At 38.9% G+C, this 72,089-nt stretch overlaps 1 protein-coding gene across 1 annotated transcript; it reads left to right on the forward strand.

The window, feature by feature from the left end:
• The first annotated feature begins 6,542 nt into the window (after positions 1-6,542).
• LOC139734042 (ras-related protein Rab-7a-like) lies at positions 6,543-53,786 on the forward strand. The gene is made up of 5 exons (XM_071644849.1): positions 6,543-6,680; positions 42,191-42,272; positions 45,171-45,297; positions 48,039-48,257; positions 50,314-53,786. The coding sequence occupies exons 2-5, from the start codon at positions 42,220-42,222 to the stop codon at positions 50,530-50,532; spliced, it is 618 nt and encodes a 205-aa protein (XP_071500950.1). The 5' UTR covers positions 6,543-6,680; positions 42,191-42,219; the 3' UTR covers positions 50,533-53,786.
• Positions 53,787-72,089: the final 18,303 nt, after the last annotated feature.

Below are 72,089 nucleotides of genomic sequence, written 5' to 3' on the forward strand. Positions count from 1 at the left end.
TACTATACGACGACCGCAGCTATGAAACTAGCCCCGAGGTGCGAATAGATAATGATCTCCCTCTCCCCGCCCCCCGCCCCCTCTCTCTTTTCATAGGCCTATTTTCTTGTGTGTGTGTGTGTGTGTGTGTGTGTGTGTGTGTGTGTTTGAAACATGAGTAACTGTAAATGCAGCTCTATGGTTTGAAACCACTACAGGGGCCGTTGAACGTAAGGGGGTGCGGCTGGGAGACTGCTAGCAGCCCCCACATTTTTTTTTTTTTTTTTTTTTTTTTTTTTTTTTTTTTTTAGCTGGAGGCGGTGAGTGTTTATAAAGGTAGATCTATACATGTATTGAGAGGGGAGAAATTGAGGGGAAGAGGTGAGAACAAAGTTGATTACTAAATACTTAGTTTAAAAGAGGCATGATATCCTACAACAGTTACACTAATAAAAGAAAAACGAGTGACGTGATTATAACTGAGAAAAAAAAATAGAATCGCACAGATGTGCAGAAATTCCATATGAAAAAAAAAAACTAGTGAAAAAATGAAAGAAAACTGAATGGAGACAAGAGAAGGAGTAGGGAAAATGAAGAGGAAGATGGGAGAGTGAGTACAGATAAACAAATTACAAAATTATAAAGTACAAAGACGGCACAGCCTGTAAAAAGGTATCTAAATAACTGAGAAAAGGACGAAATAGAATCTAGATATGATGTCACAAAGTAACAGCAAAACTTGGTCGGATTAGAAAGGACTCCAGGTCTTCTTTTCACAATTGAATAATTGATCATCTTCATAATATTTGGATATTTCCACTAATATCTTACTAAGTATTTCTTTCATTGTTCATTAAATAGGCTTCCCTGAGAACGTAATGAAACTAGTCACTATAATATCTATCCTCATTGGATTGGGTACAGAATCTATGAATTTGACTATACCTTCTACACACACTTGGCAATTTGAGATTAATAACATCGGAATTTGCATAAAATGTTCGAACCTGCGAATCAAGTTTCACGCATTCTGCGTGAGACTCATAAACTAGGGTCCGTCTCACGATCTCACGCATGGTACCCATTTTTCTCACGCATCGGGACATTATAGCTCAGAGGATTGAAGTGATAGTTGCACTTGAAGGTATTCCTTTCGTCTTTTGAAAAGAACTAAGAAATAGTCACTCAAGTATGCACCATATCGCACCATTGTTTTCTTTGATTTTTCTTTTTCTTTTTACTTTTTGGCATTTATATTTCTCCAATTCACAAATTGTCTTTCCTTAAATTACATAACCAAGTAAGAAATAATCTCACATCCGCATCTGGGAATCTACACCCTACAAGCAATGCTTCTATGTAGATTCCTCATATATTTCACATGTTTTATTGTCTTATAAGCTGTACTTGACAATTCATCCAGGCTTTTGTATTTTGTTGAAATGTGGAATATGGAACAATAAAAAACAAAACAAACAAACAATTAAAAGCTAAAAATTGAAAAAGCTCCCTACCTCGGAGGGGGGGGGGGGGGGGGGGGGGGTCTCCACCCTCCCCCAGCTCGGGCACTTCGTTCCCTTGCTCGTGCGCATGAGCGCGTGCCGAAATGCCCAGTCATGAAAGTCTCACTTATATATATATATATTTTTTTTTCTTTTAACTTGGCATCTCTGTTAAGACGGTCAGTTATTTCTCAGAATAAAGCTCCTGCTTGAAAATTCGATAATTCAAACATTGGGATTTTCTTCTACAGCCTCTATACTTTGCTAAATATATTATATGGATAGCCATGAAAGTCAGCTAGGATAGGATTTGATTACTGATTGTTTCAAATTTCCGTGAGACTACATGACAGATTGTATTATGATTAGTGTCAAATATCTTTTCGATTTTAATGACTCAAGACATAGAATTATCGTTCATCACTATAAAGCATATTGCAGCTTGTATAAATACAAAACATGTGCTATATGCAGTTTGACATGTTACATTGTACTGCTGTGAACAAGCCTAAACAAAATTATGTTAAAAGTGTCACGTTTTTGCTTTTTTTTCTATCTTAATCAAGAAAGTACACTGTACTGCGCATATACTCTTTCGTTAAACAGTGCATAGGATCAGTATGATCCATGACCAGCTGTTCACTTTGTGCGTGTGCATGGTGTGCATGCAATGAGTAATTTACTGGAGTATCACAATAAGTCATAGGTCTATACAGTGTACTGACTAAAAGTACTAGTACATGTAAATCATTTCTTTTTTTTTTCTTCAGAGGGAGGGCAAACCGCGTCAAAAGCAGATCTAAACATTTTGACTAAGAGTCGATTTGAAGAAGGTCAGATTTTTTGATAGCACTTTTACATTAATATTTGCCGTTCGCTTGAAAAAGTGAGAAAATGCATTGAATTATAGGAGAGATTCCTTGTTCTAATGAATTTGTCTTTACTTCTTCTTCTTCGTCATCATCATCTTCTTCTTCTTCTTTTAAATCAGGGGTATCTCCATCAGATATAATAGGCCCTAAAACTGTGTGTCTTTGTGTAGAGATTGGAGTTGGAGTGTACTGCCGTACATTGTGTTATACACTCTTATTTCTGCGGCGTCAAAAATAACTCGGAAAGTGTGAAATGTGACTCGGAAATGGCGCCAGCTGGGAGTCAACTCCTTCCGAGTCAAATGATTTCACACGGATTCCGAGTGACTTTCCGAGTCATTTCTGTGGCGTCAAATTAACTCGGAAAGTGTCAAATTTGACTCGGAAATGGGGTCAGTTAGGTGCAATCTATTCCAGCAAAATGACACGGATTTCCGAATCAAAAGATCACAATTTCACTCTGATACGGTGTCGTTTCCCGCATTGTAAGTAACCCATTTTGATGTAGTGATGACTCGGATTTGGTGTGCACTTTTCTATAGGAATGCGGAATGGAGGAATACATAGGAGTTTTCATCGGTGAGTACACACCTCATTCACAACACTCATATAAATAATTGCCTGAAACATGGTCTAAACAGTCAGTTTTATTTAGGGCAAAATGCCACTTTCGACACGGACACATTGACTGGTAATTATGGCGTAGCCGTAGGCGGCCGTACGGTATAGCTCGAATTAGTAATCAAGATCGTGTGTGTATTTTATGCATGTACTGTGGAGGTGTAGCTATAAAGTGGTTCACATCTATTGTAGATTGGTTCTAACGTATAATCATAAGCTATTATAGCCCAGGGCTACGTACAAAAGGTACGAGCTAATGTACGGCCACCTATACGGTTACGCCATTACCAGTCAATGTGTCCGTGTCGAAAGTTCATTTTGCCCTAAATAAAACTGACTGTTTAGACCATGTTTCAGGCAATTATTAATGAGTGTTATGAATGAGGTGGGTACTCACCGATGATTTATATGTATTCCTCCATTCCGCATTCCTCTAGAAAAGTGCACACAAAATTGTCCATCTTGAAGACAAAAAGTTGCAAGACATCTCGCGGCCGCGGCGGATCGTCGAGAAATGACGCTTTTTTTTTTTCCGCGGGCGTACTACGTCACATAGGACACAAGTCATGACATCACATTTTGTCCAATAAGAGAGCGCGTATAAATTGTCATGACTGTACACCGCGCTGGGTATTTCTGATGTGACTCTGCGCAGGTGTCCGATAACCAAAACGATAATTCGGGTTTGAATCAGAAATACACGGGTTAGTGTTAAATTCACACGGATCGGAGTGAATTTTTTTTTGACTCGGATTCAGAGTTGAAATTTTGACTCGGCAGAAATAAGAGTGTACGTCTGATAGGTAGAACGGTTAGGTCGGAATGTTTCGTAGGAATAAAAGTTCAGACTTCAACTCTAACTATTCATGATGAGCTTTTTGCTATTTTTCTCCTTTTTTTTTTCAGTGCTAAAAGATCACGAGGTCTTCCGAGGTCGTAGTATTCGGCCCATGAATCTATAGTGTTACAAAGTGTTATATGCCCATCACTCAAGTTACGGCTAGTATACCAGGTACTGGGGGTGCACGTCACGAGACCAACACCCACGAGTCATACAGCCCATCATGAGTTACATAATATACAGCTCACAAGTCATTATATCACAGCCCATTAGTTATACAGCTCACGAGTATACAGCCCATAGCATGAGTTCGACACGAAGCTAACAAGGCCCACGAGGCCGACACCCGTGTTGTATCTGTCGAACTCGTGGGCTGTTTTCACCTGTAGTGTCGAATTCATGGGCTGTATAAATGACTCGTGAGCAGTATCATGACTCATGGACCTTATTATTTTCGATGTCGAACTCGTGGGCTCAATGACTAGTGGGTGTCGGTCTAGTGTGATGACCTCGGTACAAGGGGGGGGGGCACTTCCGGGTTTCATCATCTATACTTATAACAAGAAAAATTAAATAAAAAAGGAGCCTTCAGCGCAACTTCTTGTGTCACTTCCGGGTTTCTTCAGCTGACAAGCAACAAAGAAGAAAAAGGTGGGGGCCGGGCCAAAGTGGTGATACCCTATGTATTCCTATGTGCGGGTGAAAAAAAAAGTGGGGGCCCCAGCCCCCCCCCCCCCCCCCCCCTTCAACAACTAGATGGAAGAATTTTATCAGTTTGAATAATTACGCACTATAATAATATGCTCGCTAAATGCATGCTATGAGGATAAGAACCAGCACTTAGACTGGCTGATGGGCCGGAATAAAGCTCGGTTGTCTATAATGTGCATGGATAAGACGCTTGCCCGTTGATCATGAGGTTGTCGGTTCTATTCATCTTGCTCGAATATTGTATACCCATGATTTCTTTAGTGTCATACTGAAACACTGATCAATAATTATTATTCAGTGCTTACTTACGTCTAGTCTGGCTTCCAGACCCTCTGCCGTACTAATTCGCTATTCAGGATATTGACGCCCTCAACGTCGAAAACTAGTATAGTTTAAGGCGGTTTTGTCCTGCCTGCAGCAAAGGCGGCGACTTCGTCGCCGCGGAGTCCAGTTGGCAAAGGGTCTGGAAACCATGCAGACTAACATACGTCGGTCTAAGCACTTTGTCAAACAGTTACTATAGATTGTTAGATAATGTACCGGTACTGATAAAAGCAAAGAGCAAAATGGCAATTTTGGGAAGTTTTCAGAAGACCTAAAGTGTGAGCAACTATCGTGAAATGCCTTCCTGTTATTTTGTTTGAGTCCCCCTCACCCATCTGCGAACATGGTTGGATAGCCCATACTCACGTCTGACTATAGAAGAGGCTGGTCTTCCATTGGCCAGTTGGATGTGAGGTGGGACTCACAGGGACAATCCTGCTCTTCATTGAACTCGAGAGCAGGATCTTTATACCTTGTACCAGAGCCTACTTAAAAGGTTCTGCTTTAACAGCTAGTGCATTATGAGTTGTGACTCATGACTTATAGGTGATTTCCCTGTGGAAAATATGATTGCCTACAAGTATTAGGGTCTATATCATAGAGATACAAAGACGGTATTGTGTTGTTTTCTACGTATGCACGAACTCTGACGCTATGACTTATATACACTTAGCGTTATAAGCGATTTATACAGTTAGCATTTCCCCTGCCCCCCCCCCAAAAAAGAATCGATATACACTACACAATAGTGTAATGTACAGACTACACAATAGCTGACCCATTTTCAAAATTGATCTTATAATTATTGCGGGAATGACTATAATTTTGTGAAGCAGTACAGTCCTGAGAATTACTTTGTAATATTTTGTGATAATATGATGGTTGAAATGTCACGCAGCTAGCAGCAACAACTTAATGATGAATTGTATTCAAGGATGGATGATGGAATCGAAATAAAATATTGTTTGAAAAAATAAAAAATAGTTATTTCAGTAAAAGTTGGTTCATTGATGACTTATAAAACATTTCTTTTAAAGAAAAAAAAAGGTGGGGGGGGGGGGGATAACTTAGATTTGGCGGATCCAGAGGGGGGAGTACCAGGCGCGCGCCCCCTCTACTAGTATAATTTTTGTTAAAACAAAATAGGGGCCTGAATAAAAAAAAAAGGGGGGAGCGTGCACCGCCTCCCCCTCCCCGGCCTGCCGATCTCACAATTTTACAGATTCCTGGATCCGCCCCTGAGCATCTTCTTCAGGGCTGCGCCTTACAGAAAATCCATCACCATGGAGACCACGGGGCTAGCTCCATGTTTCTTGAAACAGGAGTTTTTTTTTCATATTTTGTTTGTGTTTGTTTGTTTGTTTGTTTGTTTTTTTGTTTGTTTGTTTTTTACAAAATGTACCTAATTCTGCAATTATCATCGCGTATATACATTCACTGTAGTTTCCAACGCAGTGCAGAGCACACACTTTAAAACTACTCGAAATATACAGAAAAGGAAAGACCAGTTTGTCGTTGTATTATCTGAAGAATTACGACGCATTCATCAGTTTACTTTTTTGTTTTTCTCGATTACAATTTTCTCACAAAGGACCAGGTGATTGGCCCAAGCTCGTGGTCGCCGACGTTTTGCTGCATGTACGCTGTACAGAGCAAAGCACTTGCTGGCGGATCCCTTCACATCGTGACGTCATAGGTCTCATGACCCTCCATTGCGGACATGTTGATGTGATTGCAATCTAAATCGTGTGACTCTGGCACAAAAAGGTGGTTCTGAGAAGCTCAACAGCGATCCGTATCCCGAGTAACTGCAACCCATTTTTATCAGTGGTATGTATTATATTCATGTTTTAGATGAAATAATGAGTATGAATGCCTGAGACAGTGAGAATGTTGCAATACATTGGCGAATACGAAATTTCTGAAGCATCGCAACACCACGCAGATAGGCGGAGAGGTAATGTTAGACGTCAATACAAATCGTAATGCGATTGCATGTATCACTATCATGTCAGGGCCAGTGAAACGATACAGTACAATTGATGGCTTGGCTGTTTGACTGAGTAGGATAGGCAGATACAGATCCATGGCACCATATCATGCTTTCCTTAATTTTAAATGTTTAAATTAGAGCATGATCCCATCGCAACGTGCAATAGGAGGAGAATGACCATTTAGTAACCACCGTGGCGTGGTATTATGATATTAAATTAGACTCTAGTATTATGAAACAAGTAAATTAACCAGATGTTACGTGAGAAGATAGATTCTCGATCCATGCTCACAACTGCTCCCCCTTTGCTTACAAGTGAGTCTAGATATCTAGTTTTATAAAATAGCTAGCGGATTTCAAGCATGGTAATTGGTCAAAACGCGTCACGTGGCATTCAACTTTTTCGGCGCACTGCACGGGAGTGCAGATGTCGCGCAAAAAAAGTGATATACCACGCTCGTGAAGTTGCGTTGCATTCCATCGCATCTACCTAACGTAGTATGGTAGGTGTTCAACACACCGACCGGGTCTATATCAACCGACCGCGCACTATAATGGCATTGCGCGTACAGAAAGAAAATGTAACCATGGGACTACGTGCAACGGTGTTCAATTCTTCACTGGGCTACGCTACCGAGTAAAATGAGGCGAAAACAAATAAGTATTCCCTCTAAATTAACGAAATTTAGCAAAATCGAATAAGATTTATCGTGTAACTACATACGGTATAACTAACGTTAGGCCTACCTTTGCTGACTCGTTGTTAGATGGAGTATCCTTCCGTAATAAATTTGACGATTTTGACGATCTTGTACGATCGTGCACACATGTTACACAGTACATACATGTACACATGACATAATTATTTTGTCGCACGCTACGACTGTACGAGTTGAAGCAGAAACGAGAAATGAATGTTGAAAAAACAAACCGACTCATCTAATTTATTTCAATTACGATGAAAAGTTTCCTAATGAAAATCAATTCAAATTCATCAAACAGTCCTTCAAAAGTAATGCACTTGTCAATGTAATGACGCACCCCACTACCCCCGGACATGGGTGCGTCATGGTCATTTTTTGACTGACCACACGGGGTTTTTGACGGACACCACAGTCACTTTTTTGACGGACAAAACGCTGCAAGTGACGAACACCACAGTCACTTTTTTGACGGACAACACGTTGAAAGTGACGCACACCTCGGTCACTTTTTTGACGGACATCCTTGGTACATTTGACGCACCCCTGAAAATACTGAAAAGATTTTTGCATACGTTTTATTCAAGCAAATTCATTTTCTTTTGGTTCGTAAACATAATTTGTAAAAGTTTCTGCAAGTTTCCCTTACCCTGGCCCTGTAAGCACCGTACCGTCATTCACCGTACATCACGCTGCTGCATGCTACGATACCAAGTATTCCGTACATTTATAGTGTGTATTCTGTGCATGCAATCCATACATGACAATCACAATACGCCATGTGTGCAGATGCGCTGTGTGTGCGCGGCCATTGCTAGTCCGGTGGATGCATACTGCAGCGCAGGTACACACCACGCCACGGCATTCCCGCGAGTACACACAGCCCATTCGCTGTACGTAGAGATTCGCACAGCGTACTTACAGCGTCGCGTGTCTTGTCGGGCTATTTATCCCGCTAGCAGAAAATGGCATGCGGCAGGCAGTTTCTTCTGCTGCCGCTTCTTTTACTGTCAAAAATTCGCCTTTGTCACCACAGAACATTATTAAGAAAATGTGAGGAGAAAGGGTGGCTTTTAAATTATTTGCTTGCCAGATTCTGGCAAGCATTTTCCCCTCTTATTCCAAAACGCTTCCCGACTTTCACTTGCCGCGGGAAAACGCTCCCTGTAATTTCACTCGCGGTACGTGTATACGGTACTGGTAGCGTGCAAAAATGCGTGCAGTTTTCCATAGCAAATGACGCACCCCTCGGTTCAGAATAATGCGTGTTATTTTCCATAGCCAATTGACGTACCATGACGCACCCCTCGGTCAAAAATTTGACCGACAATGATGGGATTTTGACGCACCCCTCGGTCAAAAATTTGACGGACAAAGCTGGTAAAATGACGAACACCTGGGTCACAAATTTGACGGACCAAACGAGGAAATGACGCACCCATGTCCGGGGGTAGTGGGGTGAGTCATTACATTGACAAGTGCATAATATCGAAGGATTCAACATATATTCAAATATTATTTGGGGAAAAATGACGGCTAGAAAAAAACAGCGGCCTGTCGAAAAAACGCATTTAAGCGCCCTTTATACGTATTGTCAGGGTGGTCGGTTGAAATGAACAGGGCAACTGAGTGCGGAAAAAATGACACCCCACGCGTTCGAAGCCGCCATCTAGAGCGTGTACCTCAGATCGCATTTTCAGTGCGCGCTTGTGAATCCGGAGTATTTTCTCCACACGCGAGTAAAATTTCAGGCAAATTGTGAGATTTTTCACGTTTCTATTGATAGAAAAACGTTAGGTGGCCGGTATTATGAACACCCAACCATACAGTACGTTGAGTATTACTGAACGCTTGCGATGCTACATGCATCCCATCGTAATCGCAGTGTGAGGCGGCCTTTAGACTGCTACCTGGCGTTATCGTGTTGCCGAAATTTGTCTATCAATAAACAATTCATTGCGTACAATGCTGTTTTTTATCTTTGTGGGGGAAGGGGGGGGGGTTATTCATAAAAAAACCGCTACTTTATAAAAGAAATAGCGCACTTGTTCCGTTGTGCGACAATGTAAGTGCAGTGGACGCTCGGTTTCTTCAGATGGTGCGCACTGCATACTCGCCTAGCGGTTCGTACGCAGAGGCGGCACCTATCTAAAGAAACCTCGCGTGCACTGCATTTACACTATCGCACTCCGAGCCGTGCGCTATTTCTATAAAAAGTATTAGAAAATGGGTTCAAGAATGTAGCCAATAGGAAGCGCTGAAATGAGACACACCTCCTTCCTTTACTTCAGTACAATTGCACTGCCTGTAATCCTATGGTAGATTGCCGATCGTCTGTGCGCGCGGCGGCTCCTTTGATGAATTGCATGTATACGCGCTGTCAATCCTGTAAACAACTTCTAGTTCGGGCTGCCGGCCGGCCGGCCTGTCTTCCCTTGTGCATAACATGTCATGTGTGGCGTACGTACGTATACTCTACTATACGTACACTTTGTACAGTACAGTAGACCGAGCGTTATGGGACCGGACGCGTACATGGAGTCACTTTGAAGAGTAAATCCAACGATTTAGCAGGTTAATTCTCACGCCGTTTTCAGAGTATGTTGTGTAGTAGGCCTATATGAGGAGTCTATATCAAGTCTTTAAGGTAAAGGGTGCATATTCTATGTGTAGAACCCACAGGAAAATATGCCCCCCCCCCATTTTTTTGTTATATAAGCTATGTCCTATGTGAAACATAACCCCTCTGTGAGAGATCTTCTCTCACCCCTACACAAGAGTGGAAGAGTCGAGAACAAAGGAGAGGGTAGCATGTGGCCAAAGCAGCATCAGCTAACCTATCACTTTTTGATTGCTGCTTGTGCCCATACAACCCACTAAGACGTGTCTCCTCCCTTCTTCTTTTGTCAAGGTAAGAAACTTCTTGATACACTATATTCAATTATATTTCTACTTGTATGTATGATACATAGTCAATGGTGAAAGATGTGAGTTATAAGTGTGATTGTGTCAATTTGTAATAATGAATTACAGCTTGAATGACGGGCGATATAAATAAATTAGAGAACTTATGTAGAGAGATTTTGGGTGTGTTAATACATGGTAACTTGTTCTGAGTATGTCTCTGCTCACTCAATCCATCGGTGTCATAAGTGACTCTTAAAGTTTAAAGTATTAAATGAGGGAAATATCTCAAAGAAGGTATTCTAAAAAAGGAAGACTTGTTGGTATCAAGATTTGCAGAAGAATACACATGACTATAATATGTGCATTCTAGTGATATGTTTCATATCGGATTCACCTATATATTTATATATTCTGTACATAACCATGTATATAAATATTCATCCATGTTCCTGTTAGTTTGGAGACCAATATATGTAGTTGCTGGAGTTAGTACAGCAATAGAGTTAACATAGGCTGGGAATAGCTATGAGACAAAGATGTGAACGTGTTTGGTGTATACTGTGGGAACAGGCCAGGGGAGTTATATAGCAAAGGAAGTGGAAACAAAGCCTGATGCAGATTAATCTGTATGCCTGCTCCCCCTGCACCACCTTCCATTCAATATCCAGTAGATGAGAACAAAGCCAGCAAAGTGTGTGTGTGCAACAGGGTAGAGTGAGGGCAGAAATTAGTACCTTAATACCCCTACCCCTTGCATTCAGTATCTTTGGTCTGTGTAAACACATTTGTTAAGACAAAACAAAGGTAGCAGCATGCTCCTTACAGGGGAGGCGCACTTAATGTAAGGTGTGAATTAGATGTTCTCTATAGTGATGCTGTCCAGCTAGAATAAAGGGATAAGCTGGGGTTGATAGAAACTCTGGCAGAGCTTGTCTCCAGCCACACGCTAGTCTTACAATCTAGACCCATTAAGATTGTTTAGTAGTATGATATATAATGTGGATGTTGCAGTTGTCTCAAATATAATTATTTGAATGCATAATTTAAAAGAAGGAGTATTCTGTGTTTAGTTTAAGTAGAATGAATGTATGTCTGTATATATAGTGTATTAAAGGTTTTATAAATGAGAATAAACAGTTTATGGACACAGGGTCTGAAACATACACTATTCAGTACTGTACCAAGGAATGAGGTAAACTTGCTGGCACAGAGTTTGCAGACAAATTCTTTGTCTTTGAACTTGCCAAAGAAGAGTAGAGTTTTCCTTGCTTTTTCCACTTGTTCCTAACTTTTAAAGAAATTGCACTTCCCTTGGGAAATGGTACTTGAAATTAGATTGAGTACAGCTATCTTGATATTTTGTGTTCAATACTATACATGAACATGATGCAAGGGACGGAATAATATCGAGGTGAATATGTTAAATAGTACACAGGTACTAGATTCTTTCTATATACAATTTATATCATTCTGCTCACAGAGCTGAGTATTAGATGTATTGGGTGAAGTTATTATTGGTATAGTTGTTTAGTAGCATTGCATATTATTGACTAGATTAGTAGATTTATTAACAGAATATGATTACCTTATAAGAGAAGTTGTTTGATAAATCATGGTGAACATTCTGTTGGTTCAAAGTGGCAGTGTTGATTAACTCTTTTGGTTGTTTATTAGTGATGATGAGTTGAATTAATACTAAAGCCACATTATGCATTATATGCACCACCATAATTAAGTTTGTATATAGTTTGTTTGATTATTATTGGGAATGACAGGTTAAAAGATTATTGCATTGATATGTTTTACATTTATTTGGATTAGAATAGATCAAAGTGTTATTGCAAAAGGACAGTAATGTTAATTCATTTTTATTAATTAGTTAGTTATCAGTAAATGTTATGTGTGTTGGTTGTATAGATTAGTTTTATTATAGGAGATCACACATACACAGGGTGGTATATCAAATATTGGATATGGAGAATTATTGTTTTAGTATACATTATATATTCACTGTGAGCTGATGCTCCATATGATAACTATGAGAATGTATGAGAAAGAGTTATTGAACGGATAACAGTGAATGATTATGAATAAATGATCACTTTTTGATTGCTGCTTGTGCCCATACAACCCACTAAGACGTGTCTCCTCCCTTCTTCTTTTGTCAAGTTGATTGAGTATCACAGCCCACCCGGCCGCCCCTCGGCGCGGGTGCTACATTTGGCGACCCTGCCAGGACGTTGCCTGCCACAGAGCTAGAAGGGCAGATGTGACGTCCAAGGACTGACTGAACCTGTAGACCGTCCCTGACCAGGTACCTGTTTGAGACACCAACATTCGCCATGAGCCTAGAAAGCATCAGCCAGATCGTGCAGGAAGGCCTCCACGGACTGAACGTGGACCAGCTCCTTCAACTGGGCGAGAAGATGCAGATCCCCACGACAGATATGGAAAAGGTAAGGGGGAAAGGTAAGATGGGCTGTGTTAGGTTTTTCGTTAGGTACTTGGCCAGGGAGGAGGTAGAGGAGATGGAGGACGGTGGACTTGAGTATCTGCGCCAGGTCGGAGCCTACATTAAGGAGATTGCAGGAGATGATACTAAGGAGGAGCCTGCGGAACCGACTGGGAATAAAGCACCGCTGATCGAGAGTCCTACTGTTCCTTGTCCAGTCCCACAGATGACAGAAAGTATTAGTCTCTCTAACCTACAGGGGCTCATAAAGAAGGAGTTCCGCGTGATAGGGCAGATCGGTGAGCCTACACAGAGAGATAAAATAACTTTTGCGAACCTAAACAGGCAGCTTGAGATGGCGCAGACGAAGGGATACCCAGAGGCTGAGATCGTCGAGGGCGTCCTTCGTGCCATCAGCCCTGGGATGAGGCTCCGGAGTTATCTAGAGAGCAAAGCCGATCTCACACTATCTACACTGCGGGACATTCTAAAGGCCCACTTCAGGGAAGGAGATGCTACCACTTGGTACAAAGAACTGTCTGCGGCAGCCCAGGGAGGGAACGAAACAGCCCACGACTTCCTCCTTCGGATGCTGGACTTGCGACAAAAGGTTTTGCAAGCCTCGGAGAAAGCAGGAACAAATCTGCGGTACGACCCAGCTCTTGTACAGCAAATGTTCTTGCATTCCCTGACAACAGGATTTCAGAACGATAATATCAGGATGGACATGCGACCACTCCTAAGTGATCCTGGAGTGTCGGATGAGGCCTTGTTCCGACATCTTCAAGCCTCAGAAACGAATGAGACTGAAAGACGAGGTAAACAAAAGACAACAAAGGCAAAAATAAACCAGGTAGAGCCGGAGGTGAGCAGTCTTCAGAAACAGCTGCAGGACATTCGAGCTGAGCTAGCAAGCCTGAAGGCTGGCAGCCAAAACCGCCCGACAGCGCAGCAGAATAGACCACCAACCCGAGGAAGAAGGCCTGACTGGGGATGCCATGCGTGTCAACAGCAAGGAAAGGGCGCAGAGTGTACCCATTGTTTCCACTGTGGCAGTGGAGACCATTTTCTTCGTGGCTGCAGAGCTCGTTATCAGGCGGGAAACGTGACGGGGTTGCCAAGGAGGGACGACCGGCAACCTTTGGCAAACCAAAGTCCCAACCACCACGCACAGTAGGGAGAAAGAAAACACAAACACCCCAGCCGATCCACAACCAGAATAAACCCAACAATCCCAAGTCATCACTAGCCGAAGGAAATTCATCTAATTCCAAGTATCCCCATGTAGGAGTCAGTCTGATTGGAAGACAACATAGGAGATTGGTAAACCTCATCGGAGAAAAGTGCATGGTGAGATGTCGAGTCAATGGTGTGTCGACCAGTGCTCTTTGGGACACTGGAGCCCAGGTGTCTATTGTCTCCCGTACATGGAAGGATAAGTATCTGCCAAACGAGGTCATCCAACCCATTGCCGAATTGATGGAAGGGCAGAATTTGCAACTCAAGGCAGCAAATGGCCAAGAAATCCCCTTCCTGGGATGGATGAAAGTTAGCTTCTCACTGGAGAACAGAGAAGAGGCTCCTGTCATCGATATCCCGATATTGGTTACGCAAGACCCTCTCAGTGAGCCAATTATTGGGTTTAATGTAATCAGCGAGATGGTACGACAACCACCCTACATTGAGACCAAGCAGGGAACCGACACTTTCCATAATGCTTTCGACTCCAGCCCAGCCATCGTCGACTCGGTCGTAAGTCTACTACAAAGCGTAGAAGAAGACGATGAACTGGGTGTGGTGAAACATCCTAAGGGTTTCACGACAATCCCTAAGCAAGCTTCAATGTTAATGACCTGCAGAGTGAGAGCTGCGGTACCCATCCAATCCCCAGCTGAGGTGCATTTTCAGCCCGACTACTGTGAATTCCCCGATGGACTGTGTCTCGGTGAAGGACTGGTCTGCCTCAAACCCGGATCAAGCTGCAAGGTGGAAATTTTGGTGACAAATACTACAAAGCATGACATCACAGTCCATGGCCCGATGATTGTGGGACGGGTGCAGAGAGCGGCTGCCATCATACCAGGTCATGTCATGACTCCCCATGAGTTGCCAGAGGTGAAGGTTGCCATGGTTACACCAGATGCCCCTGCTGATAATTTCATCCCTGATGTGGACCTATCTAATCTTACCCCTGAGCAACAAGAAAAGGTGAAAAGGGTTTTAAGACAAGAAAGGGACGCATTTGCAAGGAATGACGATGACATTGGACGCATTGAAGACCTGCAAATGCACATCAATCTGACTGATCATTCTCCAGTTCAACGTACCTACATGTCTATCCCCCGACCACTTTATCAAGAGGTTCGAAACTACATTGAAGATTTAATTAGCCGTGGGTTCGTTGAAAAGTCTTCATCTCCTTATTCATCTCCAGTAGTCTGTGTTAGGAAAAAGGATGGCGGCCTACGTCTGTGCATCGACTACCGGGAGTTGAACAAGAAGACCATCTGTGACCGCCAGCCAATACCCCGCATCCAAGATGTCCTCGATGGGCTTGGAGGGAGCCAATGGTTTACTACACTCGACCAAGGCAAGGCCTATCACCAGGGGTATATGGACAAGGACAGCCAACCAATGACCGCGTTTGTCACTCCCTGGGGCTTATACCAATGGGTACGCATTCCGTTTGGTTTGAAGAATGCCCCAGCGGTATATCAACGCCACATGGAACGGACCTTGGATGGTCTGACTCATAAGTTCTGTGTTGTGTACTTGGACGACATTCTGGTATATAGCCAAAACTTTGATGATCATCTAAACCACATTCAACAGGTCTTGCAGAGGATGAAGCAACAAGGGATTAAGTTGAAACCAGCAAAATGTATGCTGTTTCAAAAGGAGGTAAAATACCTAGGCCGGATCGTCTCCAACAAGGGACACCGACCAGATCCAAAGGATACAGCAGCACTACAGTCCTTGAGAAATAAGCGCCCAAAGAACGTAGGTGGTGTGAGACAAGTGCTTGGTCTTGTTGGATATTACCGCAGGTACATCGTGGACTTCTCCCGAAAAGCTAAACCCCTCTATGACCTGTTGAAGGGACCATCACACCAAGACCCCAAAGTAGACAAAAAGACAAGCAACTCGAGGAACAGGAAAACTAAAATAAAGAAACATCTAGTCCCATCCAGTCAACCGATCACATGGACGAATGACCATCAAATGATACTGGAAAATCTCATTGACCAGCTAACATCCCCTCCAATCATGGCATATCCGGATTTTGACAGACCATTTGCACTTTTCACAGACGCGTCACAGGAAGGACTAGGTGCCGTTCTGACTCAAGAACAAGACGGAAAGATTTGTGTGATTGGTTATGGTTCCCGGACACTGACCCCTGCTGAAAAGAACTATCACCTGCATTCAGGCAAGTTAGAATTTCTAGCTCTGAAATGGGCAGTGACAGAACATTTCCGGGATTATTTGTTTTATGCCCCTAGCTTTACCATTTTCACAGACAACAACCCCCTGACTTACATCATGACCACAGCAAGGCTAAACGCAACTGGACAGAGGTGGGTCTCGGAGCTTGCTGACTTCAACTTTTCGGTGAAATATCTCCCTGGAAAGAAGAACCAAGTGGCAGATACGCTTTCTAGGTTACCAGTGGACTTGGCAGAATACCAGCAGATGTGCACGAAGGAGGTCTCCCCAGACACAGTCACAGCAATGTACGCTGCAGTGCAACAACAAGGGACTGAGGCAGTTTTCGTTCACGCCCTGTCCACTGACATTGCAAGAGAGAGCAAAGTAGGAAGTCCCGAGACACCACCAATCTTGACCGGCGAAACAATTCGAACCGCACAAGAACAAGACCCAGCAATCAGACCAGTCCTACAAGCCAAACTTCAAGACAAGTTCCCAAGCCGAGAAGCCCAGAAAGACATGCATCCCTGCTCTCGACGTCTGTTGCATGAATGGAAACAGTTGCATGTTGGCGAAGATGGCATCCTAGTTCGAAAAACTGCCAACCGCTGTCAAATGCTACTACCGAAGTGTTACCACCAACTAGTTCTACAACAACTACATGACAACATGGGGCACCAAGGCACAGACCGTGTACTCTCTCTCCTCAGGGATCGGTTTTACTGGCCTCATATGCAACGAGACGTTGAGCAGTACATAGGACGCACATGTTCATGCATCAAAGACAAGAAGCCAGTAAGGAGAACGAAGGCACCACTCAATCCGATCATTGCATCTCAGCCTTTTGAACTGGTGTCTTTAGATTTCCTCCACCTAGAGAAGAGTGTCGGCGGACAGGAGTACATACTGGTCATTGTAGATCACTATACCAGATTTGCACAGGCTTACGCAACCTCCAACAAGAGCGCGAAGACGGCAGCTGACAAGTTTTTCAATGACTTTGTACTACGGTTTGGCCTCCCAAAGCGAATACACCACGACCAAGGAAGGGAGTTTGAGAATAAGTTTTTCTCACAGCTGTGTCGTCTTACTGGAATTTCAAGATCCCACACAACGCCGTACCATCCCGAGGGAAATGGGAAAGTAGAGAGGATGAACAGGACACTACTTGGAATGCTCCGCACACTACCAACCACAGAGAAGGCCAGGTGGAAAGAGCATCTCAACAAAGTGGTCCACGCGTACAACTGTACCCGGCACTCCTCCACAGGGTATTCCCCATTTTTCCTCCTGTATGGCAGAACGCCTCGTCTCCCAGTCGATTTGGCATTTGGTCTGAAAACTGCAGAGGACTCAGGCACCCCAAAGGACTATGACGGCTATGTAGAGAAGTGGAAAGATCAAATGGAGGAGGCATACAAGATGGCTTCCCAACGAATGACAACATCAGCTAGACACAATAAACAACTCTACGACAAGAACATCTACAGTCCAATCCTCTCTCCAGGTGACAGAGTATTGGTCAAGAATTTGGCTCCTACAAGTGGTCCTGGAAAGCTCCGCGGATACTGGGAGGACATGGTGTACAGGGTTGTCGCTCAGAAGGAGGAAATGCCAGTATACGAGATTGCGCCAGAGAGTGGTAAAGGGCGAACCCGAGTCCTACACAGGAATCACCTTCTTCCCTGTGACTACCTGGAAACAGAGTCCCCAGTCATGCCGGAACACATACCCCAAAGACCTGAAACTCGTTCCTCAGCAAGCCGGCCTCCGAAGAGAAGACAGCCGCCAGAGTCACCGCCTCCCGATGAGATCTCAGACTCAGACGACTCAGAATCAGGTTACTACTTGGCGTACAGGCGGAGAGTTCAGGAACGCGACTCAGATGTAAACCAGGAGAAACCCTACCAATCACAGGAAGTGACTGAGAGAACTCAGATGGATGGTGACCAAAATGTTGAAAATGTTCTAGAACACGGAGCTGACGAAGGCCCAGTTGAGAGAACTCAGGACATTGAGGAGACCCACGAACCACCTGAAAGGGAAGAAACAGATGAAAGTCCAGCACCCCCACAAACCCCACCGCAGACCCAAGAGAGAAGGACGTCTAGCCGCACCAGGAGACCTCCAACCACTTTCACATATGACCAACTGGGACAGCCTTCAACTATTGGTCATATGAACACTATGTCTGGCCACAGACAAGATAATGTAGTCTATGGATCTCAGCCTACAACATACAACCACCAACATTTTCCCAACTTCTACAGTGACATGAACGCCAGCCAGCCTTTCATCCAACCCTCCATTCCTCCTCAGTACCTCCTTCGTAACCAGTACTCTAACTTTAACCAACAACCTTTCCCCCTCTTTCATGTACCTGCCCAATTACATTCTCAAATGGGGATGAGTTCCAGTGGACCGAACAGTCCGTATCACCATCACCATTACCCTCCAGGCCAGATCCCGACATGATGTCCCCATGATGTCTGCTGCACACGCGAGATGTCTGCGAGTCTGCACATCATCTGTTCATGGCACCATGATATTTCCAGAAATCTACTGTCAACCTGGGCTGAAGTGCAGCGAGCTACATCGAGAAGGCAAACAAGATCCTCCCCAACAAGTGAAAGGACAGTTTCAACGAGGATGAGTGAAACAATTTTATTAACTCACACTGATACTTACGATCCGCCTCAGACTTATACTCAGTGTAAAAGATGAAAAAATAAAACAAATAGGGATAGATGTATAGAGAGATAGAAGCAAACCTATGCGCAGGGTTTGAAGAGAGATAATGGTTCAGGAAGGTGAAGCTAATCTCTAGGTGAGATGAGCAGTCGAAGATGACATACTGGAAATTACATTCCATTGTTAGCTCCTGAACCCCTATTTGTTGAGAGTGTTTTTGTTGAGAGAATGCCACTGACGGCATATTATGTATCATTTGTAATCGATTAATCTAAGAAAGATTGGAAGACCTATATTATAACACAGGATATGTGCACACCCTGTTAAGGTCGTAACAGTCCCAGGAATGGGATTATGCAGAAAAGCGTGGAGGACGGATCCTCAACATTTATGATTATGAAAATGATATATTTCTATAGAAACACTCGTAAAAGGGTATGTTTCCTTAAAAGTGACTGATGTTATTGTCTGTATAAGCGAATTGAAGTGTTAAAAATTAACACAGTTTTATAAAAGTGGTATAGCTATAACACATATGTTTTAATGTCGTGGAAGACATTATTTTTAGGAGGGGAGAGATGTAGAACCCACAGGAAAATATGCCCCCCCCCCATTTTTTTGTTATATAAGCTATGTCCTATGTGAAACATAACCCCTCTGTGAGAGATCTTCTCTCACCCCTACACAAGAGTGGAAGAGTCGAGAACAAAGGAGAGGGTAGCATGTGGCCAAAGCAGCATCAGCTAACCTATCACTTTTTGATTGCTGCTTGTGCCCATACAACCCACTAAGACGTGTCTCCTCCCTTCTTCTTTTGTCAAGGTAAGAAACTTCTTGATACACTATATTCAATTATATTTCTACTTGTATGTATGATACATAGTCAATGGTGAAAGATGTGAGTTATAAGTGTGATTGTGTCAATTTGTAATAATGAATTACAGCTTGAATGACGGGCGATATAAATAAATTAGAGAACTTATGTAGAGAGATTTTGGGTGTGTTAATACATGGTAACTTGTTCTGAGTATGTCTCTGCTCACTCAATCCATCGGTGTCATAAGTGACTCTTAAAGTTTAAAGTATTAAATGAGGGAAATATCTCAAAGAAGGTATTCTAAAAAAGGAAGACTTGTTGGTATCAAGATTTGCAGAAGAATACACATGACTATAATATGTGCATTCTAGTGATATGTTTCATATCGGATTCACCTATATATTTATATATTCTGTACATAACCATGTATATAAATATTCATCCATGTTCCTGTTAGTTTGGAGACCAATATATGTAGTTGCTGGAGTTAGTACAGCAATAGAGTTAACATAGGCTGGGAATAGCTATGAGACAAAGATGTGAACGTGTTTGGTGTATACTGTGGGAACAGGCCAGGGGAGTTATATAGCAAAGGAAGTGGAAACAAAGCCTGATGCAGATTAATCTGTATGCCTGCTCCCCCTGCACCACCTTCCATTCAATATCCAGTAGATGAGAACAAAGCCAGCAAAGTGTGTGTGTGCAACAGGGTAGAGTGAGGGCAGAAATTAGTACCTTAATACCCCTACCCCTTGCATTCAGTATCTTTGGTCTGTGTAAACACATTTGTTAAGACAAAACAAAGGTAGCAGCATGCTCCTTACAGGGGAGGCGCACTTAATGTAAGGTGTGAATTAGATGTTCTCTATAGTGATGCTGTCCAGCTAGAATAAAGGGATAAGCTGGGGTTGATAGAAACTCTGGCAGAGCTTGTCTCCAGCCACACGCTAGTCTTACAATCTAGACCCATTAAGATTGTTTAGTAGTATGATATATAATGTGGATGTTGCAGTTGTCTCAAATATAATTATTTGAATGCATAATTTAAAAGAAGGAGTATTCTGTGTTTAGTTTAAGTAGAATGAATGTATGTCTGTATATATAGTGTATTAAAGGTTTTATAAATGAGAATAAACAGTTTATGGACACAGGGTCTGAAACATACACTATTCAGTACTGTACCAAGGAATGAGGTAAACTTGCTGGCACAGAGTTTGCAGACAAATTCTTTGTCTTTGAACTTGCCAAAGAAGAGTAGAGTTTTCCTTGCTTTTTCCACTTGTTCCTAACTTTTAAAGAAATTGCACTTCCCTTGGGAAATGGTACTTGAAATTAGATTGAGTACAGCTATCTTGATATTTTGTGTTCAATACTATACATGAACATGATGCAAGGGACGGAATAATATCGAGGTGAATATGTTAAATAGTACACAGGTACTAGATTCTTTCTATATACAATTTATATCATTCTGCTCACAGAGCTGAGTATTAGATGTATTGGGTGAAGTTATTATTGGTATAGTTGTTTAGTAGCATTGCATATTATTGACTAGATTAGTAGATTTATTAACAGAATATGATTACCTTATAAGAGAAGTTGTTTGATAAATCATGGTGAACATTCTGTTGGTTCAAAGTGGCAGTGTTGATTAACTCTTTTGGTTGTTTATTAGTGATGATGAGTTGAATTAATACTAAAGCCACATTATGCATTATATGCACCACCATAATTAAGTTTGTATATAGTTTGTTTGATTATTATTGGGAATGACAGGTTAAAAGATTATTGCATTGATATGTTTTACATTTATTTGGATTAGAATAGATCAAAGTGTTATTGCAAAAGGACAGTAATGTTAATTCATTTTTATTAATTAGTTAGTTATCAGTAAATGTTATGTGTGTTGGTTGTATAGATTAGTTTTATTATAGGAGATCACACATACACAGGGTGGTATATCAAATATTGGATATGGAGAATTATTGTTTTAGTATACATTATATATTCACTGTGAGCTGATGCTCCATATGATAACTATGAGAATGTATGAGAAAGAGTTATTGAACGGATAACAGTGAATGATTATGAATAAATGATCACTTTTTGATTGCTGCTTGTGCCCATACAACCCACTAAGACGTGTCTCCTCCCTTCTTCTTTTGTCAAGTTGATTGAGTATCACAGCCCACCCGGCCGCCCCTCGGCGCGGGTGCTACATATGTAAAATAAGTAAGTTTTCATGCGGGAACTTAAGTGTCCGGAAACCCAACCCCCCATTATACTTATACTGTATGTGCGGGACTTCCGCGAGTGCGACGTGCGTAAATGTTTGGGACGAACATCTTCGGACGTCTTGACCGACAAAGGTACGTGAAAAACGCTGAAAAATGATTTTAGTTTTCGAATTTTCGACCCATTTTATAAAACAAATGATGCACAGGATTATTTCGTGGCGTTAGTGGAGGCGTAGCTCACTCTCGGGTATTTACAATGTAGTGCAACATGCACTCGGCTTCGCCTCGTGCATGTTTCACAATTGTAAATACCCTCGAGTGCACCACGCCTACACTAACACACTCTATCCTGTGCATCATTTGTATAACGTTAGATATAAACTTACTGCTCTATCTAGATCTAGGCCTATACAGTGTATGTATTGTTGAAAGTGAATGTGCAATGGAATGATTCACAGTTAGTGAGACGAATACCGGTACACCATCTAGACTATGTATACACTTGTAGGGTGGCACATCCAATTACCGGATGCTTTTTGTGGTGGCTTTGAATTCCGTACTCAGAGGATGCATGAAATTTCAGCTAAAAATAACATCACTTATTCACAGACTCCTGGAAATTACGAATTCAGCCAACTGATGTCAATTGCTTCACTCCAGTTTTTAGAAAATATGCTTCAATCATAACCCTCTCAAAAAGTTGTCTTTTTGCGCGGTGTAAAATCGCATTGTATTACCGGACACGATTTTCGCAATGAAATAATCGACATCTTTCGCACCTAATCCTTACACCAGAATCACAATTTATCCCACAAATCACCGTACACATTCTCACCGAGCGGATGACAAAGAAAAAAATCGGCAAATGAGGCTCGAATTTCGTATTTTACGGTAAAATGTCTGTCTTGAACATTTCGAACAGTTCACAGTTACTTCTAGTTTACGTGCTTTGTCCATGGGAGCTGCACGCGCGGGTGATGAGTTGCGGGCCCCTTAGCGCACAACTATTCCGCATCGTTCGCGTTTGAGGACGATACATGTAGCTACAAATTTCCGACATTGATCAGTGAACTTTTTGGTTCTATTAGAATCTTCAGCATTTTTCCTGTATGTGAGTGGGATTTCATAGAATTTCAGTCGCGAAATGTGATTCAAACATGCCTACAAGTACTAACTATGATGAGGTGCGGGTCACTCAACCATAAATTTGAGGTAAAATGTGAATTTTTTCATGTTTTTACATTTTTATGTGGCGTTTTTTGCGATTTCGGTGCACACAAAGTTCTGTGAGGCTAATCTATGAAGTCTCGCGCGTACAGAATGTCATTAGTACGCAAAAATGTGCGTGTCCGGTAATACCATGCGTCCAGTAATACATTGTACCATGCTTGCCCCTATCAGTAAATCTAAATGGTACATACACAGATGGTTAATTGTTCAGGTTCATCAGATCCACAGTTTAATAGGGTTTGATAATACATTATTTGTATAGACTCTAACCGTTAGTCCAGACATGATTGTAAATGCCTTTATAACGGACAGTGAGTGGTGTGTGGGGTGGTACAGTATTGCCATTCGTTTTAATAGAAACCTTGAAATGTGTGAAATGTGGTACGAAAGAGTAGACATGTACTAGTAGGGGCAAGCATGGTGTCACCGGACACCATGGTATTACCGGACACGCACATTTTTGCGTACTAATGACATTCTGTACGCGCGAGACTTCGTAGATTAGCCTCACAGAACTTTGTGTGGACCGAAATCGCAAAAAACGCGACATAAAAATGTAAAAGCACGAAAAAATTCACATTTTACCTCAAATTTAGATAGTTGAGTGACCCGCATGTCGTCATACACTGTAGTTAATATTTATGCATGTTTGAATCACATTTCACGACTGAAATTCTATGAAATCCCGCTCATATACAGGAAAAATGCTGAAGATTCCAATAGAACCAAAAGTTCACTGATTGATATCGGAAATTTGTAGCTATCGTCCTCAAACGCAAACGATGCGGAATAGTTGTGCGCTAAGGGGCCCGCAACACGTCACCTGCGCGTGCAGCTCCCATACTGTAGACAAAGCAAGTAAACTAGAAGTAGAGTCTAACCAGTTGTTGATTTTTCACAAGGTTCTATTGCATGAACTGTTCGAAATGTTCAAGACAGACATTTTACCGTATAATACGAAATTTGAGCCTCATTTGCCGATTTTTTCTTTGTCATCCGCTTGGTGAGAATGTGTACGGTGATTTGTGGTGGATAAATTGTGATTCTGGTGCAAGGATTAGGTGCGAAAGATGTCGATTATTTCATTGCGAAAATCTTGTCTGGTAATACAATGCGATTTTGCACCGCGCAAAAAGACAACTTTTTTAGAGGGGTATGTTGAAGCATATTTTCTAAAAACTGGAGCGAACAATCGACATAAGTTGGCTGAATTCGTAATTTCCAAGAGTCTGTGAATAAGACATTAAGTGGTGTTATTTTTCGCCGAAATTTCATCCTCTGAGTACAGAATTCAAAGCCATGAAAAAAAGCTTGCGGTAATTGGATGTACCACCCTATTATTAGTTTTCAGGCACAATCTTTCGGTCTTGGGCAAGGCAGTTTAGGGAAAAACAACCACACGCGTGTGTCTTTACCATCCAGCCACACGCATGGGGTTTTGACCCGTTGAGTATACTCTGGCAGGTGTTTATGTGAAATGCGTGCTGGCTAGACACATTGTACGCGGGTGCAATGCATTGTAGTTTTTGTACTGTGTTATGTGATGAAAACAGCACTGTTTTTATTTTATTTTTTTCTGGTACATTCTGGACAACTTTATTTTCTGGTACATTCTGGACAACTTTATTTTCTTCAGATTGTTTCAAATTTATACTTGTCTTTTTCTTCCTTTTTTTTTTCCGCTTTTGTCACATATGTTTAATCTGTTTTTTGTTAATACAGTGGACTCCTAATGAATTTCTTGGGACCGGCAGTTTTCTTGCGTTATTAATATCAAATTTTCGCTATAACCGAACAAATGGACAATAAAAAAAAAAATGGAGCGAATAATGCTGAGGCCTGAATTTTTACATCGTTGTATTATAAACTGGACTTTGTTATGACAGTGTTCGTTTTAACGGGAGTGCACCGTAACCACAAGTTTTCTCACAAAGATCTACAACTTCCCAACCAAATGCTAGCCTCGGGTTTGTTGTTATCCCACCATCGACAGCCAGCAGCCAGCCAGCCAGCCAGTTGCACTGGCTTAACTGTCAGGGGTGCATCATAGTGGCTTGGTCGATGATGACAGTGCTACCTCATTTACTCTGCACGGTACGGTTTGCTGTACATACATGTACAACTACGAGTAGTACTCGTACACAGTAGTATGTGGAGTATGCACACTTTGGGATAGTTGCGACATTATACATTATGTGCAGGCCAGCCCCAGCGCAGCCGCCAGGGTGGCCCGCCCGCCCCACTGCAAACACAAAGGTTATCAACCAAAGTCCTGATATACATGTACAAGACTTCATCATAGTGTTGCAATTTATCCTGATTAATCCAAAATGCAATCTACCAGTCAGTTGTAGGGTCTATTTAAAAAAAAAAAAAAGTAGGATAATAAAGTTGTCTAGAACTTTAGAAAGTATATTTAGGGTTTTTTCACCTGATCCATGTAAGGTATGGACATGTATGCAGCTTCTTCATGTGTGTGTGTGAATATTGTACAACCAGTCTATACTCTATAAATGCCATGCCTACAACCACACGTGTAAGGTTGGATGGTGAAAAGACACTTGCGGTGTGGTTGTACATTGCCTAAAAGTAGACATGGGGCCATGAACATGGTGACAGACTAGAGTCAGAGAGTCAAGTATCATTCCTGTTTGTGACATGGTGCTTATTTGCAGCAGGGGCCAATTCATTTGTTGATGAAAAGGTGAGAGTAGTCACTGTCACTTCCCATACATAACACTTGAGAGTATTGAAAAACAGTATACAAATAATGACTGCTATGAGGGGCACATTTAAAATTATGGGCCCAAGGTGATGTGAAAACCGTAAATATGGTTACGGTTTTCACATCACCGAGGGCCTACATAATTATACCCCCGCCAAACGAAGTTTGAAGGGGGTATATAGGAATCAGCGGACGGTCGGTCGGGCGGTCGGGCGGTCGGGCGGTCGGTCGGGCGGTCGGTCCGTTGCAAATCTTGCGTCGCGAACTACTTCCTCAGTTTTCAACCGATTCCCATAAAACTTGGCACAGATGTGTGCCTTGGGTTGTAGATGTGCAAGACGGTCAATTCCATTGTGACTTATGGGACAAAGTGACAATTTTCGGCAATTTCAAACCAGTATTTTGAGAAAATAGTTGCATCAAGTGCATTTTTCTCAGTTCATGGTTAGATCCATCATATCACAGTTTATGAAAACACCATACTTAGTTTGAATAGTATCATCGCATTACATACAGCAACGAAAAATTGCTGCGTGACTTATGGGACATGTGAGGACCACGGTTTTTCACATGGGAAAGTAAGTTCTGAAATATTCTTACACACAGAGTCTCTGGAAAGATATTTTCTTTCCTGAATGTAGCAAAGGGTTGGTGCTTACCCTGAGCCACGTGGTATGAATATCTACTCATTGGTACAGTAGCAGGATAGGGAAAACCAGTGTGACTGATGGGACACAAAAACGTGACTTATGGGACGCTATCAACTACCACATTTTGAGATTGAGAGAATAATATTTACTGATGCCGGAACAAGTTCTAGAACATCATAACACCAATCTATGACCAAAGAACATTCAGAAAATAAGCCATCTGAGAATTACACAAGCTGTATTATGGTCATAGTAGTGTATCAGAAATGATAGATAAATTCTGCAAAAATTGGCAGTTTTCATGAAAAATGAAGGTTTTTAGGACATAACTCCACTCCACCTTCACCAATGTTCACAAATGAGGTATCAAAATATCCGTTGTGAAAGGCTGCTTTGAGTAAACAATACCAGATCATCTAATTAAGCTTCATTAATCATCTATACTCAATAGTTCGATTTTCATAAAATGCAACCTTTCCGTGGAATTGACCAGACGTATTTTTTGACAGTACCCAAAAGTACGTTGCCATGGTAACGGCATATTATGGGCAAAAATGGGTACAAATCTTGCGTCGCGAACTCCTCCCACAGTTTTTGATAAATTTTTATGAAATTAGGTACAGATGTTCATCTGAATATGTTAATGTGCAAGACACATATTTCCGCAGTGGTAAAAAGTGCGTTGCCATGGTAACGGCATGTTATTGGTAAAATATAGGGCAAAATGCTTCATGGCAAAACTGCTTCATCAGTGTTCTTCCAATTCTCATGGAATTCATATTGAATGTTTGTCTTAGGATATAGGTCAGCATGACACATTTCTTGACAGTGACAAAAAGTATGTTGCCATGGTAACAGCTCACATATTATGAGCCAAAATGATGGAAAATTTTGTGTTGCAAACTACTTCCTCAGTTTTTGCCCAATTTCCATGAAACTTGGTACAGATGTGTGCCTTTGGTTGTAGATGTGCAAGACGCATTTTTCGACAGTACCCGAAAGTACGTTGCCATGGTAACGGCATATTAATGGCAAAAGATCAAGGAAAGATCTTGCGGATTTAACTACTTCCTCAGTTTTTTGACCAAAGCTTATGAAATGTTGTTTTGACCAAAGCTTGTGAAATGTTGTTTGGCGGGGGTATAACCAGTCGCTGTAGCGACATTTCTAGTTTTAACTCTACCCCGAATAGCAAGCAGTCATTATTTGTTTTATATACCGAAAATATAGATTCCGATATATAGATACCGAAAATATAGATTCTAGTCTCTTTTACAGCACTCGTAATCAATGCTGATCGACAGCGTGGCGGTCGTATCATTGGTGCGTACAGTGATGTGTACAGTGTACGTTACGTGTACTATGGGGTTGCGATTGTCTCCAAACCAGTCCGCTAGTCTCTTTTACAGCACACTGATTGAATGCGCGGCGGTCGTATCATTGGTGCGTACATATGAGGGATCTACGTGTACGGGTCGCGACTGTCTCTAAAACCTATTTACTAACTGTGCCCGGGCTGCGGTCACAGTAACTAAAAAATAGGGCACAGTTATTTTCCTGACTCCCCTTTTAACCAATCAGATGAGAGGATTCTAGAAATGAGGTATATAATATGTAATATAGTAACTCATTTTTTTTTTTTTTACACTGTATATACTTACAATGTAGCAGGACTATGCATACTGGATACTCTTCAGCTGTTTTATTGGCAAATGATATTTCCGCTGCCACAAATAGGCACCCTATCACAAACAGGGATGATTTCTTTAAGTAGGGCTGCACACTAATCCATTTTTTTTTTTTTTACTGGTCCGACCTGTCTGTCCGACCAGTAGGTGGTCCATTTTGATGGTCCATTCCTTAAAAAGATACTAGTTTGACAGTAATTTTTAGCCGGTCCTGGACCATCAGACTTGCAGGGTATTTAACCCGATAAAGTGGTCCTGTCTTAGTACATGGTGTACATCCTACTGGACCCTCGGGAAGACCAATATTGCAGCTGAATATGCGCTAACCAGCCATCTTGTCAGATGGAAATTAAACAAACAAACAAATAGTTTCAGATATTAACCTACTTAGTGATACATTCAGGCTTTTCACATGTTTTCTTACAACAAAAACAACAAATATCAGGCAGGCAGGGGGCCCAATAGGGCTTATGCCGAAAGGGTGGGTTGGGTGGTGGCGCGTCGCGTTAATGGGAATACCACCCTTCGTCCAAAGCCCCCTCAGTTTTGCCGAAAGGGTGCGTTGGGAGCGTTGGGTCGCGTCGCGTTGACTGGAACCCCACCCTTCGTCCGAAGCGCCCCCGGTTTTGCTGAAAGGGTGCGTTGGTACTTTTTCTCATGTGATATTAAAAGACAAGTTTTGAATTTATATTTAACCTTCAAACAACCATTTCAAAGAGGCTATCGTCCGGATCGGTTTACACTCTATTACCACTTGGTCTACAGCCAGTTGGTCTAATAGACTGTTTGATATCAGTTGGTCTAATAACCAGTTGGTCTACATGTAGTCATCATTTCGTCCAATTGCTGTTTGGTCAAATTGTTATTTGGTTTAATTGCTATTTGGTCTACAGTCAATTTGTCTAATAAGAGCCATTTGGTCTATTTTTGGTCTAATACCAATTTATATCATCAAATACCAATTTGGTCTATTATAATTTGGTCTAATTCCATTTCATCTAATCATCAAATGGTCTAAAATAAAACCAAATTTGTCCAATATAAATTTGGTGTACACATCATTGATTTTGGTCCATTGCCCAGTTGGTCTAGCCTCTGTCTATCATCATTTAGTCTACACCTATTTAGTCTAATAACCATTGATCTTATTGTCATTTGGTCTAATAGCCAGCCTCCTGGTCTAATCAGGTACCATTTGGTCCAATCATCGTTTCGTCTATATGACCAACTGGGCTATTTTTTATTTATTTATTTTTTTTTTTTTTGGGGGGGGCCCTTTTTCTAGGCTTGTGCCGAAAGGGTAGGTTGGGTGGTGGAGCGTCGCGCTAATGGGAACACCACCCTTTATTGTAATTGAACCAAATAACAATTAGACCAAACAGTAATTGGACGAAATGATGACTAGACCAACTGGTTATTAGACCAACTGAAATTAAACATTCTATTAGACCAACTGGCTGTAGACCAAGTGGTAATAGAGTGTAAACCGATCCGGACGATAGCCTCTTTGAAATGGTTGTTTGAAGGTTAAATATAAATTCAAAACTTGTCTTTTAATATTACATGAGAAAAAGTACCAACGCACCCTTTCGGCAAAACGGGGGGGGGGGGGGGGGGGGGGGGGGGGGGGGCTTTGGACGAAGGGTGGGGTTCCAGTCAACGCGACGCGACCCAACGCTCCCAACGCACCCTTTCGGCAAAACCGGGGGGGGGGGGGCTTTGGACGAAGGGTGGTGTTCCCATTAACGCGACGCGCCACCACCCAACCCACCCTTTCGGCACAAGCCGGCCCGATAGTACTACTTGTAACACCAATCAATTGCAACTATGCACGACAATTGTGCATCTTTGAATAAGGGGTCAGTGTCCCCTCATTGATCATTTTCAAGAACAGAGTGGACCAGGAATGGGCAAATCAACATTTCAGCTCCACATACATGTTGAAGAAAATGCTGAGAGCACAGAAGAGAGCCAGACAAACAAACAAAAAATAATACTAAAAGAAACGAAAGGATTAGAAGGGATGAGTCTACAGTAGACCACAAGAGCAAAAAGCCTGACTGCTGTGACAATACACATAGTATTCTTTCAAAATCTTGGGTAAAGTGAAAGGTAAAGGGAAATTATATTTTACAGTATTACAAGCTGTATATGGCTCTGATTTTTTAGCGATGATGATGGGTTTCTGAACCTTTACATTGGCAATCATTCCAGAGCCCCCATAAAATGTGCCTGATTTTTCATCAAAACTACAGTGCAATATATGCTATTGGCAGGAATGCTGAAATTAATTATATCCTGGCATGAATCTGAACGTTAAAAGATGGAAGCGAGGATGATGATTTGGGAACATGTACCCTTATAGTGTAAAGTTGGAATTAGGTCCCTTTCAATGCTTAACTCGGAGATAGCCATTACAGGATAAAACTGTCCACTGATAAAAACACCAAATTTGGAGAGATATCCCTGAGGACCTACTCATTGATATTAGAATAGGAGCCCTCTGGAATTTGTTTTTATTTGTTTATTTTTATGGTACGCTGTATCAATGCTGAATTTCATTGTCCAGAAGTTTTAGCAGGCATGAACCTTTCATAAATTTCGCAAGGAGCCAGGATTCATGAAAGCCAAATGTGCGCGGTTCTACACAATGCCCTGAATGCCTGTAGCAGTTAGCGGAAGTTTTTGTACCGCAAAAACGGTCATTGGCTCCAATTCGCGAAAGCTTTATGCCGTGAAAGTACAAATAACACTGTATTTATGAATCTGAAAAAGTATAGTAATAGAAAAAAGTTGCAGATTTGTTGTAGATTGTCAGATTTTTCATGGAAATGAAAATATTTATCAAATCTTGAATTCCATGATCAAGAAAGTATAATATTTGAAACAGAGAGATGATTGAATTAATAACCAGTTTGTACTTAGAAAATGCTTTTGAGGTACGTGACGAACAAGTATAATTATGTAGGCTTACTACAACTAGGTATTCTCACTTCAGAGTTACGTATGGGGCTTTGGAACATTTTCTTGTGTGTGTGTGTGTGTGTGTGTGTGTGTGTGTGTGTTTGGGGGGGGGGACTTTGGACTGTTGATGAGGGGATCGTCAGGGGTAAGTGATTTCCCCCTTCCCAAACATTCCAGAAAAGATTTCCAAGCCCCTTTGATATACAGGCTGTATATTGTATACAGTACGTAACTCTGAACTGAGAATAAGTTACACCATGGAGCTGCCTTCAGTGTACTACACACATGGACTATTGACAGAGGGTTTTTTCTTTGATCTGACCTGCATCACCGCCACCTGATTATGTGCATCTTGATGAGTACATTCAGATGTTTGGACAATGACGATTGTGTTCTCGTTTATTGTCACTGACCAAAGAACCGTTTCCCTCATTTCAATTTTATTACGCCGAGGTACCTTTTCAGACTTACAATAGGGAGCAGCGAACCTCAAGTCATAACAAATTTCCTGTCACAAAATTAGTAATGACTGAAGTGGACGCTTGTGGATGGGCATGTAAGTTTGCGTAATGGTATTAAAGACATACCATGTCGCTGTACGTGTCATCTACAATTACTGTCCATGTTATACTCAGACATAATGTGCGAAAAATGGGAAAAGTTAGATTTGTTTTCTCTCATTTATGCATTTTGCAAATGAAATTAACTGAGTGATGATTTCCCAATGTATACTAGAACTGCACAGAGTATGCATTTGTCTTCTGCACATTTAGTTTTTTAGATATCTCAAAGCACTGTCTTGTTCTTACTCCAGGCTGGCTGTCGAGGATGCACGATGAGATCAAAGCAGGAGAGCATCTTTAAAATGTTAATATTGTGACATTGTTTACAGAAACAGGTGTTTGAATTAATAAACAAGTGATGTACTGTATGTATGTCCATGTTTGGTAGGTCCATTGTCCATCGTCCATGGTCATACTGCAGTTGCACTTCAGCAGCATTACTATTTAACTCGGTAATTTATTCAACCACTTTCATGTTTCAAATGCTTTAATAGTTGATCATGGAATTCAAGATTAGGTTCATGTTTTCCAGGTCCATGAAAAATGGGGAAAAAAAAAACAATTACAACAAATCTGAACCTCTTTTTATGCCTCCGCCACAAAGTGGTGCCGGAGGCATTATGTTTTCGGGTTGTCCGTCCTTCCGTCCGTCCGTCCGTAATGAATTTTGTGGCAAGCGTAACTAAAAAACCTTTTGAGGTATCATCCTAATGAAACTTGGTATGTATGTGTATTAGGTGGTGAAGTTGTGCCTATCAACTTTTAGGTGCACATGTTCAAGGTCAAAGGTTATAAGGTCAAGGTCAAATACATAAAATTTCACTATTTCCTCCATATCTATGCATTGCCTGAAGATATTTTCTTGAAACTTAGTGTCTTCATGTATTATCCAATTAAGATTCCCTGGTGAAAGTTTTGGGTCATGAGGTCAAAGGTCAAAAGGTCAAGTAAAAATGTTACAATTTCACTTTTTTCTCTGTATCTTGGAAATTGTTCAAGGTATCTTCATGGAACATAGTATATGTGCATGTACTGACTGGCAGTGGTTATCTAGGGAATTTGGTGTTCATGGGGTCAAAGGTCAAGGGCAATACTTCAAAATTTTAATATTTCCCTTATATTTATGCAATTGATGCCAGCAGGATTATCTTTTTTTTTAAAACTTGGTGTATGCATGTATAACCCAATAGAGATTCTCTAAGATTTTTTTTTTTTTGTTGCCAAGAAGTTCTAAGGTCAAAAGGTCAAAGATCAAGTGAAAGTGCTGAACTTACATCTTTCTCCATATATCTCGGTAGTGGCTCAAGTTATCTTGAAACTTAGTACATATGTTCTGCCTGACAGTGATTCTCTTATAAATCTTAGGGTCAAAGGCCTGATGAAAATTATAACAATTTACTGCTCAATACAGAAATTGCACTTTTTCTATATACCTTGAAAATTACTCAATGCATAAACTTATGAAAGGGTCAAAGTCAAGTTAAAGTTCTTAAATCCCCTAATACGTGCTCTCCTATTCATCCAATTAAACATACATCAAGGAAGGTGAACATTCAACACATTTGTGACAAACATGTCATTTTAATATTTTGCCAATTTTTTGAAAATATAATCACACATTGTCCACATGTACTATAGACCTATTAGGAGAATCATGCATTATGGCGGAGGCATACCAGTCGCCATCGCGACATTTCTAGTCTGTTAACGTGCTCCCTCAGATACATGAAAATACAGTCTTACTTTCATGACATAAAGGTTTCGCCACTTACCCCAAAATAATGTGGATCAGTGGATGTATACTGTATACGCTATATATTTCGCGGGGGTTTTATTTTCGCGAATTTCGCGAGTCGGGAGCTATTCGTGAAATTAACAACACGCGAAAATATTACCTTCCAAAATGAATCCCTTGCTTTGATGATACAAATATTTCAGTACTAGTATACTATGTCACGGCTTACCGAACAGACCATACTGGCTAAGCTTGTTTACGCTCGTCCACGTCTACTTACGAATACTGTAGAGAGCCAATCCATTATCACAAGGGGACCACTCGTCAGAAATCTAGCGCGATGGAATTAACCACTTCAAAAATTTTGAATTCTAACTTACTAGTTTGCAGAGTTTGGTAAGTTTTTTTCATGCAGTGTATAACTAGTATCATTCTTATTTGCTAGTAAGTTGAAAATTCACACTTTCTTTGCCACTTCATATTTTCTCTGGTCCCCCAATCGCGAATTTAACCACTCGTGAAAATGTGTGACAGCGGCAATTCGCGAAAATTTATGTACGCGAAAATTATAGCGTATACAGTACTTGTACACAATGTAGCACTATAAGCAGAACAGATCAATAAGTTTGAGGAAAATCAGACAATTTGTTCAAAGAAATGTGAATTATGCTTTGGTGTTGCTTTCAGTGGATATAAAGACTACAGCAGTTGTATGTAATGTTATTGGATACATTTGTAGATGTGGAACTGATAAAGAAAACAGATAAATTTCCACATGTATACATGTACATGTACATGACCATTGTGTCCTCATATATCTCTAGCATAATAAGGGAGCCTTTAACCTTCAGAAGTACAGCGAATGATATTGCCCTCTTACTATCAGTTGTACGTTTACATTATATACAGTGTACATGTTAGTGACAAGTCAAGGGAATGTGTACTTAATAAAGTATGAATTTCTTAAAAATTGTCACTATTTGCTCTTCATTGTTGCTTTTATGGAGCTTTACATGTATGGCGATTCTGATATATGCAGGTAGTAAGTCCAGTCGAACAGATTTAATCCACATCCTTTTTTAATGAGATTTGCATTTTAAACTAATTACAGACTAATTACAGTGTACCTTTACCTGAAAGATAAAGAAGAGGTACAAGATGCATGGTCATTGCTCAGACTTCGGTGCCCAGACAAAGTTCCAAACCAGATACAGAGCTCTGTACTTCTGCTTGTCGAGCTTACAGAGCTGTATTTGGGTAATTCCATGAAGTTGGGGCACAAAGTGTTACATTTTAGCATAACTCAATACTAATTATGCTATACATATACACTGTATTGTTTATAGGCTTTACATTTGTATTGAGACCATACATTTTCCTGGAAATTTTGTGCCATTCAGACTCAATTTTTATGAAGTTATTTTTAAAAAATGTAACGGTGTCCTGTAGCATCGTGACGTGTCCATGTAGCATCGTGATAGTTAAAATCTGGTCCTAAAAGGCAAATTAATGCAATTAGCTTGACCAAAATTTGATATAATATGCATAATTACTCGATTAGTCAGATAGCTAAATATCTTTACTCTCCTTTCCACGGTCTTACTTTTACAAGAAAATTACAAAATGTGTCACTATGCTACGTGGTGTCCACCAAATGTAACAAAAAAGGACACCGCGTAGCATCGTGATACATTTTGTAATTTTCTTTTAAAATTAAAACTGTGTACAGGAAATTTGAGATATTTAGCTATCTGACTAATCTAGTAAATATGCATATTGCATCAAATTTTGGTCAAGCTAATTGCCATAATTTGTCTCTTAAGACCAAATTTTAAAATATCATGATGCTGCATGGACACGTCACGATGCTACAGGACACCGTTACATATTGTTTAATAACTTCATCAAAATTGAGTCTGAATGGCACAAAGTTTCCAAGAAAATGTGTGGCCTCAATGCAAATGTAAAGACTACAAACAATAAATGTATAGCATAATCAATATTGAGTTATGCTGAAATGTATTTTTCAAATTTCACGATGCTACATGGACACTGCCCCAACTTCATGGAATTACCCATTTGCATACGTACACGATTCAAACTGACACGTGTCTGTCGTGTACAACTGTACAGTTGAATTGCAGACCTGGACACTGTAATCTGAAGCAATAGAAGTGACATGTACAACCTGTACACTTAACTTTTATGTTTGAAATGCTGGTAGCTTTCAAATACAAGCTTATTTCTTTTGATTTGTTCTGTTATATTTTTTCTTTTAATCAAAATATCTGATCCATGTGCCTGGCATTATACCATCAAGTCCACTGCGCACAAGGTTTACAAATGTATTTGTGTACAGTATACATTGAATTCTCCATGTAGACTACAGGGTGCAGGTGGTCCACGAGGGTTTGAGCATGTCACTACAACATGCTTGAATTCTTGTGCAACTTTCTCAAAAGCAAGCAAAATACTACATATAGTGTACAACATGCAACATCCTGGAGAATTGGCAACATGCTCAAAATTAAATATGAATCAAACATGAGAAAAACATGTGCAAAACTTGAAAAACATCTGACTACTTTAATAGAATGTTTGTGTGCAAAACGTGGGACAGAGCATAAAACATTAAGCAGCACAATGACCATGAGACAGAGCATCGAACGTACTACATGTAATCAGCACACTGGGAAATAAATTGTGAAATTAATACAACCTATGTACCGTGGTATCATAAACTACTGTACAGTACATGCTGGTGATATGCAATCTGTGCACATATGTACGTGAACAATTTCCACAATCTTCTCACATTCAACGCTTGTAACATCGTGGCTCGACACTAACTTTTTTGTTTGGTGGCCCGATGGGGCCACCAAAATCCTAAATTTCAAATTTTTGGTGGCCCGAGAGAAAAATTTGGTGTCCCGAAAAAAAAAACACAATAAAAAACATTAAAAGTCCTTTTTTTATGAGTCAAATATTTAAGTTTTATGATAGTAAGAATTAGAAGTTGGACATATCTACTCATAAATAAACTTCAACAAACTTGCAACACTCACTCTCAGGCACTCATTCAGTCCTTTTCATCCATCCTTTAAACAAATTTAACTGCTAATTTCCGGCGCAAAAAGTTACGAATTTATTGACATACTTTTCAAAAAATGTTGGTGGCCCGAGGCGGGCCACCAAATATGCCCTATTTGGAAATTTGGTGGCCCGACTTTCATTTTTGGTGGCCCCGGGCCACCGGGCCACCGTTAGTGTCGAGCCCTGAACATGCTCAAATTTCAAGTTGTAGACCACCCTTGACTAGCTTCATGTAATTACTGTACATGAATCATGTACAAATACAATGTATATTGTATATTGTAAACAAGGAATGTTTGCGTGCATTTAAATTTTGCAAATTTAGCGAACACCAATATTTGCGAAATTAAAATTCATATGGAAGTTTTTAGTGTACACTATACAAGTGTATGTGTTGAACGCCAGTGGCAAACAAAACAAAATTTCATGCCTCGGAAAAGGCCGTTGGCTCCAATTCACAAAATGTCATGCTGTGAATATATCATGTTTTACAGACAGTACCTGTACAATGTATGTGGGCATTTCCGTGAGTTGTGCGACATGACCACCAAAATTTTACCCGCATATTTCAGGACAACTGATAATCTTACTTTGTTAGCCATAGTTTGAAGTGTGTGAAACCAACTTTACCTTTAAGAAAAGTTCCCTTTTGTGCATTTTTATACCTTTTGAAACCAGAAAGCATTTTTTGACTTAAAAATCCCTAAAAATGCATTTTTGTTGCTCTTTGTGATTATTTTTTATATTTGAGGCTCAAATCAAACTTTGTTTGGTTTTACAAATCAAAAATATATTAATCTAGCAGTAAATAAAGTGGAGACCTTGATATAAGATATGTTCTTCGGACATCAGCGTGCTCTTACATAGCTCGAGAAGCTGCTGTAACGTGAGTTACCGAAACATGAACTTTTTAACCTAGCAATTTTACTATGCCCAACTGAGACATGGTATTTTGGATTATCAAATAACTATGCAGCACACATCCAAGAAATATGATGAGACTTATAGTCTTTGCTTCAAATTCTCATAACAGAGGTCTTAAAATTGTAACGTGAGTTACCGTGTAACGTGAGTTACCACAGTAACGTGAGTTACCGACATGATTTTTCTTTAATACCAAGAAATGATATGAAGGTTGTGATTGTAAGTAACCAATGAGTACATGATTACTGAACTCTTATATTAAGATTCTATTTCCAGTAGATTGTTATTCTCTTGGTCTCTCTCTCTATCACCAAACCAACTGGTCTACATGTACAATGTATTAATTACACATGTTCATCACATGTGCTTCAACAGGTTCCATATTTACTATTTGATATTACAGTGCATGTATACTGATCTGTTACGAAAGTTGTTAAAAGACATTTCCTCTAAAGCTGCATGGACCTTGTTCCAGCAAATTATCAAAATTTTGTGATAACTATTAATACCCTTCTGATTGGGATAATCACTGCATGATTACTCTTGAAAAGTTCTTGTTTTTGTAATTCAAGTGATTACTATTTGACATTTCATAGTTTATACCTACCTGTATAGACCAAAGCCATTGTTTATGAGGCTGAAACATTTACATGTGAACAGAATTTTAAGATTCGAGCTCGCTTCCTGCTGTTTTTTTTTTTTCTGAGGTTTTTGAGAACTGAACATTGTGAATTTGACACGCTTATGTGTTTTATACTATTCTACTCTGAGGTTTTAGCTATATTGTTGCAAAATCCTACAATGAAACTTTTCCATGTTTACTATTATTTACAGTGTACTTTACATGCTGATCTATTACCAAAAACTTGTTGAATGTGAACCTCATTATCAGACATTTTCTTTAAGAGCTGGACAGTCATGTACCTTAAAGCAAACTATCAACATTTTGTGATATTAGTTAGCCTCCTGATCACAAAATATTTACTATTCATGTTTTTCATTGGAATTTACTGCTTCCAGCCTGCTTGATTACTCTAGAAAATACTGGTATACTTTTTACATGTATACATGTACAATTTGAATAATGGCTACTTGACATTTCATAGACCAAAGCCATTGTTTTTTAAGGCTTAAACATTTATGAACATGTTTTATTAAACTGATCAATACTGGTAGCAGATAACTAAAATTTATCTGCAGTTTCTGTAATTCAAGTCTAATTTCTGTATCATTTGAGTATAAGAATTTGTAAACAAATCAAACATACAAACAACTGATTATTGAGTAATTCAAACAATTATCAAATAATTGGAATATAAATTGCATTGTTTAAAAGTTAAAAGTCATTTCTGAACCTTTAAACTCTCCACAGACTACATGTACAGGTCTCTAGTCTCGTGACTCAGTGTATTAAATGGAATAGTTTATGGATGACTTGTTTTTATCTAGATAGCCTGAAATCCATTTAAATCTAGTAAAATATAAAAACAATCAAATCAAATTCTCGATTAAACCCTCAATTTCTGATGCATTTGTTAACTGGAAAAGAGTGTAATTTAATGAAATAGACTCTGTTTCATATCATTTTGTTGAATACAATTTTTGTCTCAGTACAAATGAAAGCTTTGAAAACGACTCAATCAAAAATGAAATTTATCTTCAAGTTGGTATTCTAAATGTAAAGTTTCCTGCCTTTTGGTAATCTCATGGATAAAATGGGATTAATTACTGTCAGATCAATGTTCAAATCAATTTAGATTCTTTATTCATGGAGTTTGTTTGTGAAAAAAAAAGTTGTCTTGGTAAGTTTTCTTTGGATTATTAAGACAAAAAATCGTCTTGTGATCATGTGGACAAACTGTAACGTGAGTTACCGTAACGTGAGTTACCGCTTCACATGACGATACCTGGAGAATGTAAGACAATTTGAATCTTTACCATACTCGGTGATGTATGTTGTTAGTCCATGACTTTGACACAATAGACTTTAAAGTCTCTCTGTTTCTTGTTTGAGGAAACTTTTGAATATAAGACATGCCAAATTTTTGCATGTCCAAATTATGTAACGTGAGTTACCGACATTTGTAGTGTTTTTTCTCATAGTTCTCATAAGAGTCTGTGGATGTAATGTTGCTGTGAGGTAGAATGGAGGTGCATGATACTCATTCACATGTAGTAACTCATATCACTTATTAGGTTTTAAGGATATTGATCTCAACGACCTAATTTTTAGTTCAAAATGTAACGTGAGTTACCGTGGAAATGCCCATGTACATGTACAGTATTTATCTTATTATCTTTTTTTTTGAATGTTGTGTCATTTGAGAGTGACAGTCTTTTCCATTGTTTGCTATTAACTGCTGCATGAGCAGCGTACATGTTATCTGTAAGGAAATTACAATGTACTCACGTAGTCACATGATAATGCAAAAATTCCACGCAGAAGAAAACCACCACCTACGTCAAAATTTAAGTCATCATTTTCACTCAGGGTCATATGCCAGATCAGTGTAAACAGAGCAAAGTTCAGCATGATGATATAAACAATGGCATTGTTCAGAAGTCCCATGATTCTGAGAATGTTGGACAGTTAGCCAGCTTTAATAGTGTAGCTGAATATGGGCTATCCAGCCATCTTCATAGATGATGGAAAATGAACAAGAACAAGAACAAGAACATTTTATTAGGGTAGGCTGTTCATTTGTCTTGCTGGCTAGAATTGCTGTACTTGTCCTTCAAAAATCCTTTTTCTACTAGTCCTGAAAATTCTTCATAGGAACATTCAATCCTACTGTTGAAGCTGAGGATGTATGTATTGCTGGAGAGTGCATGATGTGTCTGTACATGTTGTACATAAAATTTACAATGTACTTGACAGAACTAATGAATGCATGCAGACCTGCTGATAATAATTGCTCCCCTCCCCCCCCCCCCCCCCCCCCCCCCCCGTACTTATCAGTGTGATTAATACATGTAGGTTGGTATGCTCCTTCCGTATTTATATTTTTATGTCAACCTTGTTAAAAGATTTTAATCTTCAAAATTGATATGAAAAGTAACTCCAATCTAAACAGTATCTTTGATGATTGCAGAAACCATCTGTGTGCATGAGCTGTCTGAGCTCGAGTGTATTTTCTCTGTGTTTGTTCAACTAATAGTGTTATTTTAAAGGGATGGTATACATGTACAGTAGTTCTGGTTTAGATAAGAATTCAGGTTTTAACTTTTCATGAAATAATGGGAAATTAAAGAGCATAATGATTCAAAGAGCAATTCAAAGTTTACTTCATTCGATGAAAATCAGTTTTGAAATGGCTTAGATGTCTAAAAACCAAATGATCCTAAGCCCTTTTTACACTTGTGTTTCTTAACCCCATACTTTCTCTGACCCAGGACTATCGTTAGTCCCGTACCAATTTTTTCAGCTTTTTACACTCACCAATAAGTCCCGTACTAAGCTCTTGTCCAGGGCTTTACAAGGAGAAAATTGACCTTTTTACACTCGTATTTCTTAGTCCCGTACTTTCCAAACCACATGAATATTCATGATTACACTGTGCACTGTACACGTACATGTACATGTACGCACCGGCAGCACTTGATGACCTCGTTTCTGATTGGTCAGTGGGGGTCGGACTTCGTCTCCGTCGCTTAGCCCCAGATTATTTTTTTTGTTCTGTTTACACTCGCTTGCTTGGCACCGCAATTGCGGTGCTAACCCTGCTATTTTGCAGGGCCAGATAGTACGGGACTATCAGAGGGGCTAGCCCACTTTGGCAAAAACAAACTTGTGTAAACAGAAAGTGGGCCATGAAAAGGAAAGTCCGGTACCAATGTTGGGGCTAAGGCCCCCCCCCCCCCCCCCCCCTTAGCCCCACCGTTGGTACGGGACTAAGCAAAAATTTGCAAGTGTAAAAAGCCCTCTAGGTAATCTAAGGTGGACCCCACCTTTTCCCACTTGTAGTTTCGCTCCATGTGGACACAATAATCAATGAGCTTGTGAGTAAGCCTGAACCTTGCTTCTCGTTTGCTTCTGGGTCAACTCCCAGCTGTGCTATTTTGTACAGGCATATTAAAGGTCATAGCAAAGACTCTGCACTTCTGGTATAAATATCAAGCGGGATTTGCTCGTAAGTTGCATCTTAGAATTTAGGTGCGGGTGTGAATCTGTGTCATGAATTCACGAGTGGAGCTAATCATCAACAGTTGCAGTGTGTAAGTTTTCGACCTAAATTTCAAGTTTAGCAACTGCACATGAACATACAATGTAACTTATGTAATGCTCAGAAGGAAGCCCAAAGCATGCAATGTCTATGCCTATAATAGTTTCACTTTGTATGTTTTTGTTGATTGACAATTATTAACCTAAATCAAGTGAGAGAGGCACAAACCCCAATGTTTGTGTGTGCAACAGCCAGAGCACAACCACCATTTATACACTCTGCACTGCTAGTGCTGTTACATTGTACAGGCCTACAGCTACAATGTATACAATTGTAGGTAATTTTTTTTTTTCTCAATGATGTATGTTCTCTTTGCAGAATAACTACTTGTTTCAAATACTGCCGCCATGACTTCCAGAAAGAAGGTTCTTCTGAAGGTCATTATCCTAGGAGACAGTGGGTAAGTACAATACACATTAATATGTGACCCTGCACCTCAAAACAAACAAAAAATCGCCAGAAATGAATTTTTAGTTAAGACCATATTCTGAAAGAGCAGACTTTAAGCTTTAAAATGATGTATAACTCAAATCAAATGGATTCTCCTAACCTATCTAAATATTGGAAAGAAAGCACAAACTCAGGAAAAGTGTGAACCGAGAAAAGAGGCTCTGAAGTAGTGTCTATTAAACCGTGCTGGCTGTGCGATGAATGGGACAAAAAAACAGGAAGTAAAACACCAGAATAACAACAATGAAGGGATTATCAGATTAAACTGAACTTAAGCATGCCTCATTAGCACACTCTGTCCATAATTACTGCCAAGTTTCAAAGCAGTAGCACTATTCTTTCAAAAGTTATTAGAGTTGAAAGTGAAGAGTGTGGACAAGGTTTTTCAGAAATGAAAAAAGGGATTCTAAAGACACACCTAATCACACTATTCTACCAAAAATGTTCGAGATAAACTGCTAAAAAAGCACACTTTCATGCCCGTTTTATGATACCAAATTTTAGCATAATGTAAAAGAAGACCCGTTTCAGAAAATATGAAAAAGTCAAGTTCGGCTAGGTTGACCCATTTCACTTATTTTCAGTCCTCACGCAAAATCAGTGTGTGCATCTTTATGTTCATTTTGAGGTGCACGGTCACATATGTTGTATGCACTTCATACATTTACATTGTAGGTTTCACTAATACTGTCTTTTATTTATATAATCTTTCAGGAAATTAGGGACACTTTGATTTTCCTGTATGTTAGTATCCCTATGTTTATTCACTTTTGGTTCAAAACTCTTTTGTACCTTTGATTCTAACAGAGATGCCAAGTTCAAAAAACTTTTATGCGTGAGATTTTTATGACTCGGCGTCTCGGTGCATGCGCACGCGAACGAGGAGGGTGTCCCCCTCCCATGATAAGGAGCTTTTTTAAATTATTAGCTCTTAATGATGCGATCGGGTGCATACTTAAGTGACTATTTTTTACTAATTTTGAAAGGCAACAGGGAAATATACCTTTTTCAACTATCACTCTAATCCTTTGAGCTATGCTCCTTATTTTTGGCCCAAATTGCAGACTTCACCAGATGCCTGAGAAAAATAGGTGCCATGCATGAGATCGTGAGACAGACCCTAAATGCTGAGTCTCACGCAGAATGCGTGAGACTTGGTAGCTCTGTTCTAAGTTGGCTTGAGTGTGGGAGTGGCATTTTGATATACAAGTACTTGGGTCCTGTTGCATACTTAAAAATGTTGAGATCAAACATAAGTGAGAAAATAAAACATAAATCTTTCAGTACTCAATTCTGATTGGCTGATATTTGATAATATGTTTGTTTTTCTGGTTTATGTTCTATTGCTTCTTTTATGCAACAGGCCACTGGTATTTCTGTCCCTCTAACTCTGGAAGTAAAAAGGATCTTGTGAAAGGTGTTTCAAGTCTTGTTAAGAAAAGTGCCTAGCATTATCAGCTGAAGACTTGTGGTTTCTTGATATTGTTTAATAGTCAGTTGGATGTTTACAGTACATTAAACTGTTTGAAGTCCTCAGAGACGTGATAGTGCTGCTATCTCCCATGGAGTACAAATGAGTACTATCATGAAAGTAATAATGTATTGTGATTTGTTGTACTTAGCATTTATGCTCCACAAATGATTTAAAAGTTGAATGCATTGTGATATATATTTATTCATTTTAATTATTGCTATCATAATTTTAGATGTTTTGATTGTCGTTATAGTAGTATTATTGTTACTACATGTAATTATGTGTAATTATATACGTGTAGCACCATCCTTCTTCAAAGTTGTGGATATTTCTTACCTGCTGTGTCTATAAAAGAGTGTAGAAAGCCACGTGGGCATGGTCATACTTTACTAGAATGAATGCATGTTCTAGACTGTAGAGACAGTGTAAGATGATTTTCTCAGATCAACATGATATGGTTAACTACCACTAATGCTTTTGATCAAGTGTATGAGCTACCGTGAACAGGAAGCACTCAGGAGGTTTTGTGATTTACTCCATTTCCGCTCACGATCAAATTACTGGTATATTGAGGTGGCAAGTCTATTCGTTCAACAGATTCATGTGAGCTGTGCCATGCACCATCATCAGGTGTGTGGGTGCAGTGCTTGTTGCATACTGTAGTGGGTTTACTGGTGTGATTCAGGGGAAGCAGCAGTTTGACAGGTTAACCCCCCCCCCCCCCGAAAAAAAAGAAAGAGAAATGATAAGTATTAATAGAAAAAAAAACTCTCATTTTCACAGTGTGTTCCCAGCAGTCACATGTGACACACACACACACACACACACACACACACACACACAATTTGTTCATAACATGTACAAAGGTTGCCATGGGCAGTCCCTTAGAATCTGAGACTGGTAGCAAAAAAGGCAATACAGTTGAAATTCACTCTCAATGTTCACAAAATTTGTGGTTGGGGTATTTATATCTCTATCCGATAGACATCGTAGACCTGAACTACATGTAGTGTGGCTTGCTTTGCAACATTGTACATGTATGTACATTGTAAATGCTCATAAGATGTCACATTTTAGCTGATATACTGACATGCAATCAATTTTTAATTTTCATTTTTCATTAGGACTTCATTTCAAATCGTGACCCCACATTCTGGTTCAATTTAGAACAAGAAGTAAATTGTACTGGCTTTGTGCAAATGGAATTATAAATAACCTTTAAAATAGAAATCAGTCCTGAGTGAGTATGCAGTGAAGATGTGTTTTTTTTTGTGTGTGCTCATGAAGGCCATGTTATATAGATGTATCTTCTACAATTTGTATGTTTTGTTTCCTTCTACCCCTTTTCTCTTGCCTTTTGTCCTTTCCATCCAGAGTTGGTAAGACCTCGCTCATGAACCAATATGTCAACAAGAAGTTCAGCAATCAGTACAAGGCTACCATTGGCGCAGATTTCCTCACAAAAGAAGTCATGGTAGACGACAGATTTGTGACAATGCAGGTCAGTATGGATATACTACAGTTGTATCCATGTGTCAAAATTTGTGTCATATTCATAAATTATGCTTTATGTTGAATCAAATGTGTATTCCATTTACACTGTAGTGCCAAAACAAGTAGGTCAGGATTCTTTCTGTATCGCCAACATGCATACTGTACCCTACCAAAATTTTCAGTTGTGTTTTGTTGTCATGTTGAGTTCAGTCCAGATTGCTAATGTTTGCAGTGCTTGCTTATTGAATAGATTATGCCTGTCCGTAATACAGCAACTCATTAGTACTACATTGTAGAGCATCACCCAATATTTCCACTTCTGGGTTGACGGAAAGCTGTTTATCCAACAACTCTCAGTTGGAGGCACGTCAGTAGTGAACCTATCAAGTCTTGAACCCTCTTCCAAAACCACTTATCTTCATGGTGTGGAAAATGGATCATACCAGATGGCCTTTGCTGTTCAAGATGCTGTATTAAAGCAGTGTATGGCACAGACTTTCTCTGTACCAGTAGTACATTGATTGTATATATAATGTGGAAGTGAAAGTGTAAATCTTACACAGTTTACTTTAATTTGCTTCAAACACTGGACAAGGCAAGCATCAAAGCTATGAGTAAATGGGAACGTCTGGATGAGTGATCCATGAAGGATATGTACAGTAGTCCCATGATATGTCCATATGTATGTGTGTTCATGTGCATTTTAATGGATACATGTAGGTTGTGACGAGGAAAGTCTAATTGGAAATTTGGGCCGGATTTATAAAGGGTTACTGTCCATATGTAGTAAATGCTATAAGTATCTGTTTCTGCAATCCAACCTTCAATTATCTGCTGCTCAATGGTTGTAGCTAATGAAAACATACAGTGTATATTTATGCATGTACTTTTTGTGGATGATTTTCTTGGGAATCTCTAGGTCTTGGGTCAAAGGTCAAGGATTTGAGACTGGGTTGAAATACATGTGTTTTAATTGTAAAATGAACAACTTCAGCTATTGAGCTGCATGTTGTTTTTTATTGTCAATAAACCTACATTGAATTGAATTTAATTGAATTGAATTGAAATTTAAAATTTGGGTAGTGGTGTATCGTGGATAGAATGTTTGTGACTCTGCAGCACAAACCAATAAAAAGTCGCCACACGTGTATTTTTAGTAAAGTGCAGATTCTGAAAGAGCCGAATCTACAATTGTGAATTAGCAAAGCTTTAAAATGATGTCTAACTGAATTCAAATGGACTCTCCTAGCCTACATGAATTAGGAAAGAAAGCATGCACTCTGTAAAAGTGTGAACTGAGAAAATGAGAAAAGAGGCTCTGAAGTATGTACAGGGTATTAAAGCGCTTAATCTTTACAAAGTCTTGCTGGCTGTGCTATGAATGAGACAAAAACAGGATGTAAACCACCATAGCAACAGGAATGAAGGGCTTATCAGTTTAAGGTGAAATTTAGCATGCTCCATTAACACATATTCTGTCTGTGATTAATGTCAACTTTCAAAGCAGTAGCATGATCCTTTAAAAAGTTATTGGACTTGAAAGTGAAGAGCATGTGAAGAATTTTAAAGAGATGAAAGGGAGCCCCTAAGACATACCTAATCACAATATTCTACCAAAAAAAAAAAAAAAAAAACAGTTGTAGAAAAACTGCTGAAAGCACATCTTCCCATTCGTTTCATGATCCTAATCAAAACCTAAGAGTAATGTATAAGAAGAAAAGCTCTGTCAGAAAATATGAAAAACTCAAGATTGACTTGCATGAACCATTTCACCTTTTTGAATCCTTACGTATAATCAGGTGGTTTGACTTTTTCTTGGTTTTGTGATGCACAGTCATATTTTTTACATTGTATTAATCCTAACTACAATGTACTCTGTATGCTGGGCTATTTAGATGTAAAATAATGGGGAAGGGGTGGCTCCCAGTCCCCCCCCCCCCTTCCCCCCCCCCCCCCCCCCCCATCCCCATGTGGATCTCAGCAGCATGATGACACATTTACTGCAACTTATCTACAAAACTGTAAAGTGGATTTTTCAAAAAAATGATTGCTTAAATGTTGATTTATGCTAATTTATGCATAATGTACACAAAAATAGACCATTTTCCAAGAGACACTTGAAATTCTAAAAAGCATATTTTTGGGTAAATTACATATTTTATATTCTCTCTAGTGTACTTAGCAAACGGAAGTGAAAGAAATTGTGCTGCTAAAAATTTATGATAATTTCTTTTTTCAATTTGTTCTGTAGTTATTTTTGAACTCCTTTTTTTAATTGTTTTTCAGTGAAATTTGTTGGCAATGCTGTTCAGTTCATGACAAAAATGCTATCAATTGATTTTGATCAATAAAAGAAAATAATTGTGCTTTTATGAGCTTTGACTGAAAATATGATTTGTCTTGAAATTTTACAGGAATTCACATTTTTGAGCAAGTTTTGGTCCAACCTGCATGTACACATTTTAGCTTGACTTTGGAACTGTACTCAGGGGCATTGCAAATTTAGTATTAAAACATGCAGGAGAATCAAAATAAATACGTTGGCGACACAATGTCGTCACGCTAAATGTCGGGGGAGGGGGGGGGGGGTCCCCACCCATCCTCTCCATTTATAGGGAGTGTTTGCTTTGATAGATATCAAGGGAACATGAAGTTTGTTTTTTTATGTATACATGTTTTAGTTATCTACCATATATGTAAAAGGTTGTCACTTTAATGTTTTGTTTTGTTGTTTTTTTTCTTTGCCAGATATGGGATACAGCTGGCCAGGAACGATTCCAGAGTTTGGGCGTAGCCTTCTACCGGGGTGCAGACTGCTGTGTATTGGTCTTTGACGTCACATCGCCAAACTCTTTCAAATCACTTGACAGCTGGAGGGACGAGTTCCTCATTCAGGCCAGCCCCAGAGACCCAGAACATTTTCCCTTCGTCGTACTAGGAAACAAGATTGATCTCGACAATAGAATTGTGAGTGACTGTTATCAGAAACGTTGAAATCAGACACTGTATTCCTGAACATGTTGTTCTGTCTGGCTGTCAAACTCTGATTTTTATACTAAGTATCTCTATGACTCGATTGAGGATGAAGTGCTTGCATAGACCCTATACTTCAGTGCCTCTTTTCTCAGTTTTTTTTTTCTTCTGTTTTTACACGCTTTTCCAGAATGTGTGCATTCTTTCTAGTATTTACAGTTTGTAAATGGCTTAGGAGATTCCATTTGACTCGAATTATATATCATTTTATATAGCACCTAGATATATCCTTGTCACATGATTACTGGTAGTTGTTTGCTATTGATCATTCTTTCCATGTTACTACAGTGCGCTCCCGTTATAACGAACACGGTTATAACGAAATTTCGTTATAACGAAGTAAATCTTCTGGTCCCAAAATTATCACCATTAAAGTCTTATGGTAAAAAATTCGCTTATAACGAACACGGTTATAACGAAATTTCCGTTATAACGAAGTCTTTTCCGAGCGCCACAGACAATGAAAAACAAAAGAAATGTGCTCCGTTACAACGAAATGCGAATTGCTTTCGAAAACACCTAGCGGAACAAGTATTTATAGCGTCTCTGCATGGGTGAACGCTTCACACCACTGTGTGTTCGCTCTTTGTGTCACGCACAGTTTCTGAGAGGAACTTGAGTTTATTATTGTGATACAGTTATCCCATCACATTTCACATAGCTTTCCAGTGTATGAGAATTCAGTAAACAGAATATGATATACATGTTGTATATACGTGGTGTCCTTGTTTTCGTTATATATTGTATTTGTTCGGTTATAACGAAATTTCGTTATAACGAAAGAAAACTGCCGGTCCCGAGCATTTCGTTATAACGGGAGTGCACTGTATTACGTCATCATTTGTGCAATTGTGGCTCCATTTACCGTGCAATCTTGAATCCATATGATTTGCTCTATTGCACGCATGTCAAGAGTCCGGCACACTACGCATGTAAACACTTGGTTTGCAGTATGTATGCGACGGCGTGCTAGCATAAAGCGTTCAGTGAGCACTCCCTACGATCTCAGATCCCGCACATTTTCTCTTGTTTCTAAATTTATAAAATGTCAAATGACAAGGATCTAGTTTAGGTGTTATATTAAACAAATAATAGATTTTTCATTTGTACAAGGGACAGAATATTTCATTCAGTGAAAGATGAAATCTTTGATCCATTCAATGAGGCGCAGCTGAAATGATCCAGATCCATTGCACTCATAAGTGTGTGAGTGCAATGTGTGTGTGTGTGTGTGTGTGTGTGTGTGTGTGTATCAATGTTTTGACACAAATATTTGGTGCAATTTCAGTGGTCAGGGTCAATGAACTTCATCTAAATGGAAATTTAGGCCAAACTTGTAGCAGAATAACTACAATGCTGCTGATTGGGTGCTAAGAAGGAGGCATATGAGAGTTTGGCCACTCTGCTTGCAATGAAAAGGGCTGTGGTTCGAGCCCTTTCTAAGCACTTTGTCTTTCAGCAAGTCAACACCCATCACATCACACTCCTTCAACCTACATGTAAAACATGAGAAAGCTGAGAAGTAAGAACCTGAATGGTGTTTACCATATGGATTTAGCATGTGTGTGTCGTAAAATTGGAGCCCGGTTTGAAAGCTGACTATTTTGCCCCTGCGACAATTACTCTGGTCTTATTTTCTCCAAGGGCATTGTGTTTAGTTTTGATAGGGGTTTATGTTTAATTTGTTGTGAGGATTAGGATTAGGGTGAGGGTTATGTGTGTGGGTAGAATTTATGTGTGACTTAGCATGCAGATATTTTGTGGGAGCATTTGTTGCAGGAGCAAATGTCATGGAACCGCTTTGTGTAGCCTTCAAAGAGTGGAGTAAGTGTATGTTAGATGCTGGTTTGATTCCAGTGATGGGAGCAAGAAGTTCTGGTTTAATGCTTTTGAGTGCCAAGGTGTGGTAAGCACTCACTGCAAAAGAACGATTGCAGCAATTGAGTAATGAAATATGCGTTCTGTTCCCCATTTTGTCATACAAACACAGGTGTCTCCAAAGAGATCCCAGAGCTGGTGTGACAGTAAGAACAGCATCCCATATTTTGAGACAAGTGCAAAAGAGAGCATCAATGTGGAACAGGCCTTCCAGACAATAGCCAAGAACGCCCTCGCACAAGAACCAGACGACACGACGTACCAAGATTTCCCTACTCAGATCAAGGTTGACAATGACAGCAGGCCCAGATCAGAAGGATGTTCATGCTAAGAAAAGGCTTTAGCTGTCTCATTCTCTTAAACCCTCCTCTTATATGTTCTTTTTTCAACCCCTTTCTCTCTCTCTCTTTCTGACTATCTCATTTTCTCTCATTCTGGCACCCTCTGTTTTTTTTTTATTTCCTGTCTTTTTTATTTCAATTTTATTGCTTTATTGGATGTCAGATATTTCTATCCTTTGCTTCGGATATTTTTTTCTTGATTTATTTAAGCTGTATAAAATTGGCTTTTCCACTATAAACATTTGAGGTGACACTGTAATGTCATCTCTGTTTAAACATGTGCATACGTAAATATTTTGATTTAATTCTCATGGAGGAAACTACCAGATGCCAGAATCATATGCCTTTTTTTTTCTTTAAATTTCAGAAAGATGCACTGGAAATGTAGATTAGGAATCAAGCATTGTTTTGGGGGCCGTATGTAGTGAAAATACATGTAAATTAGAGTTCTGTTCATACCTATTGTTAAACTGACAATCCCTTGTTCCAAGATTTAATAGTGAGAGACATAGACTGATCTGATTTTCATATTTCTAAAGATTTCCTGCTACTCACAGAATATATGTTTTTTCTTGCTTCTTCCCCCTTCTTTTTCGTCATTGTTAGGGGAAGGGTGTTTATCATCTGGGTAGTTGTCAACATTTGATTGTACTCTTGCATGTCTGATATTCATTTATGCTAGTCTTGTAGTTCTGGTGTTCCATGTAAGAGGTCATTGTTGACTCTTTCATTTCCTCTGAGTCAAATTATAACAAGATGGGACACTTACAAAGACCAACTACCATTTTTTTTTGGAAATGAAGAAAAAAAAAATCATGGTTATGTGTTATATTGTAATTATTTAGTTGTACAAAGCACTTTTGAGGTCGTGTACATTGGAAAAAAAAAATATTTGTTTAAAGACTGCAGAAGTAATGATTTATATCAAGTATCGTCAGTTGGTACTTCACATTCAAAATGAGAAGACAGAATCTTATGTCTTGTGTAAAATGTATATCATTATTAGATAATGTAACATCTGATGTATGCTGTCCGAAGAATTTTTACTATTGCGGGAAACACTTTAAATTAAGTTGTAGATAACTTTGTTATGAATCTCTTGTTATGCATACCTTGTGTCTATGAGGAGATAAATGTATGGAATATTGAAGGAAAGGAAAGACAACAATTTTGTTTGCATGGAAAACAAAAATGCTTTGCCACATGCAGGAATTGTTTTCCCAGTTGAAACAAAGTCATAAATCTGCTGACTTTATGAGATGAATGATGTTAAAAGGCAATGAGCCATAACTGACACATTTTAGCCAACTCTGGTAAGAAGAATGCAAAAAGTTTGGGTGTGATGTGAGTTCATGTCATGCTGTTCAAACTTTGAGATGATGCTAAGGCAAAGCACATTCTTGCTTTGTTTTTGTTTGCTTTGGGACATATTTCCCCCTCTATTTTCTTCTCTTTTTTTGGGGGGGGGGGGTGAGGATAAGGGAAAAGGGAAGAGGCAGAAAGCAAATGGTAGAATATACCTTAACACAAGGCAGGTGACTGGAAGAACAAGATCTAAATACTACAAATCTTGTTTTTGTCATTCTATTCTATTTCGCAGTTTGGGTGAAAGATCTGAAAGTGAGAATAGTCACACTGTAGATGGCAAAGATATTTCCACTTGTCATAAAGTGGGTTGATAGTGCCCTGTTTATGCCATATTGTGCAAATATGTACTTATACATGTAAACTATTTGAATTTTATCTGCTTTGATGCCTCATGGCTTGATGAATTCATCTGATCTTTAGGACCATTCTGTGCTGTTTATAACTGATTGATTGTGAAGGGTTTTGTAGGAGGACTGTCAAGCAGGGATTGAATGGTCAAGTCACATTAAAGTTGACTGATTATCATGGTTGTGTGCAGGATTTATGGAGAGCAGAATCGTGTGCACTTAATGTTGTGCATATGAAAGTGCACATGCATCATTAACATGTGAGGAGACACCCAACATAGTTTAGTCTGAACCTTGTGGAAGAAAAATGACAGAAAAGTGATCAAGTGATCGCTCACCATGATCCAGCGTGATGAAAAGAAAAATAAGTTCCTTTTTTTTTATATTGATTAAAGAAGCTACAATGTACGGTGTACAAGAATTTTCTTTTTTGGGAAAAAAAAAGGTTAGCCAATATATGAGAAATCATATACATCAGGGCAACCAAAGCATTGTCATTTGAGTAGTTAAAATACAGACAGAATATGCAAACATGTATTTTCAAAAGAGCTACAAACCTGTAACAATGAAATATATACACAAGGAAGGGAGGGGTAATGTCAAGACCTTGTAAATGTCGGTCTCATCGATTCTGTATTTCAGTAAGATGCGAGTGATCTGAATCTGATTTTCATTCTTGTTCGGAATAGAGTTTGAGTTCCCTCATTTGACTTAAAGCCTTCAAATATTATATCATGAACATTCCATGTTTTAATAGGGAAGACAGATACTCCCCCAGCAGCGTTGGCAGCATTATATACCTTTACACTATATTGATGTGGTATAGGTGTTGTGTGGTACTACAATCTAGGCATAATGACACAAATGCTGTGTAGTGCATTATGAAGAAATGTATCTTTTTTTAGATATGCAGTGAGAGCAAAGTTCTCAGCCAGCTCACCTATCAGTGATCTCTGATAAAAGGTTACACAGTGAACATTGCATTTGGTATTGAAATCAGTGACAAATTTCCCTTTTATTCAATTTTTTCCTCCCTGAAATTTCTTTGATAGTTTCTTCTAGTGCTGCATTTTCTTTTTAAAGTTCAGTGATGTAATGGTTTGCACTAAAAAACTTTTCTTGTAAAGAAACAGATATTCGCTTTTATTTGGTAATTATAATGTATTGTTGTATAGATATTTCTTACCTGTAGTTTAAAAAAAGAGAGAGGACAAAAACATTTTTTGTTTTGGTTTTGATTTTGTTTTCAGGGGTCCTTCTATTTCTTTCAGTAGCTTTGTTCCCGTGCCCAGACTGTCTCAATGCATTGTTTGGATAGCGTGTGGAAAGACTTCTAATCAGCTGTAACACTATTGTCATGTGATTTTTATTATAAACAGCAATGTGATACGAATAATAAGAGGTGAACATGTATATTATAAACAGCTCTGCATGGGTATTTGACGGTATGCCACTCAAATCAGATGACATAATTTTTATATGTAAGCTTCTTGCATTGGCTTTGCAAGCAATATTGTTATTATTACTATTTCCCCCCCCCCCCCAAAAAAAAAGAAGGAAAAAAGTGACTTGTCTTGGATATACCTGTAATATCACAGGAGCTCGGAAAAAGTGGCACTTTTATTGGAGCTCCTTATTGTTTTTATGCCTCCACCCTGAAGGGTGCCAGGGGCATTATGTGCTCGTCCATTCTCTCATTATGATTTGAAAAAAAAAAGATAATAATGTTACATTGTACTTGTACTTTCTTGCCTGGCCGAGGTACAGTACATGTGTATACTATGAATATGGAGATGCCCTAATTAGAGACTTGGCAAAATCCCCCAAGGTCAGATGTCAAAGTATTCTGAACACTGATGAAAACTTCAGCCGCAACTCCATTTGCATTTAATTTGGCAGAAAGGGTAGAAAGAAATAGTCACAACAAATCTTTACATGGGATGACAGCGGTCAAAGGCGAACTTCATATATGCATTTCTTTTAAAGAATACATTTATATATCAGTTGCTGTCATTACTACAGCTCGGAATGTCCTGTCAAAATATTACGAAATTAGAATAAAATTGAATTAATGGTTAGTTGAGTAAATGAAATTACATAACTGAAAAGTCAATGGTCAAGGTTGAAGGTTACCAAACCTAACCTAAAATGCTGTCTTCTAGCCAATTCACAAGGTACAATTTAAGTCCAGCGATAAGGTTCATTTGTGTGATGGATGGAAATTGAAAGTGCTTTCCTTGTGCAGATAGGGTTAAAGGTCACTCCTCGGTCTTGGGTAAAGATCAATTGTTGGGTCTGTGGTCAAGATCAGTGAGATTCATCCATGTCCTCATAACAGATACAATGATTGCATTATAATGCAAGACATCCAAGTGAACTGTTTGCTGCTGTCCAAGCGATGTATTGTTAAGTGAAGAAAAGCACTGGGGTTGGGGTTAGCTTGGGTGAGCAGCACATTGTCAGCACATTTGTCAGGCAGTAAAAATGACATTTATCTTGGCATGGCGTTAACAGATGATTGCAAGCAGCGGTCAGAAATTACAGTGGATAAAGCTACTTATATTTCCCATTGTTCTCTCAAACTAATAAAAACATATAAAAGGAAAGAAGAAATGATGTATGGGTGATGATGAACATGTTACTTTGTATACACAGGGATGATGTATAAATCTGGATTGAATAAAATGATGTATTAGTGAAAGATTTGTCGTTCAGTTATGTGTCCTTTGTCTGATGGTCAGAATTGTGCAATACACGTGTTTCGTCAGCAGTGCATAAGCAGCAACTTTTATAATTAGTGCCCAGTTTGCCTTTTGCAGTGATTTTGTTATTGTTCTCTGGTACACGTACTTGCATTATGCAAAGTCTTTACATCTGCATGTGTCACAATGCGTGGACTGACATAATTTATCATGGATTTGTGCAAGGTCGGCTTGAAATAGATTTACCGTTTGTTAAACTGGTGTTGCAGTATTGCAGCAGAGACAATTCTAAGTTGAAAAAAAAAATACCCAGTGTCTTAAATCTATTGTGCAAAATTAACATAAAAATTGCTTGTAGTGTATGTGTGTGTGTATTAATAGGGAAGCCATATTAAAGTTTCAACATTATTGGCATGTATTTTCATGAAACAGTACATGTATAATATCTGTCAGAATTATTTAAGGAAATTAGATGAATCTATGATGTATCTTCACAACTACTAGTATTCTGGAAATTGGTCTGTTCATGAAAGTATAGTTTTTAGGTTTTTCGTGTATCATTTTGTAAAATGAGCATTGGAATAGTTTTACCTATTGGTGTAGATATATGGCGTAATTAATGTACGTGCGTCGTATTATGATGATGATATTATCTATTGTACAGTCATCACTGTCTGTATCATCACATAGTGTGTTTTGGAGATCAATATCACGTCAAATTTTATTCGGGAACCTTAGACTTCTGATACGTTTTCGAGGATTTTTTCCCCCCTGCTTTTGGGAGCGTTTGAACTCGGTTGGGTACATCCACATCGCTCAAATAACGCTGCTTCGGCATTGTTCCGAATGCTCCCGAATACAATAGCCTAACAAAGACCACCGTTGTTCTTATATTAAAAATAGGTGGCGAAGTTCTCTGGACAGGTCCGGGCACTTTTTCATCTCTTCCTTACTCCTTCTCTGCTACTCTGCTCTCACAGCGATATCGACGATCGTGCACATCTGTCGAGCCTTTTCTCATACGACGATGTTATCCGGACGCCTATGCTGGGTGACATTGTCAGTTTAGACATGGACATCTCATAGAGGATTTTTACTTGGTCATTTTCGGAACTCTCTGTGGTTCATGCACATACTTTTGATCTCACATGGTATTTATTTGTTTTCATTATTATTATTATTATTATTATTATTATTATTATTATTATTATTATTATTATTATTATTATTATTATTATTATTATTATTATTGTTGTTGTTGTTGTTTTTGCAAAGCTCCCAGTGAATGACTTGTGCCAGTCTGTTATTTCGTCTTTGTACCCCTTTTGCGTCAATTTCCAACAGCCACTGATATTATGTTGCACTGTTTTACCATTATTATTACTACATGATTTTGCTTATTGTTATTATTTTTTCTAATACTATTACTATCATCATCATCATAATCGTCATTAGTATTATCTTTATTCTTGAAATTTCATAAATACACACTGAATCTTTACACCTGTATAATGTTTTGATTTGTTTATTTGATTTGTTTAATGTTTGAGGTAGGGAAAGGGCTGCTTGGCAGCTGTTTTGATCTTCCTTCCCTGATTTTGCTTGCCTGTGAATATATATCTTTATTGTAGCCCTCGTGCATTTTTCCCCACAAATCTCATACGTAGTATACTTCGGATCAAAAATGCACGCAGAGACCCATGACTGGGATTTTTTGTTTGTTTGTTTGTTTGCGTACTTGTTTGCGGGGTATGGGAATTTAAAAATGGGGAAGGGAAGCGTCAGAACTTGGTAGGTATACAGTCCTTGGAGGGAGTGCTTTTTTTCCAGGGCCGGCGCAGCGTTTTCAAAAGTGTGGGGGCCCACTTCCGGGATTCATGAGCTAACAAGCAAAAAAAACAACAACAACAACAAAACAAAAAACAAAACAAAACCAAAAAAAAAAAACCAAAACAAAACACGTCGGCTCATCTCTACTCCTCGTCCACTTCCGGGTTTCTTCAGCTGACGAGCAAAAAAAAAAAAAATAAAAATAAAGGTCCTCAGCTCATTCTCTCCCCTTTCCGGGTGTTTTCACCTGACAAGCATTAAAAAAAATGGTCTTCAGAGAAAAAACATAACCTTACCGCCGCCATACTTCAAGATCTCTATCTATTTCTATTTTAGTGCCACTTACGTACTTCCGGGTTAAAAAAAGTGTGGGGGCCCAAAGTGATGACACCTTATGTATTCCTTTGTATGGTGCACAAAAAGTGTGGGGGCCCGAGCCCCCACGGCCCCCACGGCCCCCACGGCTGCCCCGGCCATGTGTTCTGCTTTGTTCCATGGAACAAAACAACGCCCTCTTAAGATCTTACATGTACAACCTCTTTGGACTTAGGACTTTACACTAAGAATAAAAAGCACTGTTCCCTCTCTTTCCCACTATCTGCATGGTATCTCCCGCCACATTGTGTTTGATAGGTCGATTACAGAACTTGGTGTACGACATAAAATACTATTTGCGCCATATTGGAAACAACTGAGACACTAGCCACTTGCTCACAAAGTCGACTATTTTTACTGAAGAGAGGGTGAACTAGAAGACGCCATTTCTCACTCATTCAGTTGGAATAAAGGCCCACAACTCAGTGCAAACTGGTTACTGCAGGTGTGAATCCAGGCAGTCACTGCAGATGGTGTGGTTTCGTATTAATCATAAGATATCTTTTTTTCTGTCGGCGAACTGTAAAATCACACCATGGGCTTATGCCATATCAAATCGGTATGCCTAGCGTCATGAGCGTAGTCACCATTGCTTCAGGCAATAGTGACATGTACCACCAAGAATACTCAGACTGCTAATGGACTGACTATCAAACAGTGGTCACATGCTTCGAATATTAAAACACGGGGCGTTCCATTTCCTCATGTTCTGTATGGTATGTTCCAGCCACTGGCAAGCTGAATAAAATTGTCCATACAGGTGAGTGATGAAATTCGAAGGTAAGAGACTTTTTCTTTGTGTGAATTCACCCAAGTCGCTTTGAATAGCAAGTTGGTAGTCTGATATATATATATATATATATATATATATATATATATATGTATGTGTGTGTGTGTGTGTGTATATATATATATATATATATATATATATATATATATATACGAAGGTGGATGATGATGATGATAATACTTGCACATGTTCATATTAATTTTATATACACCAGAGTCACACGAAACGTTGACACTTTATGTTGAATATGTTTAAATCATAGTGAAAGCAGTTCATATTCAGCTAATGCTTGCCATTATAAAAAAATAGCCAACTTAACTATTGTCAGAATAATTATGTTTCAGTTTTCTTCAAAACCAAAGTGAAGAAAGGCAGCAGGGCAATTCCGTGATAACGGAATTACAGATCAGAGGATTTTGGCTCATATTCTTTCACCCTGTGCACTGGATTGATTACTTTGAATTCTCTTGATACATTTAAAAGATACAGAGGTACTCACACTATCACCCCAATTACAAATTTGTTAAATGTTCTCACGTGGTTGGTTACAAAGGAGGTCTTTGTGCGATGGTAACGGAATTACCAGAAAATTGAGTCACAACTTCAACTCTGACTTTGGGAGTAGTTTCTCTGAAATCTATAACACATACACTATAGGTTGTTGTCTGATTTCATCTTTGATTGTGTCAACTTCAATTTAGTTGGATTGTTTTTCAAATATTTCATCACATTTTCTCAGCTGCAGGCTTTTCCCCTGTTAAGTCGGTGGTAACGGAATTACACAAATGGTAACGGAATTACGCCTTCTGAAATACACAGGAAAAAATACACATTTCTTTGTACTAATGTATTCTGAAATGTCTTGATAAAGATTGTTTATGCCTTCAGCTATAATATAACTACTGAATAAGTACTCTCTAACCTTTGACCTTGAACTGCTACAAGTGAATAGGTGCCAAATGAGTTTCTATTGTCAAAAAAAAAACATAAAATTTTCATGCTAACGACTGTGATTTGAAGTTGAAACTACAATTCTATGTCAGTCAAGATCTCGTAACTTGTAAGTACCACATCCATCAAGATTTGTCTGCTTTCAAGTTAAGAATTTCACACTCTGCAGGTAAGTGACATCTAAGACACATGGTAACGGAATTACGCTAGAATAGCCCTACACAAGTACAATTCTATAAATCCAGTCAACAATACTCAAATTTTCTTGTATTTCTTTTGTTGATATCATACAAGACACCTTTCTCTGTTTTCTTCTTCCTAAATATGCCAATTATTGATAATATGTGTGAATTACTTACAAGTATTGTACATAAATATTATGTGCACATGCACAAGAAAATAATAAAAAACTTTCCGGATTGGCACTGAATTTTAAAATCTAAATCATAAAGTGCCAATTAACAGTGCAAGAGCACAGTGTGCAGCCCCATCATTGAACACAATGTTTAATATTAAGGATGAACACAAAGGATGCTTGAAACTTTTAATTTGTTAAGTGAAAAGATGCGGTTGTGGTTCAATGACAAGTATAACAAATTACAATTCAATCATAAATTGAAAAGAAAGTTTTCTTTATGATTATTACTGCACCAGTGCTAAATTATTATTTATATGTTGTGGATTATATTAATCACTTAAAACTTACTAATAGCGGAAGTTCCCCCCTGGTATATAATGTAGTGCATAAGTTGATAATTACTGTACAGTGTAAGTCCTACTTAAGCCCACCAAAATAAAATAAACTAAACTAAAATTAAGTAGAATACAGCAAAATAACTTTAACAAACTACAACATTTTGAACCCTTAGAGCGAGTCCACTAAATTCGGCTTGTGCCGAAAGGGTGGGTTGGGTGGTGGCGCGTCGCGTTAATGGGAACACCACCCTTCGTCCAAAGCCCCCCCCCCCCCCCGGTTTTGCCGAAAGGGTGCGTTGGGAGCGTTGGATCGCGTCGCGTTGACTGGAACCCCACCCTTCGTCCAAAGCCCCCCCCCCCCCCCCGGTTTTGACGAAAGGGTGCGTTGGTACTTTTTCTCTTTTTCTCATGTAACCCTATAAAGCCCAAGCTATTTTGATGTTAATGTTTGATGTTTCATCGTCACATTTGGCACATAGGTAGAGCAACTCATAGTCTACATGACCGCATACTTGATTTTTTTTCATGGTGACACATAGAGGGCGCTATTTACCAAAATATAAAGAAATACATAGGAAATATGCTAAAAACATGATTTTTCTGTATAATTTCTTTATCCCCAGTATGTCTTATCATAGACCAATATTTTTCATATTTGCCACAAATGATCTGCAAGTCAAAGCTCATTATTTTTTATGGTTGAAATTTCTCAAGGTCACTACATGGGGGCGCTATTCATAACAAAATAAAGAAATACATTATGAGACCTGTGATGTATTGTTAGGGATAGGTACATGCATAGTTATCATATTTTATATTCCAATGATATCGGAATTTTAAGTTTGCAGATTGATAATGTGATAAACAAATGATATTAGAGGTATAACTTGGGTGGAGGAATCAAAATGACACAAAATAGAATGGCAATCTTTGGAAAATACTGTTATTTTCAAGTATCTCTATTATAGCTACTGTTTTATGGCATTGTCACAGAAAAACAAAGGAAATAATAGGAAAAACATTTCAGGGCCATAATTACTTCACATTTTGCTCCTTCAGCAAATTTCAGCCAAGAAACGCCCATTTTATACATTATAATATGGTTAATTGGAATTGGAACAGAAAAATATGCAAAATCTGACTGACATGGTTGTCAGTTTTATTGTTGCCATGGCAACCAAAAATATCAAATATAGCTAAATTATATATCAAAATGTTCGGAATAAGATTTTTGGAAAAGTCACCAAATTTGGTTAAAACTGGATTAAGGGCGAAGGAGTGGCGAATGAAAATCTGGTAGGGGGCAAAATGTGCCCCCCCCCCCCTTGGGCTTTATAGGGTTAAAAGACGAGTTTTGAATTCATATTTAACCAACTGATATTAAACAACAAATAGCAATTAGACCAAACAGTAACTGATATTAAACAGTCTATTAGACCAACTGGCTGTAGACCAAGTTGTAATAGAGTGTAAACCGATCCGGACGATAGCCTCTTTGAAATGGTTGTTTGGAGGTTAAATATAAATTCAAAACTCGTCTTTTAATATTACATGAGAAAAAGTACCAACGCACTCTTTCGGCAAAACCGGGGGGGGGGGGGGGGGCTTTGGACGAAGGGTGGGGTTCCAGTCAACGCGACGCGACCCAACGCTCCCAACGCACCCTTTCGGCAAAACCGGGGGGGGGGGGGGGCTTTGGACGAAGGGTGGTGTTCCCATTAACGCGACGCGCCACCACCCAACCCACCCTTTCGGCACAAGCCACTAAATTCTGTTAATTCAAATCCATCTGCAGCTCACTATGTTAGAGGATTATTCGACCTGTGAATAATGTTAGTATTTACTTCTGACCACACAAAATTTCTTAATGACGTCTTCAGAAATACGACAGTGATTTGATCATTGACTGTACGTAATCATGACTTGGCCTATAGTTTCCTGTCTCTGTCTTTTTCTCATCCTGAGTATTGCCATATATTTACTCACTAGAAGTGTGCATCTTCTCTTTTACAGTAAGTGCTATTTTGACTGCCTGAAAGCAAATGAAAAAATACACTGTAATGGCACTTGTATTAAAGGAAACTGGATTGTACAGCAAATGGTAACATGAAGAATAAAGGTAGAAGCAGAAGCCCATTGACTTTAATATTTAAAATCTTCGTAGGACGGGAAAGTATAGGCCTAAATGTTACATTTTAGAGCTGTATCACAATTACTGACTGGGTAAATGTTCACAAATGGTGTTTTTCTTTTTATTCCTTTTAAAAAGAAAGGATTAAAGAACAATTTTCAAAGGGTAGCAGATGCTCTATATCAAATGGGCACGAAAAACAAAATACATGTCTCTGTGGAGGAAAGATCAAAGAAACAGATGAAAGAAGGTCACAGTCATAAACACTTACCATTAAAGATAAAAGACTTGAGGATGAAGACAGGACATGTTCAATAAAAGGTCAGACTATCGACTTGGTGATATCAATAAAGCCTTTAGCATACAGAAAGATCAAAGATGTCACATTCAGTGGGCATCCCGTGTCAAATAATGACTTCTATCACATTGTATATGATCCTTCTCTTAAATTCTTGATCTTTCCTCACAAAAATTATCCTGTTCGTTTCTCTCTGTCAGTAGCAGTGCTCTCTTTTCCTTTTAAAGAAATGTTATGTCCTTCCTCTTCTTTCTAACCTTTGTTCAATTTATGCTGCATCACACCCATTCAATAGTCCCTCAGCACTATACGTAGATTTTGTATGAAACCATGAAACTTTTTAGCACGAAAATATACATTGATATCTCAGAATTCAGTATGATTTTTAATATTTGAGAATGAGTATCTTTAAAGTTATCAGTTAGCACAGTCTCCATGTAGTTCTTGTACATGAGAAAAGGTGAAAGAATTGAGGAGACTTCCAGCACAAGAAGTCTTGTCAAGCGTGTACCTGATGTCAGGACTCACAGTCACTGTCGGAGGCATCCAGCTATGCTGAGTCATGTCAGTGTATCATACCATACATAATATATTTCAAATTTCACTCTTTTACTGCCAATCACTAATACTGTTAAGCTCAAGGATAATGCCCTGAAGCTATTCCATGAACAGTTCATATACATATTGGCATGACAGTAGGTTATGTCATTCTCTTCCATATTAGATGTGCGTGTAATTCCGTTACCATATAATTCCGTTACCACAATTACAGAAGAACTAAAGGAGATATTTCACAAAATGTTTTGTGAGTTTTCAGGGAGTCACATGTAGAGAAAAAAATTATAAGGGAGGAAAAATTTTTTCAGGAGAAAACCTTTTTCAATTTCATGGTAACGGAATTACGTCAATTTGTCAGTAGATTTTGAAAATTTCTCCAAAAAAAATATCATAATGAGAGTGACTGAATGCTTCAATAAATGTGATTGTTGAAGCATAGGAAGAAAAATGTTTAAGTATGGATAAAGTAGAGAGATATTTAAGTTGTTTCATTTTAAATTTTCATTTGATATTGTAAAATATTAGATAAATACAATAAATAGTCTTCCAACTTTAAAAGTGTGTAAAACAAAAATGAGGAAAGTTATTAGAAAAGGGTTTTTTGTTTCCGTAAATACAACAATCCGTCTGTACGGGAAACTTAAATTTCTGAGAATTTACTTACCTTTGAATTTTGCTGTTTTTGCCCTTCCCATACGGAATTGCCCAGCAGTTTTGTAGAAAGTTAAGTAGATGTGGATGTGTGTACACGTAGTGGTAGAGAAGTTGAACGTCCGTTACGCCTTGACTTTTAAACATGTTTATTTTAATATATCTTCACGTGTATATATTTTCACGTGTACATGTACATTATCACTTAAATTTGTGTATACATAAATATGTTTGTACTCTCATAACCCGAGAGGGGGGTCGTATAGAGTCTATGAAATTTTACCAATCTTACAGTGGCATCACCAATTTGCTGACATGACTGGGGAAGGAATAAACTAAACGCCAGACCAGGAAAGACCAATTTATGTATCAGTCAATGAGAACAATGATCACAGTGCAGATGTGTCTTTCCCATATACTTTCCCTTACAGGCCTTCGCATATATAGAGCCTTATAGCTCACAGTTTTGGGGTACCCTAATTCCGAATATCCTGTTGTTGTTGTTTTTTTATTTACATTACTTCGGACGGGTTAAAGTTATTAGTTATTACTCTTTGTTGCTAACTCCGTAAACGAAAACGAACTTTCCTAAAAATGAAAACAAAAAACTTTTGAAATGTGTCCTCTAATATGATATCAACCCTGTTGTGACTTGTGCAATTCAGTAAAACTTTATTGCAAAATACATGTATTAGTCTAGTGGGATTTCTGAAAAAGGGCTCTCTACAATGGTGTTAGAGGCATTTTTGAGTAAAAGTTGGGAACCGGTCTCTTTTACCTAATTTGAGTATGCTGAATCCGAAAAATCCGGTTCCCAAGCGAAATTCGCCGATCTTGACCATCTAATTTGCATAAACAAAATGGCTGCCAAGCCACAGAAATTATCAGTTTCAGATACGCATTTTCTAGAAATTCTTTGCAAACGAGCTGGAAAAAAGTGATTTGAAATGTTTGTACAGAGAATAGAATTACAAATTTAAGGGATAAACGTTTCTCAAGTGGTAAATAGTACATTTTATTCATGATTATGCAAATTAGGACTGAAATATGCAGATGAATATATATATAACACTGGTAGAGTAATTTTGACATTTTTTTTTTCTTGAGAGGCAAATTAAATACTAAATATGAAGACTTTAAGGTGTTGAGGGTTAGGAAAACTTCGGTTCCCAAGCTAAATTCACCGATCTTGACGATCTAATTTGCATAAACAAAATGGCTGCCCAGCCACAGAAATTGTGAGTTACAGACACGCATTTTCTAGATTTTTTTTTTTGTGAACGACCTGGAAAAAAGTGATTTGAAATCTATGCACATTGAATGGACTTAGCAACTTGAGGGATAAACGCTTCTTAGGTGGTAAATAGTATATTTCTTTCATAATTATGCAAATTAGTACTGAAATATGCAGTTAAATATATATTAACACTGGAATGTTTTTAATGTTTTTTTTTTTCTTGAGAGGGAAGTTAAAAACACTAGACATATAGACTTTAAGGTTTTGAGGGTTAGATAAAAACCAGAATCCCTTCTCAGTGGTATCAAAATAAATGCAAATATTGTAATTGGTATGCAAATTATATGTAGGCTTCATGAGTTTTATGTGCATGCAGTTCATTCAATAGACTATATACCCTGGTAAATTTTTATTTGTTCAAATCCTCTAAAGAGGTCCTTTGGGATATTTTTTAAGAATTCAAGTTAGGATCTCCAAGATCTCAAAAGGTGCAGCCAAATTGGTAAATTATCGAAAAGTTTAGGTATTTCAAGTGCGTTTGACTCCAAACTTTCTGCGAAACTTCCCACTACAGCTAGGGATATTTCATGTTATAATGCTGTCCTCGCCAAACTTCTCGATCTCTTGCCAGTGTGACCGGACAAAAAAAGATCGTGAAGACTTCGCAATCTTAAACTTTGCGATCTTTTGCCACTTTTGCCTTATCATGATAAACTTAAATAACGATGTTAGAATAGCAGTGAGGGAGAATAAATGGGAAAAAGAAAAGACGTGAGGCACACATCTACCTATATTTGATCGTTCTACATCTGTTATAAGAATGTAACTAACTCAACTTCCAAGACAGTTCGAACTCTGAAATTGCCTCGGCCAGTGCAATCTGCGAAATAAGAGGTTTACACCTTCCTGTTCCTTTTTGTTTTTGTTTTCAATATACGTGGATAACATGCCGCCAGTGATAACCACCAAGTATGATGCATTTCAACTTATTCTTAACTGGACGACGCCACGCTCCTTGTCTGTCTGACTTATGATATATCTCACCAGGAATGATTCAGATCATAGAAATGACATTCTTAGCAAACAGGCCTCTAGCTTTAAGGGCCAGTGGATTGTAAGAACTAAGGAATAATGAATACTCATTAGAAACCATGTTACATACAGAAGATTCCACTTCGTATCAGACGTAAAGAGTTGCCATTTTGACTCTCTTAATATGCTTTATCAAGTATAGTTTTTGAATATGCACGTTGTCACTTGAATTTCTGCCCAAGAATTAGGATATGGATCTGTTCATGTTATAGAGGACCTGGGTTTTCCACCACCTTGCTAACATGAAGTTACTTTTGTTCCTTTGAGACTAACATCGATCCGATAGCTACCTTAAAGAAGCCTTCTTCCGTAGATACTGGAGTTGTGCTTTTTTTTCTGCCAGACTGATATTGACAGTAGCACTCTTATTACAGCAAGTGATCAATGGCTCACAATCATCAAGGATGCTGCTTGTACGAGAAGAAAACTAAAGGGTTCCAAGAACATGGTTGTTATCAGTCGTCTTTATAAGAATAAACTTATATTCGATTCAAAAGATGTATCACACAAGCTCGTTTGGCACAAAATATGTTCCGCCATTTTACCGACAAAAGTATCCTGAACGCTCGCGGAAGCAGTTCAACGACTATACTCCTCTTTAAAAAAAACGATAAAAAAGAAGAAAATCCTGCTCACTGTGCCAGATCTGATCTTTCTTCACCAGTAGACAATGGATGGGAACGTTTTGATGTGGTCTACAGCCTGTACAACTGATATATCTAGCTCCAATCCTGCAAAGTTGCCTTGAGATGATTGCATCTGCATGCGAAAGCAATGCAGAACATTTCGATGCAAATATCACAAATCAGGCCTACGATGTACAACAGTGTGTGCATGTAAAGCTATCTCATCCACAGAGACATCTCCGCGACGTCTCCAACTTATTGTCGCAGCAGTCGCGGAGACGTCTCCAACACAAAATGTCTTGCGGTCTCACCAAGGAGACGTCTCTGAGACGAGTTATGGCAGGTGTCAAAAATTTTCAAATATGAGGGAGCCGTTGCAGGATCACCTGACATGATCTAGGCAGGATGTCAGTACGCAGATGGGTCACGTGGTTTCTAAAGTAGGTCAAACAGCGTCAAATAGAGTCGCGGAGACGTCTCCGCGACCTCTCACCAGCTTTTCTGGTCTCCAGCAGGTCCCGGCGACGTCTCTGAGACGTCTCGGAGACATCGCGGAGATGTCTCAGCACTCGCGGATATGATTAGTCTCCGCGACGTCTCCGCAACTGATGGAGACGTCTCGGAGACGTCGCGAAGACTTCACGAAAAATCGAACATGTTTAAATTTCTTGCGACTAATCGCAGACTCTGTAATTTTCAAGAGAGGTCTCGGAGACGTCGCGGAGACGTCTCTGCAACCAGCATAATCTGGAGTCGCGAACTAGTCGCGAACTAGTTTCAAGCCCGGTGAGATACCCCTTTAGCAACAATGTGATGATGCAAACCTTGCATGAATGTAGATCAATTTAGCTCGATTGAGAAATAGACTTTTCGACTCAGATTATGTTTCTTTACAGCCAAAATAAGAAGGTGTTGATGACTAGAATTACAAAGTTCATCCTTCGTTTCTGTTTCCGACACTGTCAGAGATACCAGGATTTTTCTTACAATTTTTTTTTTGCTTGAGCCTGGAGAGTGGGTGAAGAGATAGATAAAAAAAATAATTAATTATGACGAAATTTATGAAAATTGCCACTTGATTTTAAATTCACTTGATTTTAAATTAAACAGATTGAAAATAACTATAAACCAATTTATCCATTAATGAAAACGACAAAGTACAGGGAAGGATGAAGTGACCTTGGACTTATCCGAAGAGTAATGTATAGTGTTGTGATTGCCCGGTTGGCGATTACTTTGATGGCAAGACCTTGTTTTTGGTGGTAAATATGCATAGAAAATGGGTGAATATTTGCATATACTATTATGCAAATTAGATAATAGATGTGTGTTGTTTAGTAGTTGCAGTCAATTTTTGCATCTCTTATTCACACCAGGAATCATTAACAGGTCTTGATGTTATAACTGTTATGAAACATACAAGCTGTATATTGCGGTAATGCGTTGTAGAATCTCGAAACTTGCCTGGCCTCTTGAATATCAATTTACAGACATATTTCCTTTTAGTGTCATTCAGTTCTCCTTTATTGATTGATTCCAGTACCTGATTCACTTTGGACTCTGACGACATCATAATATGCAACTTTATCACAAGAGAATCATCAACTTATGTCTTGATATTATAACTATAATAATTCAGATTCATATATCGCGGTAGTGTGTTGTAGAATCTCGAAGCCTGTTGTAGTATAGCCTCTTGCATACCAATTTGCATACGTCATTGCAAATATTGTTATTCTTTTTTTTTTAATTCTGAATTGGTTGATTCCAGTACTTGATTTTCCTCGGACTCAGATGACACCATGTACAGTTTGCTTGACCGATTGCATATCTATTTTTCACTACGCCACGGTACATTTTATTAGCAAAACTTTGTTTTAGGGGAAAATATGTTAAAAAAGGAAAAAGTTTGCTTAATTTATTATGCAAATGAGATGCATGTTTTATTTTAATACTTTAAGTTGGTTCTTGTATCTCTTTATCACACTAGGAATCGTGAACCGGTCTTGATACAATGAACTATCATCAGAGTTATGATTCAGATCCAAATATTGCGGCAATGCGTTGTAGAATCTAGAATCCTGCCAGTTATGTATCCTCTTGTATACCAATTTGCATAGATAATTGCATAAGTGTAATTCTATTCTTTTGAATTGATTAATTTTGATTCGACTCTGGCGACACCGTACTTTTTTTTTTGCCTGATAACTTGTTAAAATGATTAAAAACAGAAGTGAACACGTAGGTACTATACATGTGCATATGCGGTAATGCATTGCTGTGTCAGCGGCAACTCCTAATTTGCATATTTCACTTCTTAATTTGCATATATAAGTGAAAGTTATGAACAATTGATGACCTAGCTATTGTCTTTGCACTTTAATTTCCGAAATTATTACTATTTCTGCATGTCGATCTAGGAACATTTTATGAAAATTAGATCATCGAAACACCTTAAAAAGCAATGAATTGGCGGTCATTTTGTTTATGCAAATTAGATGCTCGTAGACTAAAAATTCCGCTTGGGAACCGGAATTTTTGGATTCAGCCTACTTGAATTATACAAAATAGACCGGTTCCCAACTTTTACTAAAAAATGCCTCTAACAGTCATATTTTTCCCAAATCCCACTAGACTATATTACATAATAGTAGAGCAGATAAGCCGAAGAATTGTGCAAAATTTGACTAAAGCATGAAACTTTCACAATTGTTAGTACATGCTATAAGATTAATTTTAAGATTGGGAGGTAAGTCTGAATTGACCTCTGATGACCTCTAGAGGTCAATGACCTCAAAATCTAAGAAAATTGATATTTTGCGTCATTGGTCAATGATAAACACAGTAATGATGTACTAAAACTTAATTTTTGTCACAGTGAAATTGTCTTTATGTTCCACAGAGACCTGACAGGTTTCTACCTTTGACCTCTGATGACCTCTAGAGGTCAATGACCTGAAAATGTCAGAAAATTGATATTTTGCATCATTGGTTAATGATAAAACACAGTAATGATGTACTAAAACTTAATTTTTGTCACAGTAAAATTGTCTTTATATTCCACAGAGCCCTGACAGGTTTCTATCTTTGACCTCTGATGACCTCCAGAGGTCAATGACCTCAAAATGTCAGAAAATTGATATTTTAATGCGTCACTCATAACTGAAACACGATAATTATGTACTAAAAACTAATTTTTGTAAGAGGAATTGCCTCAATGTTCCACTGAGCCTTTTGAGTCAGATTTCTACCTTTAACCTCTGATGACCTCAGATGACCTATGATGAGGCCAATGACCTCAAAATGTCAGAACATTGATATTTGGTGCAATTGGTTGATGACAAACATGATTTAGATGTTATATTCATTTGTATTACAATTGAATTGTTTTCCTATTCCACAGAGCAAGAGAAATTACTCACGTGTCTCTACCCTTGACCTCTGAGGAAGGTTACAGGTCAATGACCTCAAAATATCAGAATATTGATATTCTATGTATAGTCAATGGTCAACTTTGTAATACCCGATGTACAATCATTTATGCTATAACAGAAGAATCTTGTCATTCCATGGAACATTGGTCATTAGCCTGTGCATTATATCCAACTTTGACCTCTCAGGACAATGAGAGGACACCGAGGTCACATGTGTAGGCTTACCTGTATTGATGTTTGGCTTCATTGGTGTAATCATAAATGCTTAATCATGTACAAATCACGCATTGACGTTTTGATCAAAGTATGTATGCATATTCCACAGAGCATTGGTTTGTAGTAACAGGTCTCTGAAATGTGAGAGGTCAATTACTTCAGAAATAAAGCTTAAGTTTCTTGAGTGATGGCAGTGACCTCAAATATAACTGTTATGTTTGGGTTAGTTATGTAGACTAGCAAATGTAGGCAAATATGGCCATTATCTCGACACACGAGGAAAAAAAGGCCCACGAGACTGATATACAGAGTGTTTAATCTATTCAGTGTAAGTCTCATAGATCTTTTCCCCCATTTGTTGGACTCATTATGGGACTGGTTTGCCTAAGTGTCAAGCTCATGGGCAATATTTGCATAGTTTCCAGCTGGTGGGCCTGTATTGGCCAGTGTAAAGCTGGTGGGTTGTTACAGTATGTCTGCGATGAATGACTCATGGTCCTGGAGTATACAGTCCACAGCTGCGACATCATGGACCATCTTGAAAACTTCGACATACTGTGAGGCCCAACATGCATTCCACATGAAGCAATCCTGTGTATTGCAACTAGCTATTGCCATCCGAGACCTACCCAGGGAATAGATAAGCATTCATGGCAAACCATGGAGAAAGCGGATTGTGCAAAATATTTTGGAGTTCCAATAGGAGGCTCAGCTGGAATCAAATCGCCACAGCAGTTTAAAAAGGTTATACTTCAACCAAAGACTCTCTCCAGACGAAGATACGAGTATCATAAAGTTCAGGTGTTTTGCTACTCCATGCAGCTCAGGACTGTCCTGGAATATGCATGCATCATCTGGGATCCATTCACCCAGGTGAAACATCATGAAGTTTGGAATGATCCAGAGAAGATATGCACTCTTTAGCTGCAATGACCATCATATGCAAAACAAGCAGTGTTACAGCCACACTTGAAAAACAAAACAAAGCAAAGCAAAACAAAACTACAATGGCAATCCCTGTAAGAAAGTACAGCACAGGCAAATTCAGCGATGATGTTCTGCATCAAGAACCCCACAATATCCACTCCGCAGGAAGTTGTGGCTCTATTGCTGCATTCTTCAAAAAGGGCAAATGACCCAAAATGTCAGGCATCATTTGCAAGAACACAAAGTAGGCCTACTCCCAAAAAAGGTGGCGGCTACTCTCGGCCACTGTCTCTTGTATCTCTTTGAAACACTTCAGGAGAGAGATACTCAATATTCAGCTCTGTTATTAAAGATACATATGTCTCTCTTTTTGTTTTTGCATTTGTTTGTTGTTGTTGTTTTTTTTTTGCTTCATATAGCTCTTTGGATACCTTCTTTAACCAATTAAGAAAAGGCTCCATGGCAGAATATTACAAGATTACACAGTATAATGAAGAAGAAGAAGAAGAAGAAGAAGAAGAAGAAGAAGAAGAAGAAGAAGAAGGAGAAGGAGAATAGGAAACGAGATCTGTTGTCAATGATGCAGAGCCAATACCAATCAGTTCCATGGCAGATCTTAGTCGGCACTGCAAAGGTTTGGATGTCTCTCTCTGTTGACAAAGGATGTTCTAAAGCTCCAAGTAAGTCCATGGGGTGGTTTACATTGTCTGGGCATAGAGGGTTGGGTTGGGTATATGAGGATATGATGCTTTGTTATAATAATTAGGTCTGAGATATCTGTTTTTTATGTTTGTTTTGACCATCCCGCATGGATCTCCAACGAAAAGGAATGATAATGTGTTAGACCCAGCCGCCACCGTGTTTTTTCAATAGATTTTGATATTACAGTGTAGCTGAGAAAAAAGTGACCGCTCATTGTCCTAGATGGAAGTCAAAATTGAACTGTGTGTGGAATACTCTGCATACAATTTGGGACACACACACACACACACACACACACACACACACAGAAAATGAATTTTTTTAATTTGATTTTTATTTCATAAGCAGCTGGCCATTACAAACCAATGAGACCAGACATCAATATTCTTACATTTTGATGCATATCTTTCAATATCCTCCAGAGGTCAGAGGATCATCGCTAATGTTCATGTGAAATGAGTACACGCCGTTTGAATTGCTCACTTTTATTGCTAGAGAAATACACAATACTTCATGTGCATCATGTCAATCATTAAATGTTGTATCATTTTCATTTTCAGTCTTGGAATATTTTTTCTAAGTACAGATAAAATCGTGGCAAAGTAAACAACTGTCA

The sequence above is a fragment of the Diadema antillarum genome, unplaced genomic scaffold (genome assembly GCF_040938485.1).
Source record: "Diadema antillarum isolate AM-2024a unplaced genomic scaffold, OU_Dant_1.0 seq00000507_RagTag, whole genome shotgun sequence".
Lineage (NCBI taxonomy): Eukaryota > Metazoa > Echinodermata > Echinoidea > Diadematoida > Diadematidae > Diadema > Diadema antillarum.

Bases quoted from the DNA above. Each gene is read 5' to 3' on its own strand.
- LOC139734042 (XM_071644849.1), top strand. From the start codon at position 42,220: ATGACTTCCAGAAAGAAGGTTCTTCTGAAGGTCATTATCCTAGGAGAC. The intron at 42,273-45,170 runs GTAAGTACAATA...CTTTCCATCCAG, and splicing joins ATTATCCTAGGAGACAGTGG to AGTTGGTAAGACCTCGCTCA. The intron at 45,298-48,038 runs GTCAGTATGGAT...TTTCTTTGCCAG, and splicing joins ACAGATTTGTGACAATGCAG to ATATGGGATACAGCTGGCCA.